The sequence below is a fragment of the Ovis canadensis genome, chromosome 6 (assembly GCF_042477335.2).
Source record: "Ovis canadensis isolate MfBH-ARS-UI-01 breed Bighorn chromosome 6, ARS-UI_OviCan_v2, whole genome shotgun sequence".
NCBI lineage: Eukaryota > Metazoa > Chordata > Mammalia > Artiodactyla > Bovidae > Ovis > Ovis canadensis.
In genome coordinates, this window is record NC_091250.1 from 97153884 (window position 1) to 97212504 (window position 58621).

Below are 58621 nucleotides of genomic sequence, written 5' to 3' on the forward strand. Positions count from 1 at the left end.
CAAACAGTAATGCTGAAGAAGCTGAAGTTGAACGGTTCTATGAAGACCTACAAGACCTTTTAAAACTAAAGATTTTAAAATTTAAAAAATAAAAAACTAAAAAAAAAAAAACTAACACCCAAAAAAGATGGCGTTTTCATTATAGGGGACTGGAATGCAAAAGTAAGAAGTCAAGAAACACTTGGCGTAACAGGCAAATTTGACCTTGGAGTATGGAATGAAGCTGGGCAAAGGCTAATAGAGTTTTGCCAAGAGAAAGCACTGGTCATAGCAAACACCCTCTTCCAACAACACAAGAGAAGACTCTACACATGGACATCACCAGATGGTGGACACTAAAATTAGATTGAAAGATGGAGAAGCTCTATACAGTCAGCAAAAACAAGACCAGGAGCTAACTGTGGCTGAGATCATGAACTCCTTATTACCAAATTCAGACTTAAATTAAGGAAAGTGGGGAAAACCACTAGACTGTTCAGGTATGACCTAAATCAAATCCCTTAAGATTATACAGTGGAAGTGAGAAATAGAATTAAGGGACTAGATCTGATAGAGTGCCTGATGAACTATGGAATGAGGTTTGTGACACTGTACAGGAGACAGGGATCAAGAATCATCCCCATGGAAAAGAAATGCAAAACAGAAAAATGGCTGTCTGGGGAGGCCTTACAAATAGCTGTGAATGAAGAGAAGTGAACAGCAAAGAAGACGAAAGATATAAGCATTTGAATGCAGAGTTCCAAAGAATAGCAAGGAGAGATAAGAAAGCCTTCTTCAGCAATCAGTGCAAAGAAATAGAGAAAAACAACAGAACAGGAAAGACTAGAGATCTCTTCAAGAAAATTAGAGATACCAAGGGAACATTTCCTATAGAGATGGGCTTGATAAAGGACAGAAATGGTACGGACCAAACAGAAGCAGAAGATATTAAGAAGATGTGACAAGAATACACAGAAGAACTGTACAAAAAAAGAGCTTCACGACCCAGATAATCACAATAGTGTCATCACTCACCTAGAGCCAGACATCCTGGAGTGTGATGTCAAGTGGGCCTTAGAAAGCATAACTACAAACAAAGCTAGGGGAGGGGATGGAATTCCAGTTGAACTATTTCAAATCCTTAAAGTTGGGGCTGTGAAAGTGCTGCACTCAACATGCCAGCAAATTTGGAAAACTCAGCAGTGTCCACAAGACTGGAAAAGGTCAGTTTTCATTCCAATCCCAAAGAAAAGCAATGTCAAAGAATATTCAAACTACTGCATAATAGCACTCATCTCACATGATAGTAAAATAATGCTCAAAATTCTCCAAGCCAAGCTTCAGCAATACATATACCATGAACTTCCAGATTGTCAAGCTGGTTTTAGAAAAGGCAGAAGAACCAGAGATCAAATTGCCAGCATCTTGCTGGATCATGGAAAAAGAAAGAGAGTTCCAGAAAAACATCTATTTCTGCTTCATTGACTATGTCAATCCTTTGACTGTGTGGATCACAATAAACTGTGGAAAATTCTGACAGAGATGGGAATACCAGACCATCTCTTGAGAAACCTGTATGCAGTTCAGGAAGCAACAGTTAGAACTGGGCATGTGATAATAGACTGCTCCAAATAGGAAAAGGAGTACGTCAAGGCTGTATATTGTCACCCTGCTTATTTAACTTTTATGCAGAGTACATCATGAGAAACACTGGACTGGAAGAAGCACAAGCTGGAATCAAGATTGCTGGGAGAAATATCAATAACCTCAGATTGCACATGACACCACCCATATGGCAGAAAGTGAAGAGGAACTAAAAAGCCTCTTGATGAAAATGAAAGAGGAGAGTGAAAAGGTTGGCTTAAAGCTCAACATTCAGAAAACTAAGGTCATGGCATCTGGTCCCATCACTTCATGGGAAATAGTTGGGGAAACCGTGGAAACAGTGTCAGACTTTATTTTGGGGGGCTCCAAAGTCACTTCAGATTGTGATTGCAACCATGAATTTAAAAGACGCTTACTCCTTGGAAGGAAAGTTATGACAAACCTAGATAGCATATTCAAAAGTGGAGACGTTACTTTGCCAACAAAGGTCCATCTAGTCAAGGCTATGGTTTTCCAGTGGTCATGTATGGACATGAGAGTTAGACTGTGAAGAAAGCTGAGTGCTGAAGAATTGATGCTTTTGAACTGTGGTGTTGGAGAAGACTCTTGAGGGTCCCTTGAACTGCAAGGAGATCCAACCAGCCCATTCTAAAGGAGGTCAGTTCTGGGTGTTCTTTGGAAGGGCTGATGCTAAAGCTGAAACTCCAATACTTTGGCCACCTCATGCGAAAAGTTGACTCATTGGAAAAGACTCTGATGCTGGGAGTGATTGGGGGCAGGAGGAGAAGGGGACGACAGAGGATGAGATAGCTCGATGGCATCACCGACTCCATGGACAGGAGTTTGAGTGAACTCTGGGAGTTGATGATTGACAGGGAGGCCTGGCGTGCTGCAATTCATGGGGTTGCAAAGAGTTGGACACGACTGATCAAGTGAACTAAACTGACTGATATGAACACACAAGAAACTACAGAACAGAGTTTTGAACATTGTGATAAAACGACCGTGTCTATATGCTCAGAATATTCTCTCAGCAGTGTGAGGAGTGTGAAGAAAAGTACTAAGAAAAACATCCCAGGAGAAGTTATACAGTAGCTCAGGCAATAATAAAGATGGTGAAGATTACAAAGTATTAAAGATAAACATGGAATAATGAGGGCATATTAAATGTTTAAAGATAGTATTAATATTTGGTATTTGAAGGGCTGTTGAATGATGGGACTTAAGGAAAAGGGAAATATCATTGAAGACATTAATGACATTCTGGGATAAACTGTTAGGTGATTTTGATACAGGACTGAGACAGATGTCCCTGGAAAAGGAGGAGGATTTTCTGTTGTGTTTTTCTGAGGTTAGAGAGAAATTATGAAATTAGGTTTGTTCAAGTTTCCTATGAGACATCAAGGTGAGTTTGTTAAGTCAGATTCTTGGAAATCAAGAGAGTTTTTACCAGGAGCTGTACATTTTCAAATAATAATCAAATTCATGTTATGGGACTAGGTATGATCACTCAAGGAGACAATGTAATATATGAAAAAGAAGAGCCAAGAATTGAGCCCCTTAGAGGAATATTGACATTTTGAATGCAGACAGAAAATCTAAAACAGACCTATAAGTTGGAAAGTTCTTTCTGACACAAGAGAAAAACCAGGTGATTGTGGTATCACACAGGCCAAACGAAGAGAATTTTTCAAGGATGGTATTAACAACTGAAAGCCACAAAATGCATCTGAAAATTTAATTAGGATAATTTTTTAAAAAATGATGGAAATGTAGAAATTTCATCAAATGAAAACCAGAAAAAAAAAAGAAAATTAAAGAGTTCTTCATCTCTCTGTAAGTAAACAAAGAAGTTTGTTAAATAAACATTTAACAAATGAAAGGCCTGAAGATTTCTAAAATGAACAGCCCCTAGTTATTTGTCATGTCTGTTCACTTACTAACTGAAGAAGTTTCAGGGAGCTAAGTCCTCCAAAAAAGGCTGAAGTGTAGAACACAAACCCTCTGCAAAAAGCTTACAGATGCCTCTGTAAAAAGCTAGCAGGTAAAGAGATGTTCAACCCACAAAGGGCTCATATAATTAAATATAAAAAAATTTGCAGAGTATCTACTGAATTGATGAAATGCTTACAATACATGATGTTAAAATATGAGAGTTAAAACAAAACTTCATTAATTTCTAGTTATTTGCTTGTGTATATATTCATACCAAATGTTAATAGTCATCTCCTCTGAGTGGTAGGCTGATGCACAGTTTTTGAGTCTTTGCTGATTTCTTTATTTTGAAACTTTTTAACCATGCAAACATATTCAGGAAAATGTTTCAAGAAAAGTCTGCTCACAAAAGCCCATGAAATGAAGAACACAAATTGAGTGCTTTTGCACACTCAGTCTGATTCTTTGCGACACTATGGACTGTAGCATGCCAGACCTCTGTCCATGGAATTTTCCAGGCAAGAATACTGGAATGGGTTGCCTTACCCTCCTCCAGGAGGATCTTCCTGACCCAAGGATTGAACCTGGGTTTCCTGCATTGCAGGCAGATTCTTCACCACTGAGCCACCAGGGAAGCCACTGGAATACTGTTAGTTGACTTGTATGCCAAATTTGGAGACTCCAGTTGCCACAGGTATTGGGAATTAGGTGGTCTGGGGAGGATCTCTGGAACCCACAACTTGTGAAATGAAGATTCAATTTGAGGAACAAGGCCAATGTTCATGTTCATAAATGATCTGAGAATTTATACTTTTTTAAATTAAAAAAAACCTTTGAAATAAATTTTTACAAAATATTGTCATTGTATTTCTTTTTATTTTGTGGTTTTAGAATGTTATAAAACAGGACTACAATATCTTGGGATGTTAAAAGTAACAGATGCATGAAAGTTTTGCTAATAAAGCACGGGAGTAGTGAATGACAGGAAATTCATGATTACATCTTTTCACATAGTTCTCATAGCTTCACCACTAGGGAAACTGTCACATTTCTCAGTGAAGCCCCTAATTTTAAAAGAGCTCCTGCCAGCTTCCTTAATTTTGTTTTATTTCACCTGATAAAACTGGTATTTACCTTATGTGTTAGGAACAGTGTCCCAGTAGTAATTAAGAAAATGTAATGAACAGAGGTTGGTGGCAAAACATTTTATTGCTGAGTTTTGGTTATTTCTTTTCATTGTCTATCTGCTTATAAATTCAGAATATTGTTGGCACTTATGGATAATAGGATTTCTAATAAAAATCATAATATTGGGTAAGTAATATCTCATAAACAAAATTCATTGTATTTTTCAGTGAAACACAATGCTTAATGGTGAAAATCTCAAACCAGAATTCAGTACTCTAAATATCAAGTTAAAACATTTTCTTTTAAGTATTGCCCTCATTTATTCAAGTTAGTTTCACATTTCTGTTACTGTTATTTTACCTCCTTCCTCTCTCTCTCTCTATACATATGTATATATAGAGAGATCAGCTGAAACTATCAACTGTGGATGAGACACATATTGAAAAATACCACATACCATATGATAATGGAAAACCTGAATTTATTAAAAACAACAGAAATCATAATACATTTCATCTGAGTATTTTACAAACCAAATTTCATTTTAGGACACTCAAACAAGTAGTATACTGTTTAACTGTTGCTGCTGCTGCTGCTAAGTCGCTTCAGTTGTGTCCTACTCTGTGTGACCCCATAGACGGCAGCCCATCAGGCTCCCCTATCCCTGCGATTCTGCAGGCAAGAACACTGGAGTGGGTTGCCATTTCCTTCTCCAATGCATGAAAGTGAAAAGTGAAAGTGAAGTTGCTCAGTCGTGTCTGACTCTTAGTGACCCCATGGACTGCAGCCTACAAGGCTCCTCCATCCATGGCATTTTCCAGGCAAGAGTGCTGGAGTGGGTTGCCATTGCCTTCTCCAGTTTAACTGTGTTAGATGAGGCTATTTCAATGTTCACTATAAAATAAGTTTGTGGGATATTACAGGTTAAATGTTAACAGTTCAATATGTTTGATCTAAGAAGACATCTGGAAATACTTATTTACATAATTTAGTCATTACTGACTGGTGAACTTGTCAGAACATTTTCAAGAACTGTGAAGGTCTGGGCTTCTACCTTACTTGCAAGATAAGAAGTTAGCCTGCTAGGGTTTCATGGATTCCTGAGTCAGAGACAAATGACTTTGTTATTTATAGCACAGCAGGCAGTATGAACCTCAACATATTTACTTCAGTTCCCTTTGCCTTTTTATGTCCTATAAAGGCAATGAGAATGGGCCCAGACAAAGCCAGCACATGCAGTGGGTTGCATTACAATAGAGGAACCCTGAGTTTAGGAAATTCAAATTTATTTTTCTGGGCTGTAAGCATTCTTCTCCTTTGCTCCTATCTTCCAAGGCTGTGCACTGTACAAATATACTTGAAAAGATAGTCCAGATTAAAACACATTCTTTGCCTTCCCCTACACAACATTCAGACAGGAAATCACCCATAGAGAATAACTTTCTAAGAATCTTTTTAAATGATTATTTGCATTGTGAATCTATTAATAGGATTTCTCAAATTTAATTTGAAATGGAAATTGTGTATCTGTGTGTGTATGTGTGTAAAAGTTCTCTTAGATGTAGAAATCAAGAAAAAAATGAAATAAATCATTTTCCATCTCATATCTTTGAAGGGTTAATGTGGCCACAATAGGGAAAGCAGAAATGTGCCTGCAAACGGGATTCTTTGCCTGGGCCGAATGTGCTTGCAAACAAGATGTTCTGCCAAGGAGACTGGACACAGCCTTGAGTTTAATGGTCCCTTGCAAACGAGGGAACATTCCCTTATGTGATAGGAAGGAAGAAAGGGCTCTGGACAGACTCTGCAGTAAGCCGGAATTTCACTCCCTTCTGCTGTACAATAACATTTATGCACATGCGCTATACTGAAAAGGCTTAGTCATACAGTCTGGAATCCTGCCGAGGGGGGCTATATAAAAGTAAACCGCAAGCTTGCTTCCTTGTGCAGTTCTTTTCCTCTGGCCAGAATTGTGTCTGTCTCTTGTGTGTCTTGTCTTTGTGTCATTTCATTCGCAATTTCCAACATCTGGTGTCCAATGTGGGGCTCGAGTGAAACCGAAAGGGTGAGTAACCCCGGGGGGGGATTTTAAATCCATAGCAGGGGAACTTTCAGGAAAATCATGGGGAATTCCTCACCCTAGCAGGGGAACTTTCAGAAAATCATGGGGAATTCCTCATCATCATTACGGACACAATACATGGAGTTGGTCAAAGGACTTCTCCACTCCATAGGTGTTAAGGTCTCGACTCGTTGATAGAGTGAGCTCTTTCGCTTGGTGGAGCAATATTGTCATTGGTTTCAATATCAAACTAAGTTACAGTTAAATTTAAAGGAATGGAAAATAATTCAAAAAAAATTGAAAAAGCAACATCAGAAGGGTAATGTGATCCCTTTGAAGTTATGGACTTTATGTAATGCTATAACACAGGCTTTGACTTTGCTATCTACTGATAATAAAACTAAATCTAATGCTTCAATGAAGGGAGAGGCAATTTATGAAGATGTGCCAAATGTTGGTGGGGTTTCTGCATTGCCTAAAGGTAAGGATACAGGTGAGCCTCCTTCTGGAAATGGTAAAACATCTGTTAGTTCAAAATCAGATTTGGAGGCTTCTTCAGTTTTGTCAGAGGAGGGCAAAGAGATTAAAAAAATGACCCATCTATTCCAGAAATGGTGAAAATCCCATGGGGGGGGAAAAAAAAAATCTGCACCTTCTGCTCCTCCTTATACTTCTCTTTTCCCCACTGCAGTTGATTGCCCAATGTGGGCAGGGAACATTGTAAGTTCTCCTTTCCTTTGTCTATGCTTCATGATAATGACTTACCTACTCCCCCTAGTGGTTTTATTGATCCTCCACAATTGTTTCCCATCCAGAGACAGCAAGATGACAACGTGATAAATATTCAATACACTCCTTTAAAATATAAATTTTTTAAAGATCTTAAAGCTGCAGTAGTGCAAAATGGTCCTTAATTTCCCTTTGTTTTGGCTATGCTAAAATCATTAGGGAAAAGGCAGACTAATCATTCCGTTAAATTGAAAATCTATTGCCCAAACTGCCTTGGAGGGTTCTCAATGGTTACAACTTCGTAGCTGGTGAAAAAAAAGAGCTAAAAAGCAGGCCCAGATTAATAAAAGACAAAATCCTCCTGGTCCTCTCAAAGACAAGTTAATGGGAGAGGGCCATTATCGGGCTTTAAAAAAGCAGGCTCAATACTCTGATCAAGACTTACAACAAGTCCGCCAGGTCTTTTTACGAGCACTGTGTGGTGCCTACTGGCCACACCCAGCCCTCCTTTGTTAAAACAATGCAAGGTCCCAATGAGCCATATACTAATTTTCTAGCAAGATTGAGGGTAGCTGTGGAACAGGCTATAAAAAAAGATAAAATTTCAAAAATATTATTACAAACTTTAGCATTTAAAAATGCAAATCCTAAATGCAAGCGTATACTGAGACCATTAAAGAGACAGGGTACATCTATAGCTAAATATATCAGAGCCTGCTCGGGAGTAGGAGGAACTGAGCATCAGGCTAATGTCTTTGCTAAAGCCTTGGCCAAAGCTATAAAACCACAAAAGGGAGGTAACTGCTTCCATTGTGAAAAACCTGGTCATATTTTTTTAAAAAAAGTCAAAAATTAAAAGCTGATCAAGGTACAATTCCTAAAGACAGATCTTCTGCTGGGAGGAATAAGACTCCTCCTAGACCTTGCTGTCAATGCAAGAAGGGGCTTCATTAGACTAATGAGTGCAAATCTAAAACAGACAAAATGGGCAACCTGATTCCGAAAAACTATCCTGCAGGCCTAAGTCCTTGGGGCCCAAAAGCAATACCGGGGACTTTTCCTCCCTGTCCTCCTGCTGTCCCGCCTACCCCAACCCTGTTCCCTCCCAACAACAGTTACCAGTCAATGCCTCATTAAAAAGACCTCAAATGATGATTTCAGACTTACGGTCTGCTACTTCAGAGAGTGCTGCTGCTGATTTGCCACTAGCTAAAAATGTTCTTTTGTCACCAAGAAAAAGCATTTACAAATTAAAAACAAATATATTCGGACCACTGCCTAAAGGCAGCTTTGGCTTAATATTAGGCCATAGCAGTGCAGCTTTGAGACCATATTTCCTGGGATAATAAACTCCAACCATGTTAAAAAAATTTTGATTATGGTTTCTACTTCTACCATGCTTTCATTGTTAGCTGGAAACCATATTGCTCAAATACTTCTCCTACCTTATCATCCCTTTTTGGCTCTTCCTAATAAACAAACAAGATTTAAAAGTACTGGGCGACATATATTTTAAAAAATGCTTATCAAAGATTCTCGCCCTGTTCTCTCCTTAATTATACCAAAAAAAAAAAAAAAAACTTTGAGAGACTAGTAGACACAGGGGCAGATGTTTCAGTCATTTCTTCTCAACAATGGCCCCAAGATTAAAAAAAAAAAAAGTCCTCTAATGCTGACAAGACTGGGCTCCATTGCAGATGTCTGAAAAAATACCCATCCCTTGCAATGCCAATTCCATAATAAAAGATCAGTGTCTGTTACCTTTTATATTATAAACATACCTATTAATAGTTAAAACGAAAATCTTCTCTCTCCTTTGGGGGCTTTTGTAACCATTCCACCAAAACACTAGTAGCCACTGTTCAAATTCCTCAAACACTCCCATCAAAATGGTTAACTAATACTCCAAAATGGGTTGAGCAGTGGCCATTACCACAAACAAAGCTCTAGGCGTTAAAACAATTAGTACAAAAACAATTCCAATTTGGTCATATAAAGCCCTCTACCTCCTCCTAAAATTCTCCTGTTTTTGTTATGGAAAAAAAAATCTGAAAAATAGAAAATGTTAACCGATTTACAAAAAGTTAATAAATGTATTAAACCTATGAAAACATTACAATTGAGACTCCCCTCTCCAGCTCTTATTCCTCAAAATTGGTCCTTAATGGTGCTAGATCTTAAAAGACTGTTGTTTTGCCATTCCCCTACAATTGCAAGATAGAGATAAATTTGCTTTTACAGTTCCTGTTCTTAATCATGCTCAGCCTGTTAAGCATTATCAATAAACAGTCTTACCACAAAAAATGACAAATAGTCCTACTTTATGTCAAAAATTCATAACTCGCTCTTTACAATCCCTCCGTCAAAAATACCCCAATTATATTCTATATCATTATATAGATGATCTCCTATTAGCAGCTCCTAATATTGCTAAACATGATAAATTCTTTCTAAAAACACAAGAGGCTTTAAGACTATACAATTTACAAATAGCCCCCAAAAAAATTCAAAAAGACTTTCCTATTTCATATTTAGAGACGATATTAAAACAACATAAAATAAGGCCCCAAAAGTTACAAATCAAAAGAGACCACCTCAAAACCTTAAATGATTTTCAAAAGTTATTGAGAGATACCAATTGGCTACGCCCAGTACTTGAGATTCCTACTTATCAGTTACAACATTTGTTTTCTATTTTAAAAAAATACAACTCTAGATAGCCCCCAAACTTTAACCCCATTGGCTTTACAAAAACTTCAATTCGTTAAACAACGACTAAATGATGGTTTTTTGACTTACTTACATGTGTTTCAACCTATTTCATTTATAATATTTCATACCCCTTATTCTCCATCTAGTATAACTGCTCAAAAAAAATTTAATAAAATAGGTTTTCTTACCTAACAGCTTTTCCAAAAAATTGACTACATATATAGATAAATTAGCCTTCCTTATACAAAAAGGTCGCCATCGTATTTTACAATTGTCAATATATAAACCACACCAGATTGTTACTCAATTAATAACTGCTCAAATATCTCCATGTTTACAATCTAATAAAAACTGGCAAATTTCTCTTGCCTCATTTCCTGGTTCGTTTTCTAATCACTATCCATCATCTAAATTGATTGATTTTCTCCAGACTAACTCTATGATATCTCAATCCCCAATTTCAGATGTTCCAGTTAAGAGACCCACTATTTTTACAGATACAAATAAAAATACTGCTAGATATTAGACCCAAAAAAGTTCTAAGGTTCTCCCCGACTCATTTTCTTCTATATAGCCTGCTGAATTGTGGGCTATCTATTTAGTTTTACAAGATTTTCCCCAAATTCCTATTAACATTGTTTCAGATTCTCGATATGCTGTTCTCTCTTGCCTACAGCTTCCCCATGTCTCCCTTCCACTGACCCTTAAAAGAGCTATTAATAAATTGTTTTACCAAATACAACAATTGCTCTTGCAGCATTCAAAATTAATTTTCTTTACTCACATCCTTACACATTCTGCCCTTCCTAGACCCTTATCATTCAAAAATGCTACAATTGATGCCTTACTTTATCCTATAAAAACAACAAAACAAAAACATCTCTTACAGCATACCAACTCCAAAGGGTTACAAAAATCTCATGCTATTACTCAAAAACAAGCTCAAAATATTGTTCATTCTTGTTCCATAGGTACACCCTTTGCTTTACTGTTTACCTCACCAGGTGTCAACAAAGAAAGACAACAAACAAATCAAATATAGCAAATGGATATAATTTACATTTCTTCTTTCAAACAACAAAAATATGTACATCATACTATAGATACGTGCACACATTTTCAATGAGCCACTGCATTACATTCTAAAAAGGCTGATGCTGTTATTACTCATTTGTTATCTTGTTTTACAGTTATGAGATTACCAATTAAGTTAAAAACCAATAATACACCTGCCTACCAATCCACAAAATTAGCTCACTTTTTATCCCAATATCATATAACTCATACTTTTGGTATTCCTTATAATAGTCAAAGGCAAACTGTCATTAAAAGAGCTAATCATACCTTGCGTAAATATCTTAAAAAAATAAAAAAAGAAAAACAGGAGAGATTTATGAAACCTAAAGACAGACATTTTGAATAAAACCTTACTTACCCTAAATTTTTCGAATATTTGGAGCAAGGGAAATCTATCAGCAGCAGAGTTGCATTTTCAATGGAAAGAAGAAGACAAAAAGATCTTGAATACGCCTACTTGGTATAAAGAGAAAGAGAAAGAGAAATGTTGGATCCCAGCATCATTAATATATCTGGGACGAGGGTACGCTTTCATTTCTGTTAATAATTACAGGTTTTGGACCCCAGCAAGATTGATCAAAATCAACAATGGCTGATCCTTTTGTTCAAAAATTCGAAGAGCTTACTATGCAGAAAAGCTTTACTTTCCATACAAGAGAAGCAACACCTCCTATGTGGGGTCAAATGAAGAGGTTGACCCAGGAAGCAGAGAAGACGTTAATGAAGGCGGGGCAACCTCTGAATCTTACCAATCTTTTGCTTGCCATGATGGCGGTGGTGACATGTCAGGTAATCAGTGTATCGGCAAGTAATCATACATATTGGGCATATATACCTAATCCCCCATTAGTAAGAGCAGTTTTCTGGGAGGAACCAGAAGTGCAGGTATGCACTAATGAGACTGCCCTCTTTCCCCCACCAGCTTGTGGGGGAATAGAGCAACTATCTCATCATAAACAACAATGTAATATTAGTAATTTGAACATTGCAGTGGAAGATATTCCTTTGTGTATAGGAGGACACCGCTTTTGTCTGTCCACCAAGAAACATTCTCATCATTCCTATAATACATGGGGGGTAAAGTATAATAATTATCATTTTGCTACTTTTACTGTGCTTGTTTCCACCAGGGGCTTTAACAGCTCGACAGAACCGATAGACATTCATAATGGAATACATATGTTACTATGTCCTGTTAACTTTTTTGCTCCTTCTCTATAATCTTTGGAATGGAAACGTTGCCGAGGTCATCGACCCTTTAAAGTCATGAATTATTCTGGGTCTATCATTGTAGATTGGAGTCCAGATCATGGGCAATTCTTAGAAAAATGGTCAAATAAATCTCTTAGGTGGCATCATGCAAATAGCACTTTGATGGACAATGGTAATGGAACAGTTAAATGGCAGCAATTTGCACTTGTCCTTCCTCAATTACAATTGCAAGGATATCTGCACATTCAAAAAATATTTAGAAACAATGGGCAGGTTCTGGTAATCTCACTATCTGGTCAGAAAACTATACTTTGGATAGTGGTGACTCTTCGGGTCCATTTCATATTAATTTACACTTTAATAAATCTTATTCCATAATGGCATGTGTAAAATATCCTTTTCCATTGTTATATGGAAATGGGACCTAAAATGATACTGTGGGGTCTGTGTCATGAGATTATTGTAATCTAACTCAATGTGTAAATCAGTCTTGGTGGAAAGAATTTAAAAGACAAGCCCGTAACTCCAATTTTTCATTAGTAATTGTTAAAGCTTGGACAGAAGTATGGTTGCCTATAAATCGGACTTGGCGGTGGTCAGATTCTTTTGCTATTTCTCATCTAGTAACTGCTGTACAGACTTTGCTACATCGATCTTGACATATGCTTGGTGTGGTCATTGCTTCGATTCTAGCAGTTGCGTCAGTAACTGCAACAGCGACGGTAACAGGCCTCGCGTTACACCAAGATATTCAAACAGCTGATTTTGTTCGGGACTGGCATAAAGACTCTCATTTGTTATGGCAACAACAGCGAGATTTAGATGCACAACTTGCTATTGATGTGCTCAATCTTCAACACACCGTTTCCTGGCTTGGAGATCAATTAGCTGTTTTATCTACACGAAGTGTGTTAAAATGTGATTAAAATTCTTCTCAGTTTTGTATAACACCTGTACCATTTAACATGAGTAAAGGATGGGATAAAGTAAAACGATCCTTGACTGGGCATCAAAATCTCACTACGGAGATTATGGACCTAAAATGACAAATTTTGTCTACTTTTAACAAGACTTTACCTGACATTATGGGGTCTGATTTGCTAAAAAGTCTTCAAGAGGAAATAGATAACTTAAATCCATTAGGGCGTGTATCCTCACTAATTGAGACTACCTTTAAAAACACTGTGTTTATATTACTTTTATGTTGTGTTGCTTTTCTAGTCTTCCAGCGATGGCAAAAAGGAAAACAACTAAAGCGCAAAGCAGAGAAGATCCAGACCATGCTACAATTTATAAAAGCAAATAAAAAAGGGGGAGATGAAGGGTTAATGCGGCCACAATAGGGAAAGTGGAGATGTGCCTGCAAACGGGACTCTCTGCCTGGGCCGAACCTGCTTGCAAAAAAGATGTTCTGCCAAGGAGACTGGACACAGCCTTGAGTCTGATGGTCCCTTGCAAAAGAGAGAATATTCCCTTCCTGTGATAAAAAGGAAAAAATGGCTCTAGACAGACTCTGCAGTAAGCCAAAATTTCACTCCCTTCTGCTGTATGATAACATTTATGCACATGCGCTATACTAAAAAGGCTTAGTCATACAGTCTGAAATTCTGCGGAGCGGGGCTATATAAAAGTAAACAGCAAGCTTATTTGCTTGCGCAGTTCTTTTCCTCCAGCCGGAGTTGTGTCTGTCTCTTGTGTGTCTTGTCTTTGTGTCATTTCACTCACAATCTCCAACATATCTTGGTTTACATCAACCTGACATTCTCTTATCATTGCATTCTTATCTATTTCAAGATATAATAGGAAATGGAACCTCTTTGTGATGTTCAGTTAAAATATTTACTTAGGTATAATGAGCTGTGGAGGAATCTCAGCTTCAATACTTAACTGTTTAGAAGTAGGAGGAAAAAGGAAAACATTCTAAGAACTTCAAGGATTTGTCTCAAAATCTCACCTTGTGAATTAATTTATTTTATTAAATGAAACAATTCATTAAATAACAATGTTTTGCCTCATTATAGATATTTTATGGGGCTTTCCTGGTGGCTCAGATGGTAAAGAATCTGCCTGCAATGTAGGAGGGACCTAGCTTCAATCCCTGGTCTGGGAAGATCTCCTGGAGAGGGAATGGTTACCCACTCCAGTATTGTTGCCTGGAGAATTCCATGGAGAGAGAAGCCTAGTGGACTACAGTCCATGAGGTTGCAAGGAATCGGACATAATGGAAGACAGACCTTTGTTGGCGAAGTAATGTCTCTGCTTTCTAATATGCTATCTAGGTTGGTCATACATACACACACATAAAACATTGTCATTGGAAAGTGATAAATACCAAAAATCAAGCACATTTGAATTTCTAACAAATGTCAAATACAAGATAAAAACACAAAAAATGACCCCAAAAATTTGATTTTAAATATTTCACACTTGTTTTTACATTATCTGTACAGATGCAATCAGAAAGCAAGGCTGTTAACTGGTCCAGCATACTTATAGTTGGAAGCAAAAATAAGGATGTTAATGTTCCTCTTGAAACTGTATGAAAATAATGCCAACAGACAAGTTTATATGCTTAGTATTTAGTAAGAATTAATATTATAATTCATAGGAGCCACAATATTATAATTCATAGGAGCCACAATCACATTAAAATTTATTTTTTTTAATGTGTTGAAATAATTTATAATTAGAAAAATATTAATGCTTTCCCATTAGTCAAATCAAAAGAAACAGAAAAAGAATGTTTCAACCAAATTCCTTTTAAGTTGTATGGAACTTAGATTAAATGGGATCAGAATAAGGGCATTCAAGGATAAAACTCAAGCATGATGTGCTCATTTACTCCTGTTGTATTCAATTATTTTACTATAAGTTTCTATTTGTGTACAGTAGTTAATGAATACAAAAAAAAAAAAGATTTTTCTCTCAAATTTTACTGCTGTCTTAGGTTACTTATTCTAACAAATTAGCCAGAGTTAAATATACTTTTTTCAATGATGCTTTTAAAAACAAAAAATCATATAAAAAATTGGTATGGAAGTTGTGAACTGTTTAAACTACTAAAGCTCAAAAATACCTTGGCAGCATTGCCTTTGTTAATGAACTTGGTATAAAGATCCTCCAGATGAGATACTAAACTAAGGTATTTTCTGTAAAGTCAAATTTTCTTACTTGTATTTTTTCCAGATGGCCTTCTGAAGGCCATCATTTTTCAGCTGTTCGTGAAACAAATGCTAGGCCATCTATTTGAGAATTACTTCTCCAGAATCATTAAACCCATGTTGAGGGTAGCAATGTGAGAATTCCACAAGAAGTTTGAGCCATAAGATATTAATAAAATACTTGACCAACTAAAATGGCTTAAAATGTAGAGTATCTGTGGATCTAACAAATGCAAAATCTCAAGCCTATTTTACTAATACATAGCATTCACTTAGTTAGGTGCAACCACTGCTTAATTCTCTACAGGGTCTTGAATACTTCTTTGATAAAAAAAATCAATACAATGTTCTGTCAAAATTGTCATGTGTCAAGAACTTTTTGTGTGTTTTGAAGCAATATTATAACCAAAACAAGAATAAATGATTTTCAAACATAAAACAGTGAGTAAAAGTCTGAAAGAATGATTGCAGTTTTCAGTTCATTTCAGTTGCTCAGCTGAGTCCCACTCTTTGTGACCCCATGAATCGTAGCATGCCAGGCCTCCCTATCCATCACCAACTCTCAGAGTTTACTCAAGCTCATGTCCATCAAGTCGGTGATGCCATCCAGCCATCTCATCCTCTGTCATCTCCTTTTCCTCCTTCCCTGATTCTTTCCTAACATCAGGGTCTTTTCAAATGAGTTAGCTCTTCACATCAGGTGGCCAAAGTATTGGAGTTTCAGCTTCAGCATCAGTCCTTCCAATGAACACCCATGACTGGTCTCCTTTAGAATGGACTGGTTGGATCTCCTTGCAGTCCAAGGGACTCTCAAGAGTCTTCTCCAACACCACAGTGCAAAAACATCATTTCTTTGGCACTCAGCTTTCTTCACAGTCCTACTCTCACATCCATACATGACCACTGGAAAAACCATAGCCTTGACTAGACGGACCATTGTTGGCAAAGTAATGTCTCTGCTTTTCAATATGCTATCTAGGTTGGTCATAACTTCCCTTCCAAGGAGTAAGCGTCTTTTCATTTCATGGCTGCAGTCAGCATCTGCAGTGATTTTGGAGCCCCCCCAAAATAAAGTCTGACACTGTTTCCACTATTTCCCCATCTATTTCCCATGAAGTGATGGGACCAAATGCTATGACCCTAGTTTTCTGCATCTTGAGCTTTAAGCCAACTTTTTCACTCTCCTCTTTCACTGTCATCAAGAGACTTTTTAGTTCTCCTTCACTTTCTGCCATAGGGGTGGTGTCATCTGCATATCTGAGGTTATTGATATTTCTCCTGGCAATCTTGATTCCAGCTTGTGCTTCTTCCAGCCCAGCATTTCTCATGATGTACTCTGCATATGAGTTAAATAAGCAGGATGACAATATACAGCCTTGACGTACTCCTTTTCCCATTTGGAACCAGTCTGTTGAAGGATATCTGTATTTGACTATTAAAAAATGTTTTGCTAAGTATGGATAATAGAACTATTACTCCTAAAAAACAATTAACATTTTAGAAAGCACATGGATTTTGTCTCTAGAGATGAAGTAGTCAAGTGCTTAGATAATTGGAGACTAAGAATTTATGAAATGCAACATTGTTTCTATTTTCTTAAATATTTTTTAGACTATTTCTTTGTGTTTATGAGTATAGTATGTGCTCAAATGCTGTTATTTATCCTTTAATTCAACTTCATTTTTTTAACTTGAGTTAATAAAAGGTTCTAAATAATTATTTATGTTTAATATCATGAGAATCTTAATTTTATCCCTATGCAGCTATAAAAATCAATATGGTAATAGTAATCTAGATGTGGTTATGTACCATATATGAATTCATAAAAGTCAGAATTTTTATTATGAAGCTATTTCCTTATCCATTTCCATTTTCTAATAACTTGGCTGAAATGAAAACCCAAATACAGTTTAACTCTTTTCACAAGAAAAGTATTCATGTTTTTCACTATCACTTGATATTAACTTGATATTACTAGTCAAAGGCAAAAATATGAGAATCTAGAACAAGGACCTACCTGGTATAAGTAAACACAATACAAAATGTGAAGTAAAATAAAGTAAAAATAAAGATTAAAAAATAAATAAAACAGAATAAAAAGATATGAAAAAATTAAAAAAAATTAACTCTAGGCACAAATTACCAAATTAGTAAATCAAGTTAGTACAAACATATACATTAATTTGTGTAAAATGTAGACTATACAGTGCATTAATTAGGACCCTGAAATTTCTCACATGTGACTGTGTGTATTCTTCATTCATTCATTCAAAAATAATCTATTGTATAGCTATAATTGGATAGAAACTATGTTAGACACTAGTGATACAATGGTGAGCAAAACACTAAACAAATAATGTCACTATTTTATGGATATACTAGTAGGAAAATAGAGAAATTACTATTAAATGAACATAAAAATTCAACCATAAATTGCACCACTATAGAAAAGTGGATGACTTTATTAAACCATAATGCTAAAGAATTTGGTGATATCTTCCTTGAAGAACTGATAAATAAGTTGAGATCTTAAGGATAACTAGGGGAAACTAAAAAAAAAATAAAAAGGTATAAGAATCCATGAGGGAAGAAAATGAGTTGTCCCCACTCTGTAGTAGGAAGCATCATGGTATATACAAGAAAGTGTAAAGTTCATTATGACTGAAATAAAGTTGGAGACTGAGATACAGTAGGATAGAAAGGTAAGTGAGGGGCTCACCATGAGGTGGACTGCATGTGGTGTTGATTTCAGTTTTCTGTCATAAAGGCCAGAAGAAAGGCATCAAAGGCTATAAGTAGGAATACAAGTTGTGACATATTCATATCAATTCTATTTTCCTCTGAAAAATACATGTCTGTTTACCTTCTAGAGGCCATATTGGAGGGAGGAGGTTGAGCAAGTCAAAGTTTTGAACAAATAAGAAAACTCCTGCAGCAGTCCAAGTGTGAACTGTGTAGCTATGATGGATGTGGAGAGAGAGAAAGAAGATTTAAAGCATATTTAGTGGGTAAAAGGGCTTCCCTGGTGGCTCAATGGTAAAGATTCCTCTTGCCTATGCAGGAGATGCAGGTTTGATCCCTGGGTTGGGAAGATCCCCTGGAGAAGGAAATGATAACCTGCTCCTGTATTCTTGCCTGGGAAATCCCATGGACAGAGTCTGGCAGGCTATAATCCATGGGGTCACAAAAGAGTCAAACACAGCTTATCCACTAATTAACAAGCAGTGGTTAAAAAGAGAAGTTTTGGCAATGGATTGAATAATGGGAGCTTGGAATAAGGGTGAGGGATGAATTCTAGGTTTGTACTTTTTATAGTTAATTGGATGGTTGTGCTAATCTCTGAAACGGAAAACTTTAGGCTAGAATGACTGGGAGGTATTGAGGGGAAGATAATGAGTTTAATCTTGGAAGAACTGAGTTGAGATATCTTTCAAATATCCAAGAGGAACTATCAGGGCGTTAGGCAAATATACAAACATGGTGTCCAGGGGTGAGGTCTGGATGGAGATTTAAATTTGGAAGTTATCTGTGTATAATTGATAACTAAAACTGTCAGTAATGATTAGATTCCCAGAAGAGGAATTATAGGGGGAAATGTTATAGGACTCACTTGAGGAACTCAGACATTGAGAGGAAGAGACAAACTGGAAAAAGAGATGAATGGACATAATTTAAAAAGTAGGAGAAAACCAGGAGAAGGGAGTGTTGCAGAAAGAAAATTAATGAGTATAGTTGGTGATGTTTGGGATTACAATAAGGCTTCCCAGTTGGTGCAGTGGTAAAATTATGGTAAAAATCATGCCTGCCAATGTAAGAGAGGCAAGAGACATGGGTTTGATCCCTGGGTCAGGAGGAAGAAACAGTAGCCCACTCTAGTATTACTGCCTAGAAAATCCCATGAGCAAGGGAGCCTGGTGGGCTACAGTCCATGGAGTCGCAAAGAGTAAGACACAACTAAGCACACACTCACAAATAATAAGGCATGAAAAATATCCTTAGAATTTAATGATAGAGAGATCATAGTTAGCTTAGCAGTTCTGAAATAGTAAGAAGTGGAAATGAAAACTACATACACCAAAGTGTTAGTCTGAGTATGTTTAATATAAACATTAGGTTCAGAGAATTAATGCAGTTACTATATAATGGACTTCCCAGGTGACACTAGTGATAAAGAACCTGTATGCCAAAGCAGGAGACATAAGAGATGTGGGTTCAATTCCTCAGTCAGGAAGGTGGGCATAGCAACCCATTCCAGTATTCTTGCCTGGGCAATCCCATAGAAAGTCTGGCGGGCTACAGTCGATGGGGGTCACAAAGAGTTGGACATAACTGAAGCAATTTAACACACAATGCACACTGTATAATAAGAAGTATAATGTAAAGTGGGAAAGTGTTCCATCTCATCAGCCAAAAAAAGCATTCTTTAACATGTTTACTATTTAAAATTGACAATACTTAAGCATTTCCTGGAGAAGGAAATGGCAATCCACTCCAGTATTCTTGCCCGGAGAATCCCATGGACAGAGGAGCAAGGGGTCGCAAAGAGTCAGCCACGACTGAATGACTTCACTCACTCACTCAAGCATTCTAGGGACACAGTTTTACATGGGAAACTGTTGAATGTCAGTAAGAACCTTGGCCCTGAAATTATAACACACTGAGTCAAAGCAAAACTTCATGTGGCTAAAAGCATGCATCTTTTGTGAACCTCAGTATCTTCCTAAATGAGAGATTTAATGGTAATCACTAACATATATCAGGATTGTTTTGGAGATTCAGAAAAGAAAAGAGAAGGAAAATATATAGGATATAATCTATAAAGCTTATATAAATAAATCAGAAATAGATTGCTCTGATTGTGTGTAATAGCATCCTACACGGTGTCTCTATGACAGGTATTGTTAGCCAGGATTCTACCCTCTAACTGGTACCCTGTTTTATCCCTGCTATGTTCTCCCCTCTGAAGTTCTGGTGCTTAATATAATATCTATGTGTTATAGCTTTGTGTCTCCCTACAGTGCCCAAGGCTTCTTTAGTGGCTCAGTTGGTAAAGAATCCACCTGCAATACAGGAGCATGGGTTTGATCCCTGAGTCAACAAGATCCCCTGCAGAAGGAAATGGCTACCTACCCCTGTTTTCTTGTCTGGAAAATCCCATGGACAGAGGAGCCTGGTGAGCTACCATACTTTGGGTTGCAAGACTCAGACATGACTCATTGACTAAACCACCACCACCACAATGCCCAAGGTAATACTTTTCACATATTATAACCTCATATGTATTAGTTAAATCTCAAAAAAAAAATGTTAGATACATTTACTGTTTGTTATATATTCAGACATACCTTGAGAGATTCTGCTTCACTGCTGTCATGTCTTATTGTGTTCACACAGTAATTTTTTTTCCACTGGCTTTTAGAAAGTGTAATTAAGTGAAGTAAATAATTACAAAGCAAAGCAGTCAGAATTGACATTTGCATTTTTTAAAACCCTGTTGAATCAGTGTTGTTTCCACATTTATCTGAGTCAAAATGCTGACAAACTTATTAAACACACTTATGTGTTCTAACTTTAAAATACAATTGTATTTTCTCATCTTTCCTAGTTATTTTGCTTTCTCCTACTTCTCTACCTTGAGTCAGTTAAGGATAGCTGTGTTTCACTCAGCACTAAAGGATATACACAGATTTAGCTTAATAAATACCAAATTCAAACCTGACAGGAATCAGCTGTGCCCCTCTCCAGATTGATGGGCCCTTTCCAGGAAGCTTTAATGTGCACATAAAATGTCAACTCTCTGAAATAATTTGCAGAAGATTAGTTCCACGGTGATTCAATTTGATAAGAATGGGTGTTAAGAACTACCTCAGTGGACTTATTTGTACCAGTCTGGCTTATTGGTCATTTCCATAAAGATCACTGAAGTGTAGATGATAAACTAGCAGGAGGAATAGCTCTCGAACTGCCAGCCTCTAACCATCCTGACCTGCCAGCCTTTTGGTTGCTGAATGTTTTCAGTTTGCTTAATATATATCTCTGTTACATACATTTATGACCCAGGATTCAAATATGCAGCTATCACTGCCAGCCTTTTGGCCTCAAATTATAACACCTGAATTCCAATTGTCTTCATCATATTTTATTTGTTTTTAAACGAGAGACCTGTACTGTTATTTGTCATCTTAAAAGTAATAAGCTGGAGGGAAATGTCAAAGTAAATAATATATTTGCCTGTGAAAGGTGGATTCATGAATAACATTTCTGATTTGTTTCTTTTTGTTTTTGTTGTTAAATTTTCTTACTTTTCAAATCCTTTGATCATCAGGGAAAAAAATCAAGTGGAACATGTTTAAAATGGTTAATTAATATATTTGGCAAACAGTCATTTACAATATCCAGAAATAATAAAACAAAGAATTCTCTGTAACCTAGAAAAGATCCACTGTCATTTGGTTCCCTGTAAATTTGAGGTTCTGAACATCACAGAAAGAATACAGTGAAAGACAGAATGGTTGGTAAGAAATGGATTTATTTAGAGAGAAACACACTCAACAGACAGAGTGTGGACCATTTCAGAAGGTGAGAAAGCCCCAAAATATGGCATGATTAGTTTTTATGAGATGAGTAATCTCATAGGCTAATGAGTGGGTGGATTATTTTGATTATTTCCAGGAAGGGTCAGGGATTCCAAGAATTGAGCCACTGCACACAATTTGACCTTTTACAGTTACCTTTAGAACTGTCATGGTGCTGGAGGGTGAGTCACTTAACTTATGCTAATATATTGCAATGAGCATATAATGAGGCCCAAGATCTACTAGAAGTCAAATATGCTGCCATCTTGGACTTAGTTGGTTGTAGCCAGTATTTGTCAGATCCTAAGAGAAGGGAGGAGCAAAGGAGAAAAGGAAAGATATAAGCATCTGAATGCAGAGTTCCAAAGAATAGCAAGGAGAGATAAGAAAGCCTTCCTCAGAGATCAATGCAAAGAAACAGAGGAAAACAACAGAATGGGAAAGACTAGAGATCTCTTCATGAAAATTAGAGATACCAAGGGAACATTTCATGCGAAGATGTGCTCACTATAGGACAGAAATGGTCTGGACCTAACAGAAGCAGAAGATATTAAGAAGAGAATACACAAGAATACACAAGAAGAACTGTACAAAAAAAGTTCTTCATGACCCAGATAATCAGCATGGTGTGATCACTCATCTAGAGCCAGACATCCTGGAATGTGAAGTCAAGTGGACCTTAGAAAGCTTCACTACAAACAAAGCTAGTGGAGGTGATGGAATTCCAGTTGAGCTCTTTCAAATCTTGAAAGATGATGCTGTGAAAGTGCTGCACTCAATATGCCAGCACATTTGGAAAACTCAGCAGTGGCCACAGGACTGGAAAAGGTCAGTTTTCATTCCATTCCCAAAGAAAGGCAATGCCAAAGAATGCTCAAACTACCTCACAATTGCACTCATCTCACACAGTAGTAAAGTAATGCTCAAAATTCTCCAAGCCAGGCTTCAGCAATACGTGAACCGTGAACTCCCTGATGTTCAAGCTGGTTTTCGAAAAGGTAGAGGAACCAGAGATCAAATTGCCAACATCCGCTGGATCATGGAAAAAGCAAGAGTTGCAGAAAAACATCTATTTCTGCTTTCTTGACTATGCCAAAGCCTTCGACTGTGTGGATCACAATAAACTGTGGAAAATTCTGAGAGATGGGAATACCAGACCACCTGACCTGCCTTTTCAGAAACCTGTATGTAGGTCAGGAAGCAACAGTTAGAACTAGACATGGAACAACAGACTGGTTCCAAATAGGAAAAGCCGTACGTCAACACTGTATATTGTCACCCTGTTTATTTAACTTATATGCAGAGCACATCATGAGAAACGCTGGGCTGGAAGAAGCACAAGCTGGAATCAAGATTGCCTGGAGAAATATCAATAACCTCAGATATGCAGATGACACCACCCTTATGGCAGAAAGTGAAGAGGAACTGCAAAGCCTCTGGATGAAAGTGAAAGAGGAGAGTGAAAAAGTTGGCCTAAAGCTCAACATTCAGAAAATGAAGATCATGGCATCCAGTCCCATCACTTCATGATAGATAGATAGGGAAACAGTGGAAACAGTGGCTGACTTTAGTTTTTGGGCTCCAAAATCACTTCAGATGGTGATTGCAGCCATGAAATTAAAAGATGATTACTCCTTGGAAGGAAAGTTATGACCAACCTAGATAGCACATTAAAAAGCAGAGACATCACTTTGGCAACAAAGGTCCATCTAGTCAAGGCTGTGGTTTTTCCAGTGGTCACGTATGGATGTGAGAATTGGACTCTGAAGAAAGTTGAGCACCAAAGAATGGATGTTTTTGCACTGTGGTTTTGGAGAAGACTCTTGAGAGTCCTTTGGACTGCAAGGAGATCCAACATATCCTTCCTAAGGGAGACCAGTTCTGGATGTTCGTTGGAAGGACTGATGCTGAATCTGAAACTCCAATATTTTGGCCACCTCATGTGAAGAGTGACTCATTGGAAAAGACCCTGATTTGGGGAGAGATTGGGCTCAGGAGAAGAATGGGATAACAAAAAAAAAAAAGAAGAAGAAGAAGAAGGGGACAACAGAGGATGAGATGGCTGGATGGCATCACCGACTCAATGCACATGAGTTTGGGTGAACTCTGGAAGTTGGTGATGGACAGAGAGGCCCGGCATGCTGCAATTCATGGGGTTGCAAAGAGTCGGACACGACTGAGCGACTGAACTGAACTGAAGGATATACATGTGTGTGCCTGCTTAATCGTTCAGTCATATCTGACTCTTTGAGACCCCATGGACTAGAGCCTGTCAGGCTCCTCTTTCCATGGAATTCTCCAGGCAAGAATACTGGAGTGGGTTGCCATTCCCTTCTCCAAGGGATCTTATCAACCCAGGGATCAAACCCAGGCCTTCACTGCAGGTGTATTCTAAACTCTGAGCCACCAAGGACACTTTCTTTAAAGATTGTGTCTTTACCCCTTCCCTCCTGTTTCAATTTTAGTTGAGACAATGAGTGTCATCAAACTATAAAACTTGATATATGAGATATATAATATAAAGCTTTAACATAAAGAACATTTATAGGTAAAGATGCATAAAAACTATCACACTGTAGTGGCTTTTATGTAGAAGATCTGAGGATCAAACCGTAGCTTTTCAAAAATTCCACTTAATGATTATTTTGTGAAGCTTTTGTTAACCATATGCTTTCACCTTCTAAAGTCTTTGGAAAGAGGTTCACATTTGTTCATATTGCTCCTTTTCACCTCCTTATTTCTTCCCTTTGTCCTTAAAAAGATGACTTCATACTCTTAACACATTTCCTTTTTTTGCAACACTATTCTCTTCAGATTTTTTCCTACTTAAATGTTAAGGAATACATTGAAATAGCCTACAAAATCGTATAAACTAAACTACAAAATGAGACCTTTAATATGTCAGCATCCAGTATCTGAGTGACAACACTAAAATAAGTTAGAAAATTGGTTTTTAATACTAAACTTAAAAAGGGATATAATTCACAATTACAGAAATTTGATGAGAATGATTACGGTGATGATGATCTTGTGCTAAGCTGCTTCAGTCGTGTCCAACCTGACTCTTTGCGACTCCATGGACTCTAGCCCACCAGGTTTCTCTGTCCATGGGAATCTCCAGGCAAGAATACTGGAGTGTGTAGCCATGCCCTCCTCCAGGGGATCTTCCCAACCCAGCGATCCAAACTGTGTCTTTTATGTCTCCTACATTTCAGGCAAGTCCTTCCACTAGCACCACCTGGGAAGCTCAATGATGATTTTAAATGAAAATATTAAATAACCATATATCCATATACCCCAGCAGCTGAAAGCTACATAAAGGGAGGAATAGTGTTTTTAATCCATGTTTACACATTATCTTTCTAGTATATACAGTAGAGTTAGTACCTCTCTGGGCACTGCTGCTGCTGCCACTTATCTTAAAGTGCCATCTCTCTCACCTCAACTAGCTCCACATAAGCCCTTCCACAGCACTCCACATTTCAATATGCTGGACACATATGTGGTACATTAGATCCAGAAGCTAAGGATTACTCGTGTTTTCCTTTGCGTGTGTGTGTGTGTGTGTGTGTGTGTATGTTAGTCACTCAGTCGTGTTCGACTTTTTGCAACCCTATAGACTATAGCCCACCAGGCTCCTCTGTCCATGGAATTCTGGCAAGAATACTAGAGTGGGTTGCCTTTCCCTTCTCCAGGGGATATTCCTAACCTAAGGATCAAACCCTGGTCTTTGGATTCTTTGCCATCTGAGCTACCATGGAAGCCCATCTTTTCCTTTATTCCTTGGTAAAGCTAATTTTTACTCTCACTCTAATTCTACCAAATTTTTGGTAAAGTCACTGTCATAGATTTAAATTACAGATTCCACCCCATTCCAGTAACTACAGATGAGTGCATGAGGTGAGCTGGTGAAGGATTTAGGTATCATATACCACACACTAAAATAATTTCTTCTCTCCAAACTTAACACTCTCTTATGGAGTCAAGTTTAATTCCACAAAACTTATCTTTACTTAAAACATTTATAAAGCACTTACATTGTGCCAAAAGAAAATTGAAAGTCACTCAGTCATGTCCCTCTTTGTGATCCCATGGATGGTAACCAGCTAGGCTCCTCTGTCCATGGAATTCTTCAGGCAAGAATACTGGAGTGGGTAGTCATTTCCTTCTTGGCCCAGGGGTCAAACCTGGGTCTCCTGCATTGGAGGCAGATTCCTGACTATCTGGGCCACCAAGGAAACCACAATCTGTACCAAATGCTATTTTAAATACTTTATTAATATTAATCCCTCTAATTCTTACTCCAGATCTAAGAATGAATTACTCTTATTAGCCTCATTTCACAGATGAAGAAACAGCAGCAGAGAAAGGTTAACTAGTTCAAGGTCACACAATGAATGAAAGAAAGAGTCAAGCTTCAAACTCAGGCATGCTGGCTCCAGCTCTGTGCTATTAATAGCTCCAGTGAAGCAGTCTGCCTCTGTCCTCATGGAAAGCGACTCAGTATCTCATGTAAATATACACCTGGTAAACCTGATCCACATTCCATATTAGTCTGAAACTGCAGCCTGCTACAGAGACATCATGCCCTGGATTTGGCTTCAGTCATATGAAACTGAATACACATATTCATCAATCCTTATCCTTTTGTTTCAAAGCTTAGGCAATTGCTAAGGTGCATATTCCCATCTTTCCTTTTATTTCTGAATATTCTTCTTCTAATCATATTATCTTGTTTTTGTACAATGCCAAGCAAGTAGCCCCTATGATGGAAAGGACAACTTTTTTAGTGTTAGTTCTAGAAGGTCTATTTATATAAGATTTATTAATGTTATTGGTATATTATTATATTATAATTTAAGAATTATTATAATTCTTGACTATATTCTTTGCAGCCAAAGAAGGAGAATCTTTATACAGTCAGCAAGAACAAGACCAGGAGCTGACTGTGGCTCAGATTATAAACTCCTATTTGCCAAATTCAGACTGAAATTGAAGGAAGTAGTGAAAACCACTAGACCATTCAGGTATGACCTATATCAAACCTTATGATTGTACAGTGGAATTGACAAACAGATTCTAGGGATTAGATCTGATGTAGTGCCTAAAGAACTATGGATAGAGATTCATAACATTGTACAAGAGGCCATGATCAAAACAGTCCCCAAGGGAAAAAAATGCAAAAAGACAAAATAGTTGTCTGAGGAGGCCTTACAAATAGCTGAGAAAAGAAGAGAAGCAAAAGGCAAAGGATAAAAGGAAAGACACACCCATGTGAATGCAGAGTTCCAAAGAATAGCAAGGATAGATAAGATAGCCTTCCTCAGTGATCAAAGCAAAGAAATAGAGAAAAACAACAGAATGAAAAAGACTAGAGATCTCTTGAAGAAAATTAGAGATATCAAGGGAACATTTCATGCAAAGATGGGCACAACAAAGGATAGAAACAGTACGGACCTAACTGAAGCAAAAAATAGTAAGAAGAGGTGGCAAGAATACACAGAAAAACTATACAAAAAAGATCTTCATGACCCAGATAGCCATGACAGTGTGATCACTCACCTAGAGCCAGACATCCTGAAATGTGAAGTCAAGTGGGCCTTAGGAAGCATCACTATGAACAAAGCTAGTGGAGGTGATGGAATTCCAGTTGAGTTATTTCAAATCCTAAAAGATGATGCTATGAAAGTGCTGCACTCAATATACCAGCAAATTTGGAAAACTCAGCAGTGGCCACAGGAATGGAAAATGTCAGTCTTCATTTCAGTCCCAAAGAAAAGCAATGCTAAAGAATGTTCAAACTACTGCACAATTGCACTCATCTCATATGCTGTCAAAGCATTGTTCAAAATTATCCAAGCTAGGCTTCAGCAGTATGTGAACCAAGAACTTCCAGATATTCAAGCTGGATTAGAAAAGGCAGAGGAACCAGAGATAAAATTGCCAATATCCACTGGATCATAGAAAAAGTAATAGAATTCCAAAAAACATCTACTTCTGCTTCATTGACACACTAAAGCCTTTGACTGTGTGTATCACAACAAATTGTGATAGGAATACCAGACAATGTTACTTGTCTCCTGAGAAATTTATATGCAGGTCAAAAAGAAACAGTTAAAAGCAGATATAGACCAAAGGACTGGCTCCAAATTGGGAAAGGAGTACATCAAGGCTGAATTTTGTCACCCTGCTTATTTAATTTATATACAGAGTGTATCATGTGAAGTGCTGGGTTGGATGAAGTACAGGCTGGAATCAAGCTTCCTGGGAGGAATATCAATAACCTCATATATGCAGATGACACTACTCTTATGGAAGAAAGCAAAGGGTAACTAAACAGCTTCTTGATTAAAGTGAAAGAGGAGAGTGAAAAAGCTGGCTTAAAACTCAACATTCAAAAAACTAAGATGATGATATCCAGTCCTATCACTTAGTGGCAAACAGATGGGGAAACAATGGAAACAGAGACAGACTTTATTTTGAGGGGTTCCAAATTCACTGCAGATGGTAACTACAGCCATGAAATTAAAAGACACTTTCTCCTTGGAAGAAAAGCTATGACCAACTCTCATAGCATATTAAGCAGTGGCATTACTTTGTCAACAGAAGTCTGTATAGTCAAATCTGTGTTTTTTTCCCATAGTCATGTATGGATGTGAGAGTTGAAACATAAAGAAGGCTGAACACTAAAGAAATGATGTCTTTGAACAGTGATGTAGAAGACTCTTGAGAGCCCCTTGGACTGCAAGGAGATCCACCCAGTCAATCCTAAAGGAAATCAGTCCTGAATATTCATTGGAAGGACTGATGTTGAAGCTGAAACTCCAATACTTTGGCCACCTGATGTGAAGAACTGACTCACTGGAAAAGACCCTGATGCTGGGAAAGTTTGAAGGCAGGAGGAGAAGGGGTCGACAGAGTAGGAGATGGTTGGATGGCATCACTGACTAGATTGTCATGAGTTTGAGCAAGCTCTGGGAATTGGTGATGGACAAGGAAGCCTGGTGTCCTGTAATCCATGGGTTCACAAAGAGTCGGACATGACTGAGTGGCTGAACTGACTGAACTGAGGCAAATAGCATAGAATAGATTTTAAGTGTGTGGATTTCTCACTGATCTATCTGTTTATGAGTGCATATATGCCACATTTTACATGACCTTAGGCAAGTTACTTACCCTTTTTGTGTCTCAATTTTCCAAAATGTAAAATAGGGAAACAATAAAATTTATTTTCTAGGATACTAATCAAATTATTTAAAGTGTGTACAGTACCTAAATAGTGTCTAGGATGTGGTAGGCATTATGTCAGAGTATTTATGTTGTATATTTGTAAAGCCTGCTACCATTCTATATTGTAGTTTAGAAAGTGAAGTCACTCAGTCATGTCCGACTCTTTTGTGACCCCATGTACTATAGCCTACCAGGTTCCTCTGTCCATGGGATTTTCCAAGCAAGAGTACTGGAGCGGGTTGCCGTTTCCTTCTCCAGTATTGTAGTTTAAACCTTGCTAATTATTGAACAATTATTATTCATACTTCTTTATAATTCTAGAAGTGCACAGTTTGTTACCTAAATCTGATAAGTATAGTAAAGCAACAATAAATGAATTATTATATCCACTTACCCTTATATTGTTGACAGGAAGCCAGATAAAAGGTAAAGACTTAAAACAGAAATATAATACAGATTTCTCTGTGTTTGTGATAACTCCTACTCTGCGTAATTCCACCCAGATGACAGATCTTTTTCTAATCATGTGGGAAGCATACCTGCTAAGTTACAAATGTTTCTGAGGGAAAACTACCAATGAGATATTGGAAATTTTGATGGAGTTTTTTAACCTTTTGATTAATGTACACAGATACGAAGAATCAAATATATTTAAATACTTCAAACAAATAGCTCATGGTCCATATTTCCATGCAGTTTAACCACTTAACCTTTAATAGGTTGACTTTTGAAATGACAGGCCAAATCGCTTGCACATTTTTTTCATAGCATATGTAAACACTGGTATAGAACCTTTAATTTCTGATGTTATTATTGAGTGGTATTTTAAAACTCTGATAAAGTAATAGGATTTGATCACATATGATTACTAATATGCTCACAAACTGAGGTCAAATATAAGATGATTAGTCAAGTTATATCTAATATTGTTTATAATCCTGTGCTATTATAAATGTCAACTGAGCAGTAACTTAAAAAAAAAAAAAAAGACTATTTTCTTATCTTTCTTTTAAATGTCATACCAAAGAGCAAGATGTGTGTAGGACAGAGAGTATTATGAGTTGTTCTCAGACTAAAGTTTTTGTATGTTGAAGTCAGTATGTGTTTTGGTTTCATTTATATGATACAACCTTATTTCAATGAAACCTAGAATGCAAACAAGTTGAAATATAGCATAAGAGGGAAAAATCTAAAGATGTTGACAGTGAGATGAGAGAGATTACTGCCTCCAATTCTGCACCATTCAACTCTTGCATCATTTCTCCAATGTATATTCAACTGGATAGCCAGGTAGAAGCCATTGTTCTTTGGTATGTCTTCAATTTTTTAATAGTATTCGACACTTTCAGAGTCAAGTTTCAGATTCAGATTCTGGCTCCAGGAAACTCCTTACATACATTTACCAGATTTCCATGAGTAATGGAACTCCTTTTATTCATGCAACATATATTTATTGAAACTTGACTAACTGATCATCTGTGTGCTGGGTTCTGAAATAGTTCCTACTATAGAAATGTTTCCACTGACAAAAATATACAAGTTCACACAGGCACTTCATGTCAGATATATCTACAAGACACGATAGAAGCTTATGGTAATGATTCCCAATTCAGAGGGGGCACTTAGAGAAGGAATCTGGAGGAAAGACAACACATCTGAGATCTAAAGTATTAACAAGATGAGAGGCTGAAGAGTGTAGTGTCAACAGGCACACACTTTGAAGTAACTGAATCTCAGTTCTACCAACAATAGGTTATATAAACTTGGCAGAATGCAAGGTGTCCATTATAACATGGTCTGTCATCAAAGGAGCAAGTCGTGGTGAAAACCAACCAAAGCTCTACTTAACAACCCACAGGCCATGGAAATACCTGTAGCTGCTTAGAGTATACATTTTCTAATTCACAGGCACAGTAGGGGCTAAAGACAGACCAGTGACTTGACCTCATTATCCCTCGGTTATCTAAAATGTACATTATAATAGTAACTATCACATGGTGTTGTGAGGAATATATGAAATAACTCCCATAATTTGCTTTGTAACTAGGCAATGAAAGTCATTCAGTCATGTACAAGTTTTTGCAACCTGATGAACAGTAGCCCACCAGGATCCTTTGTCCATGGAATTCCCCAGGCAAGAATACGGTCCTGGGTAGGCAGAACACAATAAATGGCATTGTCATCACTAGAAAAGATGAAAATGGGAAGAAAACATGGATAAGAGTGGTTTCCAACTCCAATATCCTTCCAAGTTGAAGACTAACACTATGAAAATGAGGGAAAAAAGAGAAAATATACTAAGATATGGGACTAAGATCATGGCATCTGGTCCCATTACTTCATGTCAAATAGATAGGGAAACAGTGGAAACAGTGGCTGACTTTATTTTGGGGGGCTCCAAAATCACTGCAGATGGTGATTGCAGCCATGAAATTAAAAGATGCTTACTCCTTGGAAGGAAAGTTTTGACCAACCTAGACAGCATATTAAAAACCAGAGACATTACTTTGCCAACAAAGGTCTGTCTAGTCAAATCTATGGTTTTTCCAGTAGTCATGTATGGGAGAGTTGGACTATAAAAAAAGCTGAGAGCCAAAGAATTGATGCTTTTGAACTGTGGTGTTGGAGAAGACTCTTGAGAGTCCCTTGGGCTTCAAGGAGATCCAACCAGTCCATCCTAAAGGAGATCAGTCCTGGGATTTCTTTGGAAGGACTATGTTGAAGCTGAAACTCCAATACTTTGGCCACCTGATGCAAGGAGCTGACTCATTTGAAAAGACCCTGATGCTGGGAAAGGTTGAGGGCAGGAGAAGAAGGGGATGACAGAGGATGAGATGGTTGGATGGCACCACCGACCCAATGGACATGAGTTTGGGTAGGCTCCAGGAATTGATGATGGACACTGAGGCCTGGCGTGCTGCGGTTCATGGGGTCGCAAAGATTCGCACACGACTGAGCGACTGAACTGAACTGAGTGGGACAATCACAAACATGAACTATTAATCTGACACACTGAGTTTAGAATAAGTTATTTTACACTAGATGACCATTGTTCTTTACTTCTTATATTTTTTCTTTACTTTCTATCCATATTTTCTTTCTTCTCACTTTCTAGTCCTCCTTTTCCCTTTATATCTACTGTATAACAATGATCTATCAGTCTTACTCATGAATGTTGCTAGTAGCAACTAAAAAGCATTAAACTCCAAAACATAAGCTTGGCTAGCCACTGAACATTTTTTAATATACATGGTCTTGAATATGATAATAGATTAATAAATTATCTTCCATTTTAATTTTCAAAACAAGATAAAGAGAATGATAATTTAAATATCATACACTTAGCCTCTGCTGATTATATGTCTTTCTACTGAACTTCTCAGACCAGTACCAGTGCCAAGGAAATGATTCTTTTTGATTAGAAAATAAATGGAAATTGAAGATCTGTCACAATGTGTCCAGTAGAATTGCACAAAGCAAAATAATTCTTCAACTCTGGGATGAAAGGATGAACTCCCTCTGTGATCATCACTTCCTAGGATTGAAGAGTTCATGGTTGTGTGGTTTGAAATTAAACTGAGTTCAAAAGTGTGAAATGTTTTTTTTTTTTTCCTGTTTATCTTCTGGAGAGAAAAAAAAGAAAAAAAAAAACTGAAAAGACCATACTGGTAGGATATCTGTATTACTGTGGAACATAACTCACTAGTAATAGATTAAGAAAGCAAATAATGGGTTATTAATAATTTCTTATATCATTGTGTTACCCAGAAGCCCATAAAATTAAAACAGAAATTACCATGCGTTTAGTCCATATATGTTAATATCTAGTTTTCTGTTTTGTCATTATATTCATGCTCCTCAGCATATATAAAAACTTCCTAAATATATTATTAGAAACAATGGCAAATGGCAGACTTCCCAGGTGGCTCAGTGTGTAAAGAATCTTCCTGCGATGCCAGCTATGCAGGAGACTCGGGTTCTTTCCCTGGGTCAGGAAGATCCCTTGGAGGCGGGAATGGCTCCCCACTCCAATATTCCTGCCTGGAGAATCCCATAAACAGAGGGAACTGGAAGGCTACAATTCATAGGGTCACAAAGAGTCGGACACGACCAAAATGACTGAGTACACACACATGGACATGACAAACAGCTAGTTTATGTAGAACGTTCAATAAAAATAACAGGGAACTTGGAAATATCTTCATAATAAATTAAATAGTGAGTGAAGAAAAGTATACCTTTTAGGCAACTTCCAAAAACTTTATTCTAAGAAAAAAACACAAAGCAAAACAAAATATTGTTTCCTCAAAGTATTTCTTCAAAATCCATCACATCATGGTTAAAGATTACAGATGTATCTCCTGCAAACTTCTGCAATGGGAAATACAAATTGCAAGTAACATAAAATATTAACAACATTGGAATTCATATAGTAAACTATGTCTTGAATTTACAACAGTGTAAACTTCTCATCAAATTAAAAACTAAATTAGAAGTTATTAACAATAATAGAACACAAGTACTTACTTTTGGTATATGACTTTCTTACTCACCTTTAGTCATCTGGTGTTTTGGTCATGACCTTTTAAGGATCTATTTTGAATCAACATTTATCCAAAAATAATATTGTGCCAATTATTTTATCTCTTGTTTCTCAGCTCCAATACTTTTTCTATCCTTGCTCCATTTCCCTTACTAATTTATATGAGGGTTGCTGGTTAATTTTACATTCCCACCTTAGGTTTTATGATATTCAGATGATATTCAGATGAATATCATACTAAACAAAACTAAATGTCAGACTAAACAAGAAGTTTAGAATATTTAGAATATCATACTAAATAAGAAGTGGGATACTATGGCTGAGATCAAGAGATGAAAAACACAATCCTTTGGAATTTGCATCTACCCTTTATGGAGTGAGAGTGACAGAGATTTAATTTGTACCAAGGAGAAGTACACTTTATTAGATGGAAGCATATAGTTTGCATTTGTCATAACATATTTATACGATGATATATTCAAGCTATGAGTAATGTGCAGGTAATTTGCCAATTTTCTCTCAACTCCAAATAAAAGAATTAAAGAGCCTCTTGGTGAAAGTGAAAGAGGAGAGTGAAAAAGTTCACTTAAGACTCAAATTCAAAAAACTAAGATCATGGTATCCAGTCCCATTACTTCATGGCAAATAGATGGGGAGACAATGGAAACTGTGACAGACTTTATTTCTTGGGCTGCAAAATCACTGAAGATGGTGACTGCAGCCATGAAATTAAAAGAGGCTTGCTCCTTGGAAGACAAGCTATGACCAACCTTAAGAGCATATTAAAAAACAGAGACATTACTTTGTTGACAAAAGTCTGTCTAGTCAAAGCTATGGTTTTTTCCAGTAGCAATGTATTGATGTGAGAGTTGGACCATAAAGAAGTCTAAGCACCAAAGAACTGATGCTTTTGAACTGTGGTGTTGGAGAAGATTCTTGAGAGTCCCTTGGACTGCAAGGAAATCCAACCGGTCAATCCTAAAGGAAATCAGTCCTGAATATTCATTGGAAAGACTGATGCTGAAGCTAAGGCTCCAATACTTTGGCCACCTGATATGAAGAACTGACTCAATGGAAAAGGTCCTGATGATGGAAAAGATTGAAGGAAGGAGAAGGTGGTGACAGAGGATGAGATGGTTAGATGGTATCACCGACTCAACGGACATGAGTTTGAGCAAGCTCCAGGAGTTGGTGATGGACAAGAAACCCTGGCATGCTGCAGTCCATGGGGTCACAAAGAGTCAGATACAACTGAGTGACTGAACTGAAATGAGAAGGAAACTGGAATGAGAAGAGAAGGATGCATTTACTTCTTGCTGTCCCTCATGGTATTGTCCAGCCAGAGCTGTTTCTTCCAACAGCTGCAGGTGATTCTCCTCCTGCTTCTTTTGACACTTTTAGAATGAGTCTCATCATTCTGCCTTAGTGGGACCAGCCACACACAAATTACATTTTTTTTTTCTCCAGAATCTAAGTTCTAAATCATTGTTGCCTTTTTCAGAGATTCTTGATCAAACAATCTAATTTCTTCCTTTTGTTCTCCTCGTTCTGCTTTTTTGCAGTTATTATCTCTGATTTATTTCTGTGCTCTCTTTTTACTCAGGGAGCCTTCCAACTTCTTTAAAACAAATTTTTTATATTAAATATATTTTGTTGAAATACCTGGTGTGGTTTCCGTTTTCCTGTTGGATCCAAATCACTAGAAATATTGAAACCAAAGTACTTATTTGTCAAAAATAATTGAACTTCTATTATAAACCTTTACTCTGCCATAAATCTTGCATGTATTTTGAAAATCACAAAAAGAAAATACTACATATCAACCTTAAATTTATCTTAAAATATTAAAGTTCAAATTGCTTCATAATTTTCTATGGAATCTTGATATGTGGCTGTATGATGGATTTAACTTTTTGTTACTTGTTAAGAATTTTATGCTCTTAAATTCTTTTTAGACAATAATTAAAAACAAGATTTATATTTTAAAGTAAATCAAAATGAACAAAAATATAAAAATCAGTGACATTATTTTGAAAAAGTGATTTGGAAGTGAATATTAATTCTTTTTAAAATTTTTTGAAACCTATCTTCTGTTTTCTTGAAATAGAAAAAAATCAAAAGTTAAAGGTGTCACTTGTTAAGATATTTCATTTCTTGAAAATGTTCTTTGAAACAAAATTGCAACTTAATGAATAAAATTATTTGGAGAACTATTAGAAAACAGGCCAAAAGTAAAGGAGAAAAATATGCCAAGTTATATATCCATTCATTAAGTGATTCTTTAAAAAATAGACAAATCCAAAAAATAAAAATAGTAGAAAAATGAAGACTGAAATGTTGCTTGTTGACCCAGAGATCCCACCTGGGTCTTCAGCATTGGAGGTAGATTCTTTACTATCTGAGCCATCACAGAAGCCCAGTAGATATATTCCTTACCTATACAAGGAATGACCATATGACGCAGAAAACTATATTCAATACCTTATAATATAATGAGAAATATTAAAAAATATACAATATATTCAAACTGAATCACTTTGCTATACACCTGAAAGACTGTAAACCAACTATACTTCAATTTTTAAAAATTTTTTAAAACTATTAAATAGTACACGTTTATAAATTAGCTCCACTACCAGTATAATTTGTTTTACTACCCTTTATTTTGGGGTCTACTTGGATTTATACATTTGTACATTTAATGATGCAAATCACGTTAAATCTTTTTGGGGATAATTTAATATTTAAATATATGCATGAATATCATACTCTATTTCAAAAGAACCAGTGAAGTGATTTCAAAAGAAGGGGGAGGTCATGCACTGGGTTGTTATGATTATCACTAGTGAGAATACTCATTATGCCTCATTAAAAGGACAGCTTTTCTGTCCTTTAAGTGTCAGGTAAATAAATTCACACCAGCTCCTGAAACTGAAATAACTCTGTGACCAAACACGATGCCCTCTTCTCTAAGTCATTCCTATCTTATACCATCCATAATGACTTTCCTCTACTAAACAAGGTAACTCCATTATTTTCAGGGATTCCCTGATAGCTCAGTTGGCAAAGAATCCACCTGCAATGCAGGAGACCCCGGTTCGATTTCTGGGTTGGGAAGACCCACTGGAGAAAGGATAGGCTACCCTCGCCAGTATTCTTGGTCTCCCTTGTAGCTCAGCTGGTAAAGAATACACCTACAATGCTAGAGAACTGGGTTTGATCCCTGAGTTTGGAAAGATCCCCTGCAGAAGGGAAAGGCTACCCACTCCGGTGTTCTGGCCTGGAAATTTCCATGGACTGTATAGTCCATGGGGTTCCAAAGAGTCGGACATGACTGAGCTACTTTCACTTCTTCCATTATTTTTAATTTGAATCAATTCAATTATCTATTTTCCACCCTTTTCTTCATATACTGTTATCCAGTACACCATCCTTGTGTATTTCTATTTTTATATGTATATGTTTGTATTTATTTTAATTTAACAAAGAGCTATATGTATCCTCATATGTGTTTACCTAATGGCTCACACAGTATAGAATCTGCCTGCAATGCAGGAGACCCAGGTTGAATCCCTGGGTCAGGAAAGTCCCTTGGAAAGAAATGGCAACCCACTCCAGTATTCTCGCCTGGAGAATTCCATGGAGCCTGATTGGCTACAATCCATGGAGTTGCAGAGAGTCAGACATGACTGAGTAAGTAACACACACACTCACAAACACACACACACATATACGTATCCTCAGCACATTATGCCTTAAATATTTCTTTTTACAATACCTATTTACTTCTGTTTTAAAATTTTTACTGTTTGTCTTAAATTAGAGTCCTCCCATGGTTGCCCAATGCATATATACACTGCTAAAAGATTTATTCTTAAAATTAAAAACAAAAAGTTTGTTTTCTATTTTTAAACTTTTGATGTTTCAGTCTTATCTATTATTTAATACCTGACACTTTCAGCCTTCTTATAAAGTTTTCCAAAATCAATCCTGACTTGGGACTTCCCTGGTGGTTGGGGTTAAAGCTCTTCTCTTCCACTGCAGGGGGCCTGGGTTCCATCCCTGATCAGGGAGCTAAGATCCTACGTGCCTTGAGGTGAGAAAAAAAATTAGACCTGACTGCAAGAAGACAATAACCACTTTTCCCCAGTTAAAACTTACTTCCCAAGTACATTTCTTCTCATGTGTTATTAATCTTTCTTCTCATCTATTATTCATTACCCCTAACAAAAAGAGAATATATTCTCCAGTCAGGGGACTTTTTCTTCTATTTTCTTTGGTGATGATGGTTTAGTCACTAAGTCATGTCTGACTCATGTGACCCCATAGACAATAGCCCACCAGGCCCCTCTGACCAATGAATCTTCCAGGCCAGAGTACTGGAGTGGGTTGGCATTTCCTTCTCTAGGGTATCTTCCTCACCCAGAGATCAAACCCCAGTCTCCTGCATTGCAGGAGGGTTCTTTACCATCTGAGCCACCAGGGAAGCCCATTATCTATAATAAAGCAATATATCAATATTTTCTCAAAGACAATCAAAATTCTCACTCTCTAGCATCCTTTATCAAAATTCATCAGTAACCATAATAATTCTATAGGATTTATTTTCTTTATTATTCCTTTGATTACTTAATTACATGTACCTTTACCATTTTTCTACTTTGTATTCAGTTTCTCCTCTCTCTACCTTGGTGGAAGCTCCTAAATGGAATTTTTGGAGGTAATTACCTTTTACATTTACATTTACAGATGAACAAGTTGGATTTAGAAAAGGCAGAGGAACAAGAGGTCAAGTTGCCAACAACCATTGAATCATAAAAAAAGCAAGGGGATTCCAGAAAAGCCTCTACTTCTGCTTCATTGAATACACTAAAGCCTTTGACTGTGTGGATCACAACTATGGAAAATAGTTAAAGAGATGGTAATATCAGACCACCTCACCTGCCTCTTGAGAAATCTGTATGCAGGTCAAGAAGCAACAGTTAGAACCGGACATGAATCAACAGACCGGTTCCAAATAGGAAAAGGAGTACATCAAGGCTGTATATTGTCACCCTGCTTGTTTAGATTCTATGCAGCATACATCATGTGAAATGCCAGGCTGGATGAAGCTCAAGCTGGAAACAAGATTGAAGGGAGAAATATCAATAACCTCAGATACGCAGATGACAACATCCTAATGGAAGAAAGTGAAAAGGAACTAAAGAGCTTCTTGATGAAGGTGAAAGAAGAGAGTGAAAAAGCTGGCTTAAATCTCAACATTCAAAAAACTAAGATCATGGCATGCAGACCCATCACTTCTTGGCAAATAAAAGGGGAAACAATGTAAACATTGTTGTTGACAGGCTATTTTCTTGGGTTTGTAAAATCACTGTGGACAGTGACTGCAGCCATGAAATGAAAAGATGCTTGCTCCTTGGAACAAAAGTTATGAAAAACCTAGACAGCACATTAGAATATAAACACATCACTTTGCTGACAAAGGTTCTTATAATTTAAGCTATGAATTTTTCAGTAGTCATGTATGGGTGTGAGAGTTGAACCATAAAGAAGGCTGAGCACTGAATAATTGATGTTTTTGAACTGTGGGGCTAAGGAAGACTCTTGAGAGTCCCTTGGACAGCAGAGAGATCAAACCAGTTAGTCCTAAAGGATGGATATCAACTCTGAATATTCATTGGAAAGATTGATGCTGAACCTGAAGCTCCAATATTTTGGCCACGTGATGCAATGAGCTGACTCACTGGAAAAGACTCTGATGCTGGGAAAGATTGAAGGCAGAGGAGAAGGGGGCAACAAAGAATGAGAAAGTTGGATGGCATCACCAATTCAAGGGACATGAGTTTGAGCAAATTCCGGGAGACAGTGAAGGACAAGGAAGCCTGTCGTGCTGCAGTCCAGCAAAGAGTCGGACACATTGAGCAACTGAACAACAACATCCTCTCAGTAATTAGTAAAAGGCTGTAATTATAAATAGCTCCTTAAATGGTTCCTAATAAATATTATTTGCTGACACTCTTTTTATATGTTTCTAATGGGATTTACTGGACTTCCCTGGTGGCTCAGAGGTTAAAGTGTCTAGCTGGAATGCAGGAGACCAGGGCTCGATCCCTGGGTCGGGAAGATCCCCTGGAGAAGGAAATGGCAACCCACTCCAGTACTCTTGCCTGGAGAATCCCATGGAGGGAGAGGCCTGCTAGGCTATAGTCCATGGGGTCACAAAGAGTCAGACATGACTGAGCAACTTCACTTTCACTATCTTTCACTATGGATTTACAACTAACAACATTTGACAACAACTTCATTCATTTTGTTAAGTACTCTTTAATTGTACATATTTGGAATGGGCAGTCAAATATTTAGAAATAATTTTTTTTAATCAAAATTATCAAATGAAAATTCACAGTAAGTGGTTTTCCAAATGTGCTTTTGGGAAAAAAAAAAACAAATTACCATATGGTTATAACAACAACAAAATCCAATTCAAGACAATTTTGTGTACCTAACAGATTGGAGTTTTATTACAAATATGTTGGTTAGCTAATGAATTCATTTGAGTGTGATTAACTTCTGGATTGTAGCAAACCTGTTTATGTATAAAATTATGGTTTGGAACCATCATCACTTGTTGGCTTATGAATCAATAATTTGGTTTGTATGTGGAAAATTCAACATGCATATGGTATGAATGCCACTTGTAAGAGTATAATTCACAGGAAATGGATAGTGTGAATTTACAGTGACTTTGCAAATTGGCTGACAACTTATTTTGTCACATATGCCCAGAGGAATGCTTTCTGTAGCCCATAAAAGAAGGTTTTAAGTCCTAAATCTTATTTTCTCCATAGACTGCAATCAAAGGGATATGAAATTATCTTTTTTGATTTCTTTGTAGTTAGTTGAAATTATAAAATTGAAGGAATTAGGGTTTCTTAAAAATTCTTTATACTAATAATTTCCACTAATTGTGAAAAAGCCTTTTGAAACAGTTTTTGTTTATCTATGTTTTTACGTGTAGAATATGCATAATATCTACATTACATGACTTTTAGAAAGTAATATTGAAATTAAGAAAAGTTTTCAGTGAGTTGAAATCTGTGCATAATTAAGTAAGATGAGGAAGGTTTTAAACTAAATATGTATTAATTTTTTTTCTGTTAGCATCTGTTTTCATTGGTTTCACCTATAATTACCATCTTGGTTAATCAGCCTTTCCTCAATTGGCAGGTGAATTCTTTACCACTGAGCCACTAGGGAAGCCCTCACCAGTGACTTACTTGGTGCTAATTTAAATGGACATATTTCAGCCATTATTGTCCTTGATATCTTGTCAATTTTGCTCTGACTTGAAAATTTTGGAAAGGACAACACTGAAAGTGCTCAGAAATAATACCAGATATATAACAAGTAAAACTGGAATGGATCCATTATTCTGAAAGATTATAAGAATGATTGTGGCTTTAAAAAGAAGTATCTTTTCATTTTAACTTGTTGGAGCAATTTTATTTCCACATCAAAATTAAGAGGAAGGTACAGAGATTTTTTTATAGACTGCCATCCTCCTACATATACATAACCTCCCCCATTAAAAATATATCTTAACAAAGGGGTATATGTGTTAAAATCTACATCATTATCACTTAGAGTCATAGTTTACATTTAGACTCACTCTGGCATCACACAGTCTATGGGTCTGTACAAATACTTTCATCATTACAGTATCATGCAGAGTATTTTTACTACTCTCAGCTCCTATGTATTTCATCTATTTGTCCCTCCCAGCTCCTCACCCCAACCCTGACAACAACTGATGTTTTTACCGTTTCCATAGTTTTGCCTTTTCTGGAATGGTCTATAGTTGGAATAATATAGTATATAGCCTTTATATGTTGATTTCTTTCACTAGCAATATGCATTTAAACTTCCTCCATATCTTTTTGTATTTGTTGTTTCATATGTAATATTCAAGGGAGGGCAATTTTTTCACTGAAAATTTAAAAAAGAATACAGTAGAACGATCTAAACATGTATTCATAAATTCTGTTGGTGCAAAGGTGATCATGGTGATGGGAAAATTATACTAACCTTGATATTGCTCCTTAAGTCACAGGCTCTTCTTTGCTCTGGGAATATAAAAAGCATGCTCTCTGAGCAAGAGGGAACCCTCCAGCAGATCGCCTTCAGCCTTCATGTGCTCAATCAGCTCTTCTAGGTCTCCAAGCTTCTGGCCTTTGCCTTGGGGCTGGAACATCAGCTCTTCAGGCTTTAGAGCTTTGAGTCTTCAGAGCCCAAAGTTTGGGATAGACAATTTCCATAGTTTCATGAGTCAGTTCTTTATAATAAATATATTTCTACATATTGTTGTTTGGTCACTCAGTCGTGTCCCACTGTTTGTGACCCCATGGACTGCAGCATGACAGGCTTCCTTGTGTTTCACCATCTCCTAGAGCTTGTGCAAACTCAAGTCCATTGATGCCATTCAAGTATCTCATTCTCTGTTGTCTCCTCCTCTGGCCTTCAGTCTTTCCCAGAACCAGGGTCTTTTCCAATGAGTTGGCTCTTTGCATCATGTGGTCAAAGTATTGGAGTTTCAACTTCAGAATCAGTCCTTCCAATGAATAGTCAGTGTTGATTTCCTTTAGGATTGACTGGTTTGATCTCCTTGCTATCCAAGGGACGCTCAAGAGTCTTCTCCAACACCACAGTTCGAAAGCATCAATACTTTGACAATCAGTCTTCTTATGGTTCAGCTCTCACATCTGTACATGACTACTGGAAAAATCATAGCTTTGACTATATGGACACTTGTTGAAAAGTAATAACTCTTCTTTTTGATACACTGTCTAGATTTGTCATAGTTTTTGTTATAAGGAGCAAGCGTCTTTTAATTTCATGGGTGCAGTCACTGTCCACAGTGAATTTGGAGCCCAAGAAAATAAAGTCTGTCACTGTTTCCGTTGTTTCCCCATCTATTTACTATGAAATGATGGGACCAGATGCCATGATCTTAAGTTTTTGAATGTTGAGTTTTAAGACAGCTTTTTCACTCTCCTCTATCGCTTTCATCAAAAGGCTTTTTAGTTCCTTTTCCCTTTCTTCCATAATGGTGGTGTTATCTGCACATCTGAGGTTATTGTTATTTCTCCCTTCAATCTTGTTTCCAGCTTGAGCTTCATCCAGCCCAGCATTTCACATGATGTGTTCTGCTTGTAAGTTAAATCAGCAGGATGACAATACACAGCATTGACATACTCTTGTCTTTTTTTGTTTTTTTGACATACTCCTTTCTAGTTGTGAACCAGTCCATTGTTCCATGTCTGGTTCTAACTGTTGTTTCTTGACCTCCATAGAGGTTTCTCAGGAGATTGGTAAAGTAGTCTAATATTTCCATCTGTTTAAGAATTTTCCATAGTTTGTTGTGATCCACACAGTGAAAGGCCTTAGCATAGTCAATGAAGCAGAAGTAGTAGATGTTTTTCTGGAATTCTCTTGCTATTTCTATGATCCAGCGGATATTGGCAAGTTTATTTTTTCTATATATACATATGTCCTATTAGTTTCATTTCACCAAACAACCCTAATACACCTACTTTCTCATTAATATATGTTTCAAATCTGGGGTTTATGTATCTGTCAACTATTTGTGTGTGCATATGATTAGAGATAAAGATAGCCAGGTTTATTTGAACAACCCTGTCTCTAGTAGTTTGGAGGATTTCAGGCCTTATTCATGTGACAATTCTTTGTTATCTAGAAATACTTGGAATTGGTAAACTGTCTCAAAGAAAACCTGATAGAACCAGGCTTAAGCCATTCCACTCCCATGAGGCAATTTAAGTCAGTTATAACAAGGAAATAGAATGAAAGCACACAGTGTCCCTTTGTCTTTGTTTCCCACATTATGTCATGAGAAATTCTTTCATGCCTGCCACGTTGTGATATCTCTGATGGTGAATAGAGAAGCCAGTCCCTTAGTGATGCAAATGAGAATGGAAAAGTTGTAATTAGATGTCATCACAGTCAATCATCTTAGACATAAAGGAGGGAGGGAGGTTATCTCAAGGGGGAGAAGCAATGTGTCCAGATTGTGTCCATGGAAACACGACCTCTTTGTCTACCCTTCTTCAGACATAGGGTTTGGAATCTAAGGTCAATAACCAAAACTGTCAAGGAAAAATACTTCATCATTAGAAGACAAGGAAGCAAGTGTCAGTTATTGTATTTATTAGGCCATGTTAGCTTTGGTAGGGGAAAAAGAAAACACCTTGGTAAAAACTGTTGTCTCTGACTGATCTGCCTCTTAACTTTTCAATATCACAAAGTTACAACTGACAAAAAAGAAAAAGTTTTTTTTAGTAGAAACCTTGACAAGTTAAAATGCAACTTCCCTAATATTGGCTAAAATTCTCTTAAACAATCAGCTTATCCTAATTCTAAAGATAAAATTTGTTACTTTAAGGGATTAAATAACTTGTCCAAGGTCACCCAGCATCCCAAGGGACATCCTGAGAACATTTAATTTTGAAGAAGTCTGATTCTAAATCCCAGCCCTCTGACTGGAGGACACTTATCACTCATCCACTCTCTGCTTCTCCCTTTTGGAATGTAAATGCCATGGGGCAGAGAGTGTCCTGCATTTTGCTAACTGCCATATTTCTAGCACCTTGGATAGTACTAGACACATAGCAGGCACTCAATATCTGTCAAGAGGGATATATATCCAGTACAGTTTGAAATGGCTCACAAATATTCTTCCTTTGTGTGTACATGTGTCTATATACACACATAGATGAGCATATGTGAGGACACTATTCAAGCTAGAATATCCTCTCTATATCTTTGTTTTCTAAAATGTCTCATTCATATTTTTCACTGGTAAATTGACTAAGCAACCAAATTAACATAATTCTTTTTTAAACACAAAATGATGTATTTTGCAAAGTTCATGGTTGATTTAAGACTTAAATTCCTTCTCTGATGTCAGTCTTGGTCACAAGTCACTGAGAAGGCAAAACCTGAAAACAATGTCATTTACTTTGGTCAGCATTTAGTACTTCAGTATGTAAATATTTCATGCAAGACATTTTTGATGTTACAATACTTGAGATAACTTCTTCTTGGTGTTCCAAATGAAATCAAAGACCTATGATATATGCTGCTAGCAAGATTTTCAAAAAATAAAGTAATTAAAATAATGATAATTTGAAATCCTACAGTATCTTTCTTTCTAATCCACTAGTAGAAATATTTTTCAGTATGTTCAGTTATAGAATGCTTTTTTTAATTCCAGTTCTGAAGCATTTTGTCTGCAAAAGAACGACATTTTTGTTTAAGAACATTATTAAAACTTGAGTCTTTGTTTAAATGTCAACCTTGAAATGTATTGCATTTCAAAAAAATCAATAAGATTTCAATTTCTTTTTGGTAAATATATCTTTCATAAGAAGAAAAGTAAGAAAGTGTCAGAGGATCTAACCTCTTGTGGTCACTAACAGGATTTCTTCTAATTTACCTAGAGTCTTACAAAAAGAGCACTTTCAGTTGTTCAGTGTCATTGTTTTGGATTTGTGTATGTGTATTTCCAAATTGCTTAAAATAAAGGAATTCCAATGTTTTATCTTAATTGTCACAGTATTCATCCATTGTTTACATATTAATTTGTTTTATTTATTCAACTTAGGTCACACAAAATCTGATATTCTGATTCAAAATGATATATCACATACATTTCTGAACGTTTATTTTCTAATTATTTTATAATTTAGAGGAATAGGATTTATTGTTTTCCTTTCTTTCTTTAGTATGTGGAAGTTGAGGGACATCCAGGAAGATTTTTTTTTCTCTTCAGTTAAACAATAGTGTTGGATGTCACTTCAGTCTTTTCCAAAAGCAAAGAAATGTCAGCCTGTGGCTCTTGAGAGACACAGTTAAGGGAATTGTTTCTTCTGATAAACCTGCAGTTGACCCTCATGGTCTATTTCGAAGAAATGGGTCAGATTGGTGAAATGCAATTTTTGTTATTTGTCTTTCTCAGTTTGTAAGCTTGGAATGCCGCAGAAGTTGGAGAGCCAAGAGCAATGCTGGCATAATCATCAGGTCGCTGTACCTTAACACATGCCAGAAACAGGAAGATGGGTCTCAAAACACTTACGCTCAGAGAAAAAGATATCAGAAAATTTGTGTGCCAAGTTTTTAATAGCAATAATTAAGTAAAATTGTTCTACTAACCTAAGTCATGTTCATTTGATGCTGTACTTCCATAGCTCCTGAGATCTCAAAATATAGAGCAGCTGCTTAAATAGCAGATGTACGCTACGTATTAACTATACATTAAAGATTGTCAACACTTGTTTCTTTCTGGAGATCCTTGAGTGCTACTAAGGATTTTGGAGATGCCCCAAACACAAACACGTATTGTTTTAACTATTTTATATTCTGAGATATGGCCTTTGTATTTTATTAAGAACATTATTAAACTGCCTTAAATGAATTTTTTAGAGCTTGTGATTCTCCAGCTGGTCTGTATAACTACCACCACCATTGTCATCAGGACTAATTATTCTATTTTCTAGGACTTTTCCAAGGTCTTTAGTTATTGTGTATTATTTAATCCTTACAATAACCCTATGATGTAGATGCTATAGTTACTGTTATTATGGATGAGGACATGGAAGCACAGAGGAGTTAAGTCACTTGTTCACAGTCCAACAACTAAGTATAAGAGCAAAACTTGATCTTATGAATTATGGCTTCAGTCACGAACCTGCTTCTTAGTATGAAAATAAGTATATATTAGTCTTCTCAGGCTGCCTATACGAAATGTCACAAGCTATAGAATTTAAACAACAGAAACATATTTTTCACAGTTCTGGAGGATGGAAATCTGAGCTCAGGGAGCCAGCATGATCTGGCTGGCTTCCTGTAAGCCTCTCTCCTCAGCTGGCAGGGAGGCACTGTCTCTCTGCTTCCTTACCTTGCCTTTCCTCTGTGTGCACCTAGAAAGAGGTTGCTCGTATCTCTGCTTCTTATTATAAGGACAACAGTTCTATCAGAGTAACTTCCCACCCTTGAAATAATCTTCTTAACCGTAATTACCTCTATAAAGTCTTTATTTATTGTCACATTGGAGGTTAAGAGTCAACATGTAAATTTTGGAGGGACATAGTTTAGTCCCCAACACAAAAGTATACAAGCATAATATTCAATACTAGGCCAAAATGTTTTTCTTTTTCCTAGAAATTTAAACTTTATATTGGTTCAACCTATTTTATTTTCATCACCTCATGGCAAATAGATGGGAAAACAGTGGAAACAGTGTCAGACTTTATTTTTCTGGGCTTCAAAACCACTGCAGATGGTGACTGCAGCCATGAAATTAAAAGATGTTTACTCCTTGGAAGGAAAGTTATGACCAGCCTAGACAGCATATTAAAAAGCAGAGACATCACTTTGTCAACAAGGGTGCGTCTAGTCAAGGCTATCGTTTTTCCAGTGGTCATGTATGGATGGGAGAATTGAACTATAAACAAAGCTGAGCACCAAAGAATTGATGCTTTTGAACTGTGGTGTTGGAGAAGACTTTTGAGAGTCCCTTGGACTGCAAGGAGATCCAACCAGTCCATCCTAAAGGAAATCAGTCCTGGGTGTTCATTGGAAGGACTGATGTTGATGCTGAAACCCCCATACTTTGGCGACCTGATATGAAGAGCTAACTCATTTGAAAAGACTTTGATGCTGGGAAAGATCGAAGACAGGAGGAGAAGGGGATGACAGAGGATGAGATGGTTGGATGGCATCACTGACTCAATGGACATGGGTTTGGGTGGACTCCGGGAGTTGGTGATGTACAGGGAGGCCTGGCATGCTGTGATTCATTAAGGTCACAAAGAGTCCAACATGACTGAGCAACTGAACTGATACTGATTTTATTTTCAATCAGGTTTAAAATATCTTATAACCCCATTAATACAGGATCTAATAACACTTAACTGTGGTGACCTAAGCTGAAAAGAGATCTATGGTCTTTTGAACAGTTGATGCCTAGACTGTGTTATAAAATGTAAATAATACAAGAACTAGACTTAAAGAACGAATAAAATGGACTATTTTCTATTCTCACACTTTATTTATAAGTATTTATACCTTACTATTAAAATTTTGGAGGTAAGATTCACTGCCAACTGAATAGGTTCTCATATAAAATAACTGCATTAGAAACTGTTGCTTCATTTTTTACATTGTAGGGTGTGGGAAAATATGCACGACTGAAGAACAAGTTGCCCTCACCTCACATGCTAGTAAAGTAATACTCAAAATTCTCCAGGCCAGGCTTCAGCAATACATGAACCATGAACTCCCTGATGTTGAAGCTGGTTTTAGAAAAGGCAGAGGAACCAGAGATCAAGTTGCCAACATCCACTGGATCATGGAAAAAGCAAGAGAGTTCTAGAAAAACATCTATTTCTGCTTTATTGACTATGTCAAAGCCTTTGACTGTGTGAATCACAATAAACTGTGGAAAATTCTGAAAGAGATGGGAATACCAGACCACCTGACCTGCCTCTTGAGAAATCTGTATGCAGGTCAGGAAGCAACAGTTAGAACTAGACATGGAACAACAGACTGGTTCCAAATAGGAAAAGGAGTACGTCAAGGCTGTATATTGTCACCCTGCTTATTTAATTTCTATGCAGAGTACATCATGAGAAACACTGGACTGGAAGAAACACAAGCTGGAATAAAGATTGCTGGGAGAAATATCAATAACCTCAGATATGCAGATGACACCACCCTTCTGGCAGAAAGTGAAGAGGAACAAAAAAGCCTCTTGATGAAAGTGAAAGAGGAGAGCGAGAAAGTTGGCTTAAAGCTCCACATTCAGAAAACGAAGATCATGGCCTCTGGTCCCATAAAACCAGAGGAAATAGATGGGGAAACAGTAGAAACAGTGTCAGACTTTATTATTTTGGGCTCCAAAATCACTGCAGATGGTGACTGCAGCCATGAGATTAAAAGATGCTTACTCCTTGGAAGAAAAGTTATGATGAACATAGACAGTATATTCTAAAGCAGAGACATTACTTTGCCGACTAAGGTCCATCTAGTCAAGGCTATGGTTTTCCCAGTAGTCATGTATGGATGTGAGAATTGGACTGTGAAGAAGGCTGGGTGCTGAAGAATTTATGCTTTTTAACTGTGGTGTTGGAGAAGACTCTTGAGAATCCCTTGGATGGTAAGGAGATCCAACCAGTCCATTCTGAAGATCAACCCTGGGATTTCTTTGGAAGGAATGATGCTAAAGCTGAAACTTGAGTACTTTGGTCACCTCATGCGAAGAGTGAACTCATTTGAAAAGACTCTGAAGCTAGGAGGGATTAGGGGCAGGAGGAGAAGGGGACGACCAAGGATGAGATTGCTGGATGACATCACGGACTCGATGGACGTGAGTCTGAGTGAACTCCAGGAGATGGTGATGGACAGGGAGGCCTGGCATGCTCCGATTCATGGGGTTGCAAAGAGTCGGACACGACTGAGCGACTGAACTGAACTGAACTGAACTGAAGAACAAGTGGAACAAATTGTAATATTGCTTCCTCTAAGAACTCCAAAATGTTGAAAAATATTAACAAAATGTGACTTTAGTTGTAAAGCCATGTACAGGAAGTGGAATTTGATATGAAACCTTGTTTCTCAAGGTATGGTCCATGGATGGGCAGCACCAACATCACCAAGATGTTGGAGATTCTCATTCCAGGTCTACTGAATCAGGATTTGCATTTTCTCAGGATCTTCTGTTGAACTTCAAGAACATTATTGCATAAGATGCATTAGTATAAGGAATGTGTTCATGTGGTGGTGAAAAAAATTGGTGAGGAGGACAGTTCTTGGATTTTTATCTGATCTGTTCAATTACCATAGTACATGGGTCCAGTGATCTAGTTTTTATAGATTATATAAGAATTATGTAACGCCTTTTCTATTTATTCCCATTAGGATGATCAAAATCATAAGGAAAATGGCTTAGATACAGACTTTATTGCTTTATACCACATTTAAATTTGGAATTTTGCTTCAACTAATTCATAATAACACTTTTGATTCAGAGATAAATTCATGAGATAATCTTCAGAAAAGGACTTCGTATATAAAATTATAGAAATATTTTATATATGAAAATGGGCTAGAGTAGAAATCAGAAAGAGCAGATTGATATAAAAATGCAACATTCATCAAAATTGATATAAAAGAAGATTGTAGTAAATTCTCCCGAAATTTTTTTAAATTTTAATTTTTAAAATTCCTATTGTTTACCACAGTTCCTGGCTCATAAATGGTGAAAATAACATTTGACAAAAGAATTAATACATTTTTGGTAGAAAACTTTCTAACTTGAAGACAGGGGCTCAAATGTTTTATGGCTTTTTGAATAGAGATCTCCATGTTAACACGCTACCTTGTCATTTGGGATAAAAGACTTTTGACTTAAACCAATGGGACTTAGGCAATGCATTAATTTCCAGTTGCTGCTGTAACAAATTACAAGTTTAGTGCCTTAAAAGCAAATTTATTTTCTTACAGTTCTGAAGGTCAGGAGTCTGAAATAGGCTTCAAATGGGCAAAAAGCAAGGTGTTGGCAAGGCTAAATTCATTTCTGGAAGCTTTAGGTAAGAATTTAATTTCTTGCCTTTTCCAGATTTTAGAAGCTGCCTGCATTCCTTGGCTTGTAGCCCTCTTCCATCCCCAAGTCAGCAACCATTAGTGGAGTATTTCTCATACCACATCACTTTGGCACTGTTCTTATATCCCCTTCTTCCACATTTATCAATCCTTTCAATTACACTGGGCCCATCCAGATATTCCATGATTTTCTCTCTATCTAACGGTTAGCTGATTCAATAGCAACTCTAATTCCACTGGCTACCTTTATTCCCTCTGCCATGTAGCATAACACAGTCACAGATTTTGGGGTTTAGGATGTGGACCTTTTAGGGAAAGCCATGATTCTACCTTCCACAGAAAGGAGTCCTAACAGGGAAGGCAAGATAATTAACCTTGTGAGTAGAGCCCTTTGGAGCAACTTAATGTATTATAATTACTTTCTTAACACCTGAATGTATAGTAGAAATCGCTGAGTTATATGCATGGATATTCTAGACCACCTTTCCTGCCTCCTGAGAAACCTGTATGCAGGTCCAGAAGCAACAGTTAGAGCCAGACATGAAACAATGGACTGGTTTCAAACTGGGAAAGAAAGTACATCAAAGCTGTATATTGTCACCCTGCTTATTTAACTTATATGCAGAATACATCATGTAAATGGCAGGCAGGATTTGGTGTTTCAAATCCAGTGCAAGCTAGAATCAAGATTGCCAGGAGAAATATCAACAGTCTCAAATATGCAGATGACACCATCCTCATGCTGGAAAGCAAAGAGAAACAAAAGAGCCTCTTGATGAAGGTGAAAGAAGAGATTGGAAAAACTGGCTTAAAAATAAACATTTAAAAAACTAAGGTCTTGGCATCTGGCCCCATCACTTCATGGCAAATAGATGGGGAAACAATGGAAACAGTGACAGACTTTATTTTCTTGGGCTCCAAAATCATGGCAGATTGTGACTGCGGCCATGAAATTAAAAGACCCTTGCTCCTTGTAAGAAAAGTTATGACAAACCTAGACAGTGTATTAAAAAGCAGAAACATTACTTTGTCAACAAAGGTCAGTATAGTTAAAGCTATGGTTTTTCCAATAGTCATGTATGGATGTGAGAGTTGGACTATAAAGAACACTGAACACCAAAAAATTGACCTTTCAAACTGTGGTGTTGGAGAAGACCCTTGAGAGTCCCTTTGACTGAAAGAAGATCAAACCAGTCAATCCTAAAGGAAACTGGTCCTGAATATTCTCTGGAAGGACTGATGCTGAAAGCTGAATCTCCAATACTTTGACTACCTGATGCAAACAGCTGACTCATTGGAAAAGACCTTGATGATGGGAAAGATAGAAGGCAGGAGGAGAAGATGACAGAGGATGAGATGGTTGAATTACATCACCAGCTCAGTGGACATGGGTTTGAGCAAACTCTGGGAGTCAGTGATGGACAGGGAAGCCTGTCATGCTGCAGTCCATGGGGTTGCAAAGAGTCGGACATGACTGAGCAACTGAACAACAACAACAATGCATGGATTTCCCTATTTTGCACGTTATCCCAACTGGGGAACACTTCATGTAGAGAAGTGCTACTATCTTTGTGGTCTCACAACCCTAAAGAATAATTTGAACTACAAATCCTGTGACTGATAATGGCATATTATGAAATATATATTTGATCTTTGTTTCAGGATCCTGAGAGCTTCTACTGTGCTGTGCTAAGTAGCTTCATTCACGTCCAACTCTTTACGACCCTATAGACTGTAGCCCACCAGGCTCCCATGTCCATGGGATTCTCCAGGCAAGAATACTGGTGTGGGTTGCCATTTCCTCCTAACCCTGTGTAATTTCCTGAGTAATAGGATGACAGCAGCATCTTTTGTTTCTGACACAAAAAATCCCAAGGAATTTTCAGGGTGATAGGAGTCTCTTTTGTTCTAATGATGTGACTCTTGGTGAGGCCTTAGATAAATTCAGGAAAGGGGTTGTTTCTGGAAAGACTAAGCTTTGATTAGACACCTCAAAATTTTAGCTCCATTCTCTCCAACCTCTGAGGAGGAAAAAGGGTCTGGAGATTAAGTTAATAAGCAATCATGCCTATGTGGTGAAATATCCATTAAAGCACCTAATTGGTAAGGTTGGAAGAGCTTTGGGGTTGTTGAAAGCATCCATGTGCCATATGCTAACATGGCATATACTAACTCCATGGGACAGAAGCTCCCACTCTCAGGAACCTTCTGACCTTCACCCTATGTAATCTCTTCATCTGGCTGTTCATCTATACTTTATAATATTCTTTATAATTCACCAGTAGATTTAAGTAAAGTGCTTTCCCTAAATTCTGTAAGTCATTTTAACAAATTATCAAACCTGGGGCTGCGGGGTGAATATGGAAATAGCCTAAATTTTTAGCTGGTCAGTCAGAAGTCCTAGAAGTTTGGAACCTGATTGGCATTTGCAAAAGAGCCAGACATGATTGAGCAGGTACGCACATACCAAGCTAATTTCAGAAAGTTAGTGTCAGAAATGAATGAAATTGGAGGACACTCAGTTGGTGTCCAGAGATCTGGAGAATAGATTGTTAGTGAATATCTCATATATTTGGGGACAGAAGAATTGTGATTAAAAAAAGAGTTAGTGTTGATTACCACACTAAATTAAACTAGGAAACTGAGTCATCCTCCACCTTGGAGTGTTTCATAGAATTTTGGACTATTAATATTAATAGTTGCCTCCCTGATACAGCTACCAGAAATTTCTCCTTTGAAAAGTAGTTATTAGTTTGCTACTGAACCCTGGTAGAAACTGAGCCACGTAATTCTTAGGCACCCATTCTGAGTATTTAGACAGATAGTCCACCTAATCTTGCTTGGACATCTATTAGACACAACAGAGGATGGTCTCACTTTCTGTATCATCTATGCAAATATCTACCAAAACCCTTGGATGTCTGCCTCACTTCCATTCCTGTAGCTGTCACTCAGTCATCCCATGGATGAGCAAATGTCATCCAGTCCATGACTGGACAAATAAGACAGGTTGTATTGACTGCCTTTTAGCAGTTTTGACATAAGCATGAACTAAATGTAATTATTCTAACTGAATTAGGACTCCAAGGCTCACCAGCCAGCCAGAGGCCACGTTGAAGTTGTCATGAACTTGCACTCCCTGAGTGATGTAAGTCGAATCTGAAAATCATGAATGATTGTCAACAGTTCCCCACAGTGGTACCACAATTTCCCATCCAGAGTATCACTCCTAAAGAGTACTTACTGTGGAAAGCCAAGAATTAACTTGCTTCTGAGAAGCATGGTGATTGTATCTTGGTGGTGGTAAAGGAAGTCTTTCAATGGTTTAAGGCAATACCACAGTCAATCCTGTAGCTTTCAAATGGCTGTAGATAAATCTCAAAAGTGAAACTATGCTTGGTTACTTGTTGCATTAGCAGCATGGTGGCCTCCAAAATGTACATACTAATTCTTAGAACCTGTGAATATTACTTTATTTGGAAAAAGCATCCTTGTAGATGCAATCTAGTTAATATTTAGCTGATGTGTTTATCCTGGATTATCAGGTGAGACAAATCTAATGAATAATATTCTTATAAGAGAAAGACAGATGGAGAATTGACAAACTGAAAAGTTGAAGGCAATGTGACTACAGAGTCAGAGATTAGAGTGATTTAGCCACAAGCAAAGTAAAGCCTGGAGCCACCAAAATTGAAGGAAGCAAGGACCAGGTCTTGCCTAAAGCCTGAGAGGGAGTGCTAGCTTGTTGTTGCTCTGTTCATTTGCTAAGTTGTGTCCTACTCTTTGCCACCCTGTGGACTCCAGAACACCAGGCTTCCCTGTCCTTCACTATCTCCTCGAGTTTGCTCAAACTCATGTCCATTGAGTTGGTGGTGCCATACAACCATCTCATTCTCTGTTGTCCCCTTTTCCTCCTGCCCTCAATCTTTCCTAGCATCAGGGTCTTTTCCAAAGAGGCAGCTCTTCACATCTGGTGGCTAAACTATTTTGGACTTTTGGCCTCCATAATTCTAAAAGAATAAATTTCTGGTATTTCCAGTGACCAAATTTGTGGTAATTTATTACAGGAGCCACAGAAAACTAATTCATTCAAAAAAGCTTCCTGGAGGGATAAATGGTACATTAATTTTCTGTTTCTTAAAAGAGACAGTTATCCCAATGAAAGGAAGCCTTTAATTAGAAAGTGAAAGTGAAATCGCTCAGTCGTGTCCGAATCTTTGCCACCCCATGGACTGTAGCCTACGAGACTCTTCCATCCATGGAATTTTTCAAGCAACAGAACTGGAGTGAGTTGCCATTTCCTTCTTCAGGGGAACTTCCCAACCCAGGAATCGAACCCATGTCTCCTGCATTGCAAGCAGATGCTTTTATCACCTGAACCACCAGGGAAGCTATTAATTAGAAAAGATCATATTAAATCTGTACCTAACTTTACTCAGTGTAATCAATGACACAATTCTGGCCTTTGGAGGCAGTTAGGACATCCTCAAGTCACTGACCTGTGTTGTTAAGAATGATAAAACTTGCTCTAACTTCCTCTCCATTAACCAAGGCAGTTATATGTACACTTACTAATATGTCCTTCTGCACTTAGAACAATAACTTCTGCCAAGAAGAAATTTCAGTTCATAAATCTAAGGAGAAATCCATGTGGCTTTCTAAGATAGACAATGATGGCTTGGCTTATGGATTCATTCTCCAGATTAGAGCCAGAACTCTTGATTATAAGGCTGTCAGTGTGGTAAGGTGGCTTCATCACACTGCTTGGAATCTTACTGATAATAGTCTTAACCAAATACTGATGGGAGAAATTGAAAAAAAAAAAAAGTTATTTTAGTTTTCACAACCTGGTGTAAATTTCTGGCAAAAAAATGCAAATACTCTGAGATACTATCTTCAGAATTTGCTTGCTACTTGTCTTAGTTTTATGTTGCTTATCACAAACTTACTGGCTTAACCAGTACAGATTTATTATCTTATAATTCTGTGGGTTAGAACTCCTGTACATGTGTCACCAGGCTCAAGTCAAAGTATTAAAAGGGCTTCATTTCTTTCTGGAGGCTTTCAAAGTGAATCCATTTTCTTAGTCTTTTTGCTTGTTGACAGAATTCTGTTTATTGTGTTTTCTGACTGGTTGTCAGCTGAGGTACATTCCCATCTCCTAGAGGCCACCCACAGTCTTTGGTTCCTTTCTCCCCTGCATTTTCCTCAGAGTCCACAGGAGTGAATTGAATCCTTCTCATATTGCATCTCTGCCCTTCTTCAGTTGCCGCATTTCTCTCTGAAAAGAACAGGAAAAGTTCTTTCTTTTAGGGATTTGTGTGATTAGACTAGGCTAGAGCAGAAAATCCCAGAAGTCTTCTCCATCTCCAGGTCCATATCTTAACTAATCTGAAAAAAATCACTTTTGCACCTAAGATAAACATGTACAGCTTCCAGAGATTGTGGTGTGGACATCTGGGGAAGGAGTGTTATGCTGCCTGATACAGAGTGACATAATTGTTCCTTGATGAGTCAGTGTATTTTACTCACAGGAAGATTTAGAGTTTGACGTAGAAATAATAAAATAAATTCAACACATAAAAACTACTTTCAAGTAGTTAAAATAATATTCTGTGCATATTTAGAATTATTCACATGTTCTTGAGAAAACTTGGTTTAACTGAGTAACAGTTCTTCCCAAAGTACTTTATGATACTACAATATGTGTAATTGTTATTATAAGCTGAAATTTTACTCAGGTTATAAACTTTACTGGAATACTTAAATGAACTTAGTAGTAAAGATATTTATAAGTTTAATTTATCAGATTCACAAGTATTACTTAAGTACTTGAGAGGATCTATTGGTGTACTTAGTAAGAAAATCAAATGTATTAAATATGTAAATGCAGTTTAAAATTTTAGCAAATGTATCTAAGTTTATATATTAGAATGGATGTTAATCAAAAGGCCAATTAAACTAATAGTTAAAGTGTGCTAGTTTTATAAATAGAAGAGTAATATTTATAAGGTGTAAATAAACATTTAAGAAAAATACAGTTTTGGGCTTAGTAATTTGAATTAATGGAAGAAAATTTAATTTTAAATAAAAAGAAAAATGCCTGAGTGGTATCTTCTGTGCATGGGATGTACAAACACACACATTTACTCTTAACAAGTTAGCATAAACATCATATGTCTTAGGTGGGTACCAAAAAACATGTATAAATTAGTGAAGTATGGACAAAAAAGAGGAAGGGGAAGAATGGGCAAGTAGTAATTTAACTGACAGGACAAAAAGAAAGTTTGATTCTTTCAAACCAAAAGAACAGACAACAGTCTTGATGTATTCCATATAAAGACATCAAGATATGAGAGCATGGAGTATTCTTTACCCTAAATTATTGGGATATTGTTGGTTACCATTAATTATACTGAGAAATCGTAGACATGCATACATTAAAGTTAATTGTACATTAATATTACATTAAGCATACATAGAACTTCAAGTGTATACAAATACATTTATTCTAGACTTTCTTAGAGTATGGGGACCATGAACTATGCTTAATCACTCAGTAGTGTCCGACTCTTTGTAACCCCATGGAGCCCGCCAGGCTCCTCTTTCCATGGGGATTCTCCAGGCAAGAATTCTGCACTGGGTTGCCATGCCTTCCTTCAGGTGATCTTCCCAACCTAGGGATCGAACCTAGGTCTCTCACATTGCGGGCAGATTCTTTACTGGCTGAGCCACCTGGGAAGCCCAAGAATACTGGAATGAGTAGCCTATCGCTTCTCCAGGGGATCTTCCTGACTCAGGAATCAAACTGGGGTCTCCTGCACTGCAGGCAGATCCTTTAACAGCTGAGCTACAAATTCCATGTTAACTTTTTTGGTTTGTTTTTAATAAAATCATACCCCAAATTCATGATCTGCACTCTCCAATTTTTTCTTCAGAACAGAGTTGGAATTTGTAAAGCAATATAGGCATTTGTAAAGCAATATGGTGGTGATGATTTAGTTGCTATCTTGTGTCTGTCTCTTCCAACACCATGAGTTGCAGCCTGCCAGGCTCCTCTGTCCATGAGATTTCCCAGGCAAGAACGCTGGAGTGGGTTGCCATTTCCTTCTCCATGGGATCTTCCTGACCAAGGAATCAAACCTGGATCTCCTGCATTGCAGGCGGAAGGAATCAAACCTGGATCTCCTGCATTGCAGGCGGATTCTTTACTGAATGAGCCACCAAGGAAGCAATATAGACATTTGTAAAGCAATATAGGCTCTGATTTACATGTGTATTATCCATTTCACTTAATTTACTTACTCGGTTTCATTATATTTTTTTCTAAATTTAGTTTTCATGGAAATAAAGGGTTTTTCCTTTACATGTTTCATTGGTTTCAGTTCAGTTCAGTCGCTCAGTCATGTCCGACTCTTTGCGACCCCATGAACCGCAGCATGCCAGGCCTCCTGTCCATCACCAACTCCCGGAGTTCACCCAAACCCATGTCCGCTGAGTTGGTGATGCCATCCAACCATCTCATCCTCTGTCGTCCCTTCTTCTCCTGCCCTCAATCCTTCCCAGCATCAGGGTCTTTTCAAATGAGTCAGCTCTTTGCATCAGGTGGCCAAAGTATTGGAGTTTCAGCTTCAACATCAGTCCTTTCAATGAACACCCAGGACTGATCTCCTTTAGGATGGACTGGTTGGATCTCCTTGCAGTCCAAGGGACTCTCAATAGTCTTCTCCAACACCACAGTTCAAAAGCATCAATTCTTTGGTGCTCAGCTTTCTTTATAGTCCTACTCTCACATCCATACATGACCACTGGAAAATCCATAGCCTTGACTAGACAGACCTTTGTTGACAAAGTGATGTCTGCTTGTTAATATGCTGTCTAGGTTGGTCATAACTTTCCTTCCAAAGGGTAAGCATCTTTTAATTTCATGGCTGCAATTGCCATCTGCAATGATTTTGGAGCCCAAAAATTAAAGTCTGACACTGTTTCCACTGTT

At 37.3% G+C, this 58621-nt stretch overlaps 1 long non-coding RNA gene across 2 annotated transcripts; it reads left to right on the forward strand.

The window, feature by feature from the left end:
* Positions 1-6590: 6590 nt before the first annotated feature.
* LOC138442155 (uncharacterized) lies at positions 6591-32996 on the forward strand. Of its 2 annotated transcripts, XR_011257564.1 has the most exons (6): positions 6591-6712; positions 11781-12016; positions 13661-13957; positions 20601-20848; positions 27071-27202; positions 31453-32996. It is a non-coding gene; the product is annotated as an uncharacterized lncRNA (long non-coding RNA). The 2 variants fall into 2 exon arrangements; XR_011257563.1 differs by lacking the exon at positions 13661-13957.
* Positions 32997-58621: the final 25625 nt, after the last annotated feature.